At 46.1% G+C, this 72,089-nt stretch overlaps 1 protein-coding gene across 1 annotated transcript; it reads right to left on the bottom strand.

The window, feature by feature from the left end:
• Positions 1-12,917: 12,917 nt before the first annotated feature.
• Positions 12,918-63,283, bottom strand: LOC144768080 (C3a anaphylatoxin chemotactic receptor-like). Its single transcript, XM_078651466.1, has 3 exons — positions 63,215-63,283; positions 49,761-50,124; positions 12,918-16,046 (listed from the first exon to the last, which is right to left on the bottom strand). The coding sequence occupies exon 3, from the start codon at positions 16,035-16,037 to the stop codon at positions 14,514-14,516; it is 1,524 nt and encodes a 507-aa protein (XP_078507592.1). The 5' UTR covers positions 16,038-16,046; positions 49,761-50,124; positions 63,215-63,283; the 3' UTR covers positions 12,918-14,513.
• Positions 63,284-72,089: the final 8,806 nt, after the last annotated feature.

Below are 72,089 nucleotides of genomic sequence, written 5' to 3'. Positions count from 1 at the left end.
GCTGCTCCGTCCCGCAACGGCGGGCACCGGGAGCAACTACCTACGCAATACCAACATTGACGGACCGGAGAACTGACGTTTGCCTTGCCTCCTGGCCCAGCGGGCCTGCAGCATTGGTCGAGTCGCCTCGCACAAGTCCGGAGGAGTAATAACCCGCACTGGTACCGGAGGGGCCCCACTGAAGGGAAAATCCGACAAGTCGCAGCACAAGATGGCGGCTGACCAGGTAACCTCGCGGTTGGACAACGTGCTCGCTGCCATGGAACGCTTGGAACAATCGCTTCAACAGACCATAACGTCTTTGGAATCCAAAATAGACAGTGTAACCATAGACCTCACGCACCTACGGGAAGATCACAAGAAGCTGGCCGATCGGACCAAAACATTGGAGGGGACGGTAAACGGCCTTGGTCCCGCAGTCTCACAAACGGACAAGCAGGTTCAAGATCTCCTGAATAGGGTGGAGCTCCTTGAGGACCGCGCTGAGGATGCGGAAGGGAGAGCGAGACGCAACAACGTCAGGCTCGTCGGGGTCCCGGAAAAATGGGAAGGCGCCCGACCGACGCAGCGGGTAGAGGACTGGCTGCGAGGTCTGTTGCCGGAGGACACACTCTCGCCACAGTTCGTAGTGGAACGGGCGCATCGTGTGCCCACGAGACCTTATGCTACTGGCTCCAACCCGAGGCCGCTTCTATTCAAGGTCCTGAACTTCCGTGACAGAGACACTATCCTGAGGGAAACCAGGCGACTTGGGGTAATCCGTATCGACAACGCTACGGTGATGTTCTTCCCAGACTACACCATTCAGGTACAACGCCGACGCCATGATTTCCTGGAAGTGAAGCGCCGACTCCGGGAGGCGGGCCTCAAATACTCCCTACTATTCCCCGCAAAGTTAAGGGTGGTGGCACGAGACAAGACCTACTTCTTTAAGACCCCTGTGGAGGTGAGCGACTGGCTGGATAGCGGAACGGACACGGCGCCCAGAAACGCACAGAACCCTGAGGCGAGATCCAGGGGCCGCGGACCGCAGCGCCGCCGTAGGAACAGAGACCGCAGGACCGGCCGCCCGGACGACGTGGCTCACCACTCCCCGCCACAGGACCAAGTCCTCCGAGAACAGCGTGACGCACTCCGGAGAGTCTCCCAACTAAGTGCCTCACAGACCTCAGACAATGTTCAAGCCACGAGCCCGCGGATGGTTCAAAGTGACGATGAGGCTATCTACGGGATATCAGACTCCCAACTGTCGGTGGAATTACCAGAAGTCACGCCGCAAACGGCTGATATGCCCCACTGAAACACAACGCATGCTAACATCGGACATCACCAGGGCGGCGGGGATGAGACTGCGGGCCGGGCACTACCTGAGACACTACAGCCTGGACCATCGTTGGGCATGTCCCTTGCCGCCCTGGGAGCAGACGGAGAGGCCCTAATGCAGTGAGTACTCGCCCGGAGGTATGGACATGGTGGGGGCGGTACGAGAGTGGGATTGTCCACAGGGGTATCTCTCCCCCCTCTCCCCCCTTAACTCCTGTCACCCTCCCATGCTGCCTGGGAACGTCCCTACTCCGTGAAATCAGAAAGTGGGGTTTGCCTCTCTCACTTGTGTATGCATAATTGACCCGGCGGCCACGTTCCTGGTGATGACACTACCTGTTGAACGCCGCATTTGAACACATGGTGGGAACGACTAGTGGTCCGGGGAAGGGTTGCGGATCGACCACACTTGGTTAAACATCGAAGTACTGCCTAATTGATCCCTAGCCCAGACTACCCCCTAGACTTGAACGTTAGTATTTCGCCCTCTTGGCGCGTTTGGACGGCGACATGTTCCGTTGCCGACCTTTTGGCATTTACTGCTATTGAACACTGTTTGTTACCCTTGTTACATTTCCCACCTCAGAGAATTGCCTATGCCCTGGAGGGAAATGTCGGAGTCTGTGTCTGCGGAGGGTGGAGAGGGGAGGCGAGAAGCCTTGTGGGGGTGGTCACCTGGGGGGTTGCTAGCAGGCGACATGTGTATTTCCTACCACACCAGTTGTTATGGCTGAGATTAGGATTTGCACGTGGAATGTGAGGGGAATGCACACACCATCAAGACGTTACCAAATATACCCATATCTGCGTCGACATAAATTCCATGTGGTGTTGCTACAGGAAACACATCTTAACAAGGCCGAGGTACACGCACTGCGCAGGCGATAGCGCGGACAGATTTATGCCACAGAGTACTCCTCCTATGCCCGGGGAGCACTCATATGGATAAGGCCAGGCACTCCTTGGGCGGTCATGGATACGCAGATAGACGCGGGGGGTCGGTATGTTATAGCGAGAGGTAGACTTGATGGGCACCCGGTGGTACTTGCCTCCTTATACTCTCCAAACACTGATCAGGGCGGCTTTCTTGAGCGCCTCTCCGCAGCACTGGCGCCCTGGCATAAGCTCCCGTGGATCCTTGGTGGAGATTATAATTGTGTCCTAGATGTACACTTAGACAGGTCAACTGCACCCCCACCTAATGCTCAGGCACACGTCACCACGAAGGCTCTCCTCAACTGGGCCCAGCAATGGCACCTACAAGACGCATGGAGGACACGCAACCCCATGACGCGCACATATTCCTATTGGTCAGGCGCGCACGCACTACATGTCCGCTTAGACAGGTACATGATTTCCCCTGATCTCCTTCCATTAGTCCTGGACACCCAATATATGGGCCGTACCCACTCAGATCACAATCCTCACACATTGGTCATCGCCTGGGACATTCCACATCCTCCCATTCCCACCTGGCGCTTCCAACCTGACCTTTTGCTTGACGCGACCTTCCGCGACTCACTCCTTACACAATCAGCTCAATACTTCGATCTCAACGCTGGCACAGCGTCCTCTCCCCAAACTTAGTGGGATGCTTTCAAAGTGGTGACCCGGGTACTTTGCCTAGGAACACAGGGACACATGAGACGCCGTATTGAACATGACCTAATGCGACTGGAATCGGACCTAATAGACTTTGAGCGCTCTGTGGGGGGGGATGCGAACGCCCGACTGACGGAAGCTAAGGCGAAACACGACCGCCTACTGGACCGTTTGCGAAACATCAACTTCGCAGCCCACTCCGCCCGGGTCCACAGACAAGGTGACAGACCAGGCAAACTGTTGACATGGCTGATTGAACGGGAAGATCGGTCTGCCCCAATATCGTCCATACTGGCCGGTGACGGCAGGCTGCTATACTCCCAACGCCAAATACACGAAGCGTTCATGAGTCATTACACAGGCCTATATCGCTCCCGCCTGCAGGTCCCGCCGACTGCCATCTCAGAACATCTCTCTGATATCCACTTACCTACCCTAACGGCGGCACAGCGGGATGACCTCGGAGCACCTCTGACTCCAGAGGAACTCCGCGACACCATCTTTAACCTCTCAAATGGCAAGACTCCGGGACCGGATGGCTTGCCGGCCGAATTCTATAAAGCTGCCTCGGACGTCTTGATCCCACACTTGGTAAAAATGTACTCTGCGGCTGTGGACGACTTCGCCTTACCCCCGACTCTCAATGAGGCGACTCTTGTCTCCTTACTCAAGCCTGGCAAAGATGGCACGCTGATGGGTTCTTACCGCCCTCTCGCACTTCTAAATACGGACTACAAAATTCTTGCTTCCGCACTTGCTCGCAGACTGGCCCCTATGGTCCCTGCGCTGGTGCATCCAGACCAAAATGGGTTCGTACCGACAAGACACACGTCCCACAACATCCGCCGACTGTTCCGCTTACAGGAATACGCCACAAGACAGTGGCCAAGAGCGGGGTGCCTTGTACTGGACCTGGAGAAGGCGTTTGACTCGGTGGAGTGGCCCTACCTACGAGCGGTCATGGAGAAATTCGACCTGGGGGATGACTATTTGGCCATGGTCGGTCTCTTGTACCGTAGACCCACGGTCCGTGTCCGCACTGGAGCGCTGCTCTCTGACTCCATCCGTGTACAGAGAGGCACCAGACAGGGCTGCCCATTGTCACCCCTACTGTTCTCCTTAGCAGTGGAACCCCTAGCTGCGACCCTCCGGATGGCGGGAACGAACTGGGGCGTGCCGTTGGCGGACGGACTGCATGTAGTGTCATTGTACGCTGACGACCTCCTCTTGTATGTCAGGGACCTGACCACCATCCCAGAGTCCCTCGCTGCCATTTTTGGCACATTTGAGGAAATGTCGGGATTGCGTGTCAACTGGGCCAAATCGGGGGCCTACTCCTTCAACCCTAACGTTCCTGAGTGTGACATACGCATCGGAGGCGAGAGGTTACAGTGGTACCCCAACACGTTTAGATACCTTGGGATACACATCTATCGAGACCCAATAGATATTCTGGAAGGTAACCTGATGAGGGCGATCGCCTCTACACGAGCGCAGGTGGGGTTCTGGAACACACTACCGCTGAATGTCCCAAGTCGCATAGCCTTAACAAAAATGATAGTCTTACCAAGGCTCTTGTACTATTTTGCAAATATACCAACCTATGTACCTGCCCGGGTGTTTCGAGACCTGGAGGTCCTGCTGCGAGCCCTAATCTGGAACAAAGGTCGGCCTCGGGTTGCGCTGACGAAACTCTATAGGCCCACTGAAGAAGGTGGACTAGCTGTTCCCAACATGGAGTTATACTATCTGGCAGCACAAATGCAGTGGGTGTCGGGCTGGCTAGGTGGTAAGAACCTGGGAGACACGGCCACGGATGCCACAGTCTGGTCCCTATTCCAGATTCATGTACTGTTTCATCCGCTGACACGGACTCCCCGGCCGTCGCAACTGCTGCTCGCAGTGGCGCGCCGATGCTTTCTCCGCTGCCTGCGTCTCACCCGAGCGACGGTACCATATGCGCCTATACTGCCACTGTTAGGCACTCCGACAACAGCAGGGACCCTGACCAATACCAGGCTAGACAGCTGGATCACCGCGGAGGTGGAAACGTTAGGCGACCTTTACTCTGACAGCGCTCTTTTGCCCTTTGCGGCCCTCGTGAGAGATACCTCCCTCCCGGCTGGGCAGTTCCTAACCCACGCGTCCCTTGTACACGCGTTGACTACCGCTTGGGGGGACATGTCTAGTGAACCACCGACACACCACTTCATGCAGTACCTTCATGTCATGTGTAACGGCACACACATCATTCATTGGTTAACGCAAGCACTCCTCCTGCACACATGCCCGGCAACTGTACGCCTGAGGGAGACATGGGCGAAGGACAGAGGGAGAGACTGGACGGATGGGGAGTGGGCTATGGTCCTGGCTGGCCCAGCGAACATCCCCCGCAGCCCTTGCTTCAAGATCATACAGTTTTATATATTACACCGCGCCTACCTTACCCCAGACAAGATAAATAAGTATTTTTCGGTCATGGATACTGCCTGCGGCGGCTGCTCCCTCCTCGGTGCAGATCTCCTCCACATGCTCTGGCTCTGTCCCGCCCTCCAGCAATACTGGGAAGGGGTGACCGAGATGCTCCGGCACTGCACTGAAGAGCGAGTACCACACACGTGGGAAGCCTGTATATTGAGCTTGTACAAGCGTACGCGACTAAACAAAGTCCAGACCAGGTACTGGGATCTTGGACTCATTACAGCCAAAAGATTACTCACCAAGCGGTGGAAAGCTGCCACACCCCCTCACCTTAAACACTGGTGTCTGTCACTGACGAGCTGGGCGAGGGCTGAGAGCTCTGTCCTGCACCGGGAGGAGACGGCGGGGCTCAGAAAGTTCCCCATCGCACAGCAATGGGACGGCATACTGCATTCATTCCTACAGCAATGCGCGGACCAGGGAATTACGTGAAGACTTGTGTGTTGCCTCCCCCCTTCCTCAATGCACGCTCCTGTGAACCACGCGCGATACATCACACGTCACCTATTTGACTGCCCGACTATTTCACACTGGCGACTACTTGCCCCCCTCCCGGACACGTGCCACCACGCGCGACGCTGCGGTGAGAGCCCGGACATTGCAGTGCTGCACTGGAATACAGCACCCTACGAACACTTGAACCCCCCCCCCCCCCCCTCTATGGCTCTGCCGCGCGAGTGACCTACATTTTTTCGCCCCCCCCCCGAATTCCCCATCTACCTATCCAGTGAGACACGGCTGACATGCTGATTCCGACCCCCGCTCACAGATAAGGCAAACTCTACCTACACATACCCCTACCTACCTCCTCCATGGTTCATGTTACGGTTCTGTAGTTTATTACTGATTTGGTTTCATCTCCTCTTAGGCCATGTCCGTACACATACAATCTTACAATTCAAACAGTTTCATACCACATGGTGCCTTTGAATGTGACATCTAGGGCTTAGGCGCCCCACCTGCGTGCTGAGATACAGAGGAGTTATTTCCAACGCAATGGGCAGACAAGGCAGCTATGCGCCCCACACACGCTCAGATGCTATACACCCTCATCACTCATTAATGTGACACCGTACCCGTCTACGTGTAGACCCACGTGATTACCCTTACCTATGACACACGGAAGATTTGTAGTCTTGACTGACGCTACCGCTGATGATGAGGGTTTGCTTGACGTAACTACTCTGATCCACTGACCACATAAGGAAAACCCATAGACCACACACTTACATAACACCAAATGATTGCATAGTTATTGAATTATGTGATGTGTTGACATACGCTGCCGGACCCCAGGGTTGTCGGCCTTGAAGCTGTGTTCCACTATCCCGCTTAATGCAATGATCATTATCTGCAGCTGGCCCGGCTGGGTTGTAACCTACAAAGCTGTGTATACTGTATGTTGGACAATAAAGGTCGTTTTAAAAATAAAAAATAAATAAAAAAAATAAAAAAATCAGAGGCAAGGATGTACGGCATTACGACGCGTACTGTTACAACACATGCCGTTACAACGCGGTTTTTTCAACGCAAGTCGTTACCACGACTTGCGTTGGAGGGGGTGCGGACTTAGGAATTTTTTAATTTACTATTCCAACACCAGCCTACGTATAGTAGGGAAGGTGTTGGATAGTAAATTAAATAATTCCTTGTCCTGCAGCGCCCTCCAGCGCAAGTCGTGGTAACGACTTGCGTTGAAAAGACCGCGTTGTAACGGCACGGCGGTGTAACAGCCGCGTCGTAAAGGCTGTTCACCGGAGGCAACCATGGGGGGATATTATTACTGGCTATTTAAAAGTAAGATTAATGCTTTTCCACCATGAGGACATCCTAACACTTCTTAGTGTGTTTTTGTAAGAATCCTACGGGTACACCACATGGAAAATAGGAAACCTGCAACTGAGTAAACGATCGGGGTACTGGTGTTGTGCTTCAGTATCCTGAATGCCTCAGAGCAGCGTCTAGTTCCAAGGTTCCTACAAATCTGCACCATCCAACGTTTTCTTGCTTTATAGTAGCCAGGGCAGCTAAAGAACACATGGAGTACTGATTCTTCGGGACAATCACATGCCGGGCAATTCGAAACTTGCAAACCCCTCCATTTAAATGTAAAACTGTGGAGCAGGAGAACCCCATGCCTGAACTGGAGGTAAAGCTTTCTAGTGGCTACTGGTTTGATATCATCTACAGCCGGCTCAAAGCAAAACCTATCTTTTATTTCTAAAAATGCTGAGGTTAGTTTGCCTATTCGAGGACAGGTATAAAGCTGTGCCAATCTGTACTCCTCATAGTGGGCCTTCAATTGTTTCCTAGGTATTAATGAACAGGCAGACTCAGGCTCAGCCCAAAGTTCCCCCAGCCCCATACTGGTTAGCATGTGTTTAATGTGCGCTAACCACGGCAATTTAACAGCCCCCCGCAGGTTCATTACTTCTAACAGTTCCTCCCTATAAGATAAATTAAATCTCATCTACTGATGTGGGAGCATTCGGTGTAACTCTAAAATAGAACGTTCACAAATTAATAGGTAAGCGACTCTCTTTGAGAGATGGTCGGTTTTGGGAAAATATTAATAACGAGATACAAACGGGAACAGTTGGTAATTATGAATGACTCAATAGCTAATTTGTGGCAAATGTAAGAGAACTTTATAGGATGTGCGCCTTTTTAGAATTAGCATAACTAGGGATAAGAACTGATTATGCTGGGACAGCAATGTAGGTTTAATATTCTAGGACCACACAATAAGAATGTCTGAACTATGACCATGGCTGTATTATTTTGGATGTATACTGTTTTATTTTGCTGTTTTCAGTCCTGAACAAGCGGCATGTCCCGCCACGAAACACATTTTGGCTGAAATTGTCTTAAGATATGAGTGAACACTCTGGTTCAAATAGATGTTAATTGTGCTTATATGTGTTATAATACAAAATAGTGTTGTGTTGAAAATTTCTTTTGGTGAAAATCTGTGGCCGAATATCTTGTGGAAAAAATTGGACATATATTCTTGGAAAAATTCAAATTTGTGTAATTATATTGATGCTCCCCACAAAACTTAAAATGAGTAATACTTTTTAAAAATGTCTCTCAGGGAACTTTCAACGTTAGCAGAACTTCTCCCAAATTTGAAGTAATATTTTACAAGACCACGGAAAAACATAAGATTCAGATTTTTTTTACTGTGTCTACTAAACCAATTTTCGTTTTTTTCTACTTTGGATAAGGCATGTTTCACGACAGACCCTACTTTAATTTGACATTTTTTCTTTGTCACAGTTAAACCTACCTCCTTTAACATTTGTAGAACCTATATTAAGGTCTTATCTTGGTCAGATTCATTAAGCGATATTTCACCTGGGAAAAGAATTACCTTAGATAGACCTTAAAACACCCTCTGCATAATGCACTGGAACTCAGCCGCTGCTGATGCCAAGCCAAACAGCATCTTTCACTACCCCTATCTATACTACTATAATAAAGCAGAAACTTTCAGGCTTTGAGGCGGGTAAACTCGGGAACCACTGCGCCAATCTACACACCCGATACACTGTTGAAATCGGCAGGGTGTGTAGATGGTTATAGGCTACATAAATTAAAAAAATAAACGTTATTTAAAATTTTAGATAAAAAAAGTAGTCCCTCAAAAGTAGCGCCAGCCGTGACGTGCGTGGTCACGTTAGGAGCACGGGGAGGAGCGGCGTCCGAGGAGCGGCGGACATGGCGCGGGGGAGGAGCGGTGACGTCAGGAGCAGAGGACCGGTGGCGGAGGAGGAGCGGCGGACATGGCGCAGGGGAGGAGCGGTGGTGCGAGCGGACAGGCGGGAGCAGCGCCGGCGGAGGTAAGGGCACTCATGTAGGGGCAGGCGGGGGTCTGGGCAGGCGGGGGATGGGACGGGCCGGGCGGGGGACGGGACGGGCGGGTGGCGGTCGGGGAAGCTTGAGGACAAGAAAGAGGAGGCTAACGGTGCACTACAAATGTCAGACAAACGGTGCATTACAGGAGGAAAAGGAGGAAAAAGTGACGTGTAGCCAGAGGGGTTTTAGATGCTGTAAACGTTTGAGCCACCTCGGCTTCCGTAGGATAATCCCATGCTCTTCTCAATGGGACTCTGTGCTCCGCCGTTAACAAAGTGCGCAACGAAGGCCTACACACGGTCAGGAGAAAAACTGTACTCCCTCGAACGAGGCCACCTTCTGTCAAAAAGGGGAGAGTTTGCTCACATAACTGTCAGCGGTGAAAGTGTTATTGTTTAGATGCATTTGCTTCACTATAGGAGATTATATTTATATAGGAATATTTCCTTCACGAATACCTGCGTCCCTTGGGTGGAGTGGAGGGAAGGGGTGGATGACGAGTGCACGAGGAAAAAGTGACGTGTGCAGGTTACAAAAGTGGGGCGGGCGGGGGCCCTGAAGCAAAGTAAATTACAGGAGGAAAAAGTGACGTCTGCAGGTTACAAAAGCGGGGCGGGAGGGGCCCCTGAAGCCTAATTGCTCCCGGGCAACGTCGGGACGGGCTGCTAGTAGATGTGATAATGGAGGTAAGGTGTCTAGATCCAGAATGAAGTTCGAGCTAGTAGTAGGCTGTGGTCAAGTTAATAACTGTAAAAATTTGGCAGTACTCTCCATGTTAAGTAGTTCGTTAATCTTGGGGAGTGGTTGGCAATTTGCCCAAATCTTTGAGTTTTAAACTCTCAAGTTTTCACCAAGCCGAAACTGGGCACCCCTTCACCTGATTTATTTACGACTGCAATGGGTGCTAACCACTCTGAGGCCTCAACTCTGTGCTTATTTCCTGCATCAAATATTATATGGAACACAAATTATGTATTACTGATATGGTGTTGCCTTATTTTAATTCTATTTTTTAACAATTTCAAAAGTTCAAGGTAATTGATGCACGCCTCAGGAAATTCACTAAATAGGTCCATATCTCTAAGAGACAGTTCTACTACGAACATTGGGTCTGTTCTATTCGGGTCCCCGTTTGGTGTTTCTAGTCTAACAGACAAGAAGCATGATTAAACTCAGATCCTTGTGACTGGGGGTGAATGTTTGCATTGTCCAGAATTCTGTCCATCAATTGTTTTTTTTGCATATGCTGCCCTAAGGATTCAAGCTAGCCTGGCTGATGAAGGGTGATGCCCAGAAACCGGTTCCAGGATGCTTGTTTCCGGTCCAGGGAGGACCTGGCTTGGCAGTTCGGGCTGGACTGTTCCCACAAGGAACAGGATCAAGACTGATTTGCATATGGCTGGGTCCAAACTGGGGTGGTGTGGTGAGCAAAAGAATGATGGATTAAACCCAGATCCTTGTGACTGGGGGTGAATATTTGCATTGTCCAGCATTCCGTCCATCAATTGCTCTGTTTTCAAATGTTATATGGAACACAAATTATGTATTACTGATATGGTGTTGCCTTATTTTAATTCTATGCTTTAACAATTTCAATTGCAAGCCTCAGGAAATTCACTACATAGGTCCATATCTCTGAGAGACAGTTCTAATACGAACATTGGGTCTGTTCTATTCGGGTCCCCGTTTGGTGTTTCTGGTCTAACAGACTAGAAGCATGGTTGGCAACATAAACTGTCTAAAGAGTGGCCCTTCGTCTAAATGAAATAGAGGGTCTTTAATATGCTCCCCTGGATTTATAAACTTTTCCTTTGCAAACCCTTCAGAAAAAAAACTATGCTGTTAATCAAACCATAAGGCAATAATTCATTTGATAGACCCTTAATTACATGGTTGTCTCGTGCAATTTTACAGTTTGATTCTGTGTTACTCTTTACATCGTCCTCAGTCCTATTAACTTGGAACACACATTTACTCAGTTCATCTTCCAGATTCTGTACGTCAGTTGCATATTTAGTACTAAGCTCTTTGCATGCTCTCACAAAGTGTTCCCTCTTTAGTAAAACTTCTTTCACACAGAAATGCGAGTAAAGCTTGAAGTATTGTTTGAAGATCATATGAATTTCCACAATGAAAACATTTTAACCTTGAATTTGGATCTGCACTTCCTAGTTTATGTAAACTTGTCTCTATCTTTTTTTAAACAAACGTTATTGTTTTTTCTTCTTATATCCATATGATACACATACCATGCTTACGTGACATATTAAAATATACAATTCGTCCTGTGAGGTCTCCATACAAGGAGCAGTATGTTCATCAATATTCATAGTCCGAATGTAAACTTGTCTCTTTAACTTTAGAATGCTAATTCTTCTTACCTTAATAATGTCCCTCAACTTTCTTGTTCTTTGCCTTTTTTCAGAGTTCCTTATGAGGATTCTTTCATTTCCTCAATGTATACCAGGGTACATTGAATGCTTCTAGCAATGGTATTAATTTTCTAAGGTCAGAATTTCATACAAAAAGTTTTCCTGTATTCTGGCTTTGTTTGTACTCCCCATTAATCAATCCATGAAAAGTGAATCACACTAGTCACAAACTTTGTAGGTATTGAACAACCCCCTCTGGCCAGCAATGTAGGTCACAACTTTATTACTTCTCCCTTGTACACGGTCCAAACACATGTGGCTTTGCAAAATGACATAAATTTGTGTCTCCAAAATGCTCTTCTAGTTTGTTGAAAGTAGCTAAAACATATAATCTTTTTCTCCAACCCCATCTACAGACTCCCATATACCTTAATACCAAAATTATGTAGAAGAATGTGTTACTTGTTACGTGACTGTTGTGAGGTCGTGGATTCTAGGATGGTAGATAGTGGAGAGACTGGGTTCTTGGGGGCCAGATAAAGACCTATTATAGTGTCTGTTTTAAACTCCTGTCGGTTCTGAGGTCTGGAGGGACCAGGCCCACTCAAAGACGTGTGGAGTGTGCTGTTTTTTTATTGATGCCCTATAACAGTCTACAATGCACTCTTTAAGGAGATGTTTGTATTATACATTTGTATTATGATCATGTTTTGTAATTGAAGAGAAAAAGATTGAAGCTGACAGCTAGCCGTGGGGTTAACATGGTGCTCCATAACATTAGAGGAACTGTGTCCAGGGCCACGTTGATGTCCCCAGTGGATAGTTTGTAAAAGACTGAGTGCTGGTGCCCAATGCTCTGCTCAGGAGCCTGTGGCCAGTGCAATCATTGTCGTTGCACCAGATATCAAGGCTGGATAGTTTGGAATCCAATTCATGCCTCTTAAATCCATCACCAGACACCCCCTGTCACTTTATGCCACTCTTACATGTTCTTGTTTTCTCCTCATTCTTTCACTTTTGTGTGTTTTTTTTATCCTTACTTGCTCGGGGTCACAGTATGATTAGAAAGAATAAGTGCTGGTCCCCAAAAAAGACTGCTGGTGGACCGACCAGCAACCACCGCCTCAAATTTAGCACTGGGCATCACCTCGATGTCCAACAGTGTACTTTAAACTTAGTTTTTTATGAAGAAATTTTTAAATATTATAGGTAGTGTTTTGATGAAGTTCAGACAACTAATGGGAGGGGTCTGTTGTAAATAGAAGTTCTTTGAGCCAGGTGTTTAAAACAGGATAATTTTATTGAGCTTAGTTCCAGGTTAAGTTCATCAGGATAAGATAGATGGAAATGTAAACCCCACCAGAAGCGATCTCCCTGTCGCTCAGCCTGCATCCATCAGCTGACACTCCACACACAAACCAGGCACCAAACATTCCATGATGTCACCAGGCATTCTACCACTCACACTATCTGAGCAACAGGGAAGTCCCAGCCAGGGAAAAGAGAGACACAAGTCAATTATAACAGGATCATTTATAGTTTTATGGTTGTGGGTCATCCATCAAAAAGTGGCAGACTCAATGTGCACCAATTGTGCGCTTTGACCCCCACCACCCTGAATTAGAGATCAATGAACCACTCGCTTTCATCTGGCTGAGCCTCTGCTTGCTGCACTGGTGGTGGACGTGCCTTTGGTCAAAGACTTCTGACAGCCCATTTGCCACAGTCCTGAGGGTCAGTGACATGCGATTGAGCACTGAAATTAGGGAGGTCCTTCTGACATACATTTTTCCTGTTTGAGACCATAGGGAAAGTCATACAGGGAAACCCCCAACACATTATGATTACTTAAAACACATCAATGCCATTAATTTATTATTTTTCAATAACAAGCTGATGCTTTAGAAGTTTGATATTGATAACAGAAAGCACTGACAAACCAGCACACCAAACATGGTACCCGCTTAGAAAAGTATCTGTGGCTTCAGGGCAGTTAGAGCAATGCCACTGAGGGCAGAGACATACTCACCTAGTGGGCATGGATCTATAAATCTGACAGGCAGTCTTCACTAGGAGAATGGCCCGACGAGTCACCCACCAGACTCTAAATGAACTCCTTTACATTTTGCAAAAAAATTAAAGTCTTGTTCATTTTCTCTCTGTGCTGCAAAACACATTTTTCCAAAATCCCATTTGATTTGGGGATATTTGCATCCATCTTGGCTTAGTACTGAAATGCAATTCACTTAGGTGGATTTTTAAATCACTGAGATGAAAAAGGAATATGCATAGTGGACCAGCATCAGTCGTGATGTGAAATCCCATCTCCCATCAACCTTAGATCAATAGGAATTTGATACATTGCTTTATTACTTATTGCTTTAGTGTAAATTTAAATCAGAAAAAAGGACACAGACAGTAACAACCCTACTTCATGCTCAAATCAACCAGAAATGTCTTAGTCTGCTTCTCTTTTGAATGCAAGTTTTTTCAGAGGTGCAAATGATTGACATTTTCAAGCTAACAAAAGTTCTCCATTTCTCCACGTTTGACAGAAATGTATTGCCTATTATTGTACACTACTTTGCATTTGGTCTGGTAATAATAGCCTTTGAGTTTTAGTGCAGGTAGCCAGTAGAAGTAGATTTTTTCCTATATACATTTTTATTAAAATTGCCTGTATATTTAGGTAAGAACAAAAAAGAATAACATCATAACATTGCTGCTGGCTTAAGTCATTTGTAGTTGAATCTTAAATTGCATCTCCTATGATCTGTTGGAGACCATTGTGTGATATCTACCCACCTTTCCCCAAGAGAGCCAATTTTGTAATGCATAAAAGTGTTTGAAGAAGTCATCAATCTGCAAATTGTTCTCCTATACTGATGTTATTTTCAGATTTCCATCAGTAGAGTTTCTACTCCTTGTAGGCGCTGTGGAGCGGGTGATCTCCTCACTGAATGCACTCTCGAAAACAGCACGCACAGACTTGCGAAGCTTCTCCTTGAAATCTTGCCCACTGAAGACATACAGCACCGGATTAATACAGCTGTTAGTGTAGGCAAGACACTGGGACAGGGAATCCAAGAAAACCAGTGTTGGGCTATTGTAGTAGAGCAGGAAGACCCCGATGATATGGTAGGGAGCCCAGCAGACAAAAAAGGCACTCACAATAATGAAGACTACCCTCAACATTTTGGCACCTGACTTTGAAAAATGAGCACCCTTTACTCTCTGGAGTATGAATGCATAGCAGACTATAATTATGGTTAAGGGGATGGCAAAGCCAAAAATCAGGCGAGTGAAGGTGATGACAGTGAGGGGTACTGGTGTGGCCATGTCTTCGTACAGACCATAGTTTACGTCCTCCCATTCTGAGTCGTAATCAGGATGGACGGTTGGCTGCAGAGTGAAGTCTACAGCAGACATCCCACCCGGAGTTCTGCTGGAGTCAAAACTCACAAATGACTTGCGTGTTTTTGGTCGATGAGTCGTTGCTGAGCTAATTTTGTCACCGGATTGTTGTATTTGTGTAACTTTATCCAATGAACTTTGATTAAGAATGTCTTGGAAAGTGATTGCCAATGGTCTAGATATTGGGACTTTAGCATGAGCCACAGGACTTTCAACATTATTTGTAAGAGCAGTTTCAATTAAAGAATTGAAACCAGAAGTAGCCCCCGGTTTTTCTTTTGGGGCTGCAGTAGTATGGGTTATAATGTCCAGCGGAGTGAGATTTCTAATGTCCTCTGCGGTAGGCATCTGTTCTGTGGATATTGTTAAATGATCCAGCGGAGACACTTCAGTAGTAGTAGTGAATTCTTCTAAATAATCATAATCAAAATAAGGGTTAAAATCTGAACCATAATTGTAACCACAAACTATTTTTCCCTCGTAAGTGGTAAATTTTTCTCTGTAGATAAATACAGGTACGCACATGAGAAAAGCAAGGAACCAGATGCCGAGGCACAACCCAGAGGCCATTCCCACAGTCCGATGATTTTGAGACCACACTGGCTTGATCACCAGCAAGCACCGATCCAGGCTAATGGCTACGAGGATGAAGACGCTGGCAAACATGTTGAAGATGATGACGGAGGGGAGAAACTTACAGAGGATGTTCCCATAGTGCCAGTGTCCATGCAGGGCTACCTGGGCAATAGAGAATGGCAGGGAGAGGCAGCACAGAAAGTCTGCGACTGCCAAGTTCAGGAACCAGGTGGTGTTCACTGTGCGTTTCATCTTCAGACCAGTGACCCATATGACTATGGCATTCCCAGGAAGGCCAAGGAGAAATGTGAGGCTGAGCATTGCCATGGTGATCATGGATCCTGGAGTGAAGCTTGGTGCCACATCTTCAGTCTCATGGTAGTCACTGTCATTATTCCACAAGGAAGACATCTTTGCCGGCTGAAACAGAAGATCACAATTCATATTGAAATATGGGATAATGTAGGACACTGCCGGCAATGCAAGTATCATTAATTTATCCCTCCAATATATATCCACTTACTGCTACACATATATATTTAATAATGTTGAGAGTTATAACACGAACATGACCCTCGGGTTTTAAAGCTCTTTACATAATAAACAATTTATCCACTCTTAGATTAATGTACTGTGTAGTTATCGATGAGTTACAAGTTGCGTGGTTAATGGAATACACACATTATAATATATACACTGTAGTATACATTGTTAGATGTATAACTGACATAAACAATCTATCCCCCCTTAGTGTATTTGCACCATGGTCTGGTAGGTTACCACAGTGTTGGTTACAAGTAAAATATTTTTCTAATCTGTATATATATATTGGACAAAGACTTTATAATAACATACCTCTGCCATCCCTTCTCCACTCTTTACTACATATGCCACCTTTCTGCATAATCTTTCACTCAATCACTGAGCGATCCAACTTCCTCATTTAACACAATGACATCTCTATTCTACCATAAGTTGCACTGTTCCATCGTCACCCTGTTTCTGCCTCTCCTTGCCTTCCGTCCCAAAGCCCGTTCAATACCAAAGCATTTATGAGTTGCCTTACTTTGTATTGACCACACTCATTTAGAACAGACATATGTTTTGCCCTCTGATTTGTAGTCAGGATCTAGCAGGAGGAGCGTGTATAGGTCAACATAATTCATAGACAAGGCTTTCGAACTAAGGAGCCACATGAGGATTCACTAGGATTGTACTGATACAGCTGTGAAGGAAAAATACTTCCAAAAAGTGAGTAAGGAAAAACTAAGTGACTTCTTCGAAGAAAAAGTGGAATTATGTGGTACAACTAGCTGCCAGATATGTTAGATTAGGTTTTTATAAGAGGGTTCACTTTAGATCAGTTGTGTGTGAATTGGATAACCTGAAAAAAGCATGGGCCCTAGATTTCTGGATTACACCCTGGCTTCAGGTTTGAATCGAAATGCAATCTGCCTTCTCTTCATTCAAACTTCCCGAGACGCTAAGCTGATAAGTATTGTCACCATGATAAAAACATCTAACTTGCCCCTGCCAAAACTCCTGCCTTCGTGTTCTCCTTTCTGTTATACTACACATTCTATTCGGGAGATGTATCCAGCCCTCTGTAAGATACCATCATCTTCCCTCAAAAAACAAGTGAATCCTAGATATGGCAAGACAGCTCCAAGACTACTATGAACTGAATCACTCACTCTGGGACTTTCAGTTTGGAATTAGAACTTCAGAGGGTTCTGAATCAGCTCTAGCCATTGTGAGACAAGCACCTCGTTACCTAGAAGAAGCAGTGTAGTCTTAAAGATTTTGGGGGTCCCGGGAAAAACATATTTTAGGGGCCCCTGTTTGAGGAAACTTTGTATTTATTAGTCATTTTCTGCTAAATCAAGTTTCATGATGGCAAACAATAACGAAAAATGTATGTTAGGTTGAGATAGAAAAACAGACAGAGGTGAGATAGAGAGAGAGAAAGAGAAAGTGCACTTTCCACAGGGCCCCGTGGAAGGTGGGGGATCTGGGCATTGCCCACTTTGCCCATGTCTTAAAACATCTTTGGGAAGAAGTTAAGAAAACAGCCCTTACACTCCTCATCCGGTCTGTGAAACCACAAAATATCTGTAGAAAGATTGCAACAGTGGGTGGGTGTAGCTCGGTCCACTCTGTCATGGGTTCTTTCCAACCTCTGCCAAAAAAAGCGGTATCCAGTCAGGTGAGTCTTTTGTGTGTTAGAAGCCTGTGACTGTCCCCTAGGATCATCCCAGTCTCCCTATCTTGTCTGTTATTTAAGATCTATATTCATTCTGTGGCTCCTTACTCCCATATATATTAGGTGGACTTCCAAATGTATGCAGATGACATGCAAATTCACTCTTAGCTTGGTAACCAACCAAATAATACCAAAAACACAGCCTCATGCTTGGACCATACACACTAGTTGATGAACAGTGTGAAAAACGTAATCCCAGTATTGGGAGAAATGGAGCCCGTTCTGCTACCTTTGTCCTGGCCTTCAAGCTCTAGGAATCCTTCATAAAGCTTGGAACCTGGAAGATTTTTTTTTTTTTGATCAAATATATTTTTATTGAGTTCCACAAAGCGATATCTTACATACAACATATGAAGAAACCAAAGGCTACACAGTGGCACCCGTCCCCCCCACTGCTGAGTACCCCACTGTGTGTCCAGGAAGTGAGGCGAGTCCGGGCGCCCGAGTATGTTCGCTTAGTGGGGGACACGCCCCCCAGTGACCACCAGAACTCTTTTCCACCAACCTCCCAAAAGGCCCACCCCCCAACCTACCCCAACAGTGCCCGACCCCCTCCAACAACCCCCTACCCCCCCAACCTCCCCCCTCCCGCCCGGTGTGTTCCTTGTAGCGCGTAAAGGTAGATGTTCGGGGTACAGGTTAGACTTTGTGCTCCACTCAAGCCGTATCCTCCCTAAACCCTTCCGCCAGTTTCAGGACTCTGAGATATCTAGGACATGTAAGCTCCGTAAATTCTTGGGAAAGTAGAGAGGTGAGCGGCTGCCAGGTTTCTCTGAAAGTTTGGGATGACTGAGTGAGCGAGGCCTGTATCCTCTCCATCCCCATGATGTACCATAACCTGTGTAACCACCCCGTGTGTGTGGGCTGCCTAGTGGACCCCCATAGCGACAGAATATGCTGAGTTGCCGCCCCCATTGCCAATCCCATCTGTTTACCCCGCATGGACTTGAGTGGGAACGTCAGGCTGTTCGGCAGGCCAAGGACAGCATAAGCCGGGAATCGCGGAATGTCGGTGTCAAAGTGAGTGTCTATGTCCTTAAGTACTGCCTCCCAATATTCCTGTACCGCGGTGCATTCCCACAGAATGTGTAGCATGGTCCCCGTGTGCCCGCAACCTCTCCAACATTTAGGGTCTCTGCTCGGGTTTCCCTGGTGTAGGCGTTCAGGGGTCAGGTGCCAGTAATAGGCGATCTTGACCGCCGCCTCCCTGCTGGCGGTATTCCTGGCCGTGTGGTGAGCTCGGTAGTATACTTCCCGCCATTCTTTTGCAGAAAGAGTGCGTCCCAGTTCCCTCTCCCAGCGCCTCTGCCCAGCAGATTTCTCCGTAGAGGGGGGTGGGGACAACATCAGATATAAGTCAGTGATGGACCTTGTGTCCGACGTTTTGGTCACGATCCATCTCTCATAGGGGGTGAGGGGGCGGCCAGCCAAAGGTGCCACGTCAGTGTGCATCAGCCAGTGTCTGAGCTGGAAGTACTGGTAGCGGAGTGGCTTATCCAGTGTGTAGTTCGCTATCACTGCGTCCCAGGTCATAAAGCCCTCCGTGTCGAATAGGTGGCCTGCAGAGCGGCATTCGGATTGTCGCCATTGAGGGAACGAGCTTGGGGATCTGCCCGGGGGGAACGCCGGATTGTCCAGCAGAGGCGTCATGGGGGAGGGAAAGGTCGTCAGGCCTCTCGAAACCGCGGTTGCATCCCACACCTGCAAAAGAGTCCTGGTGATGGGGGATCTCTTGAGGTACGGTGGTCTGTCCGGCCGCGCCAGGAAGGGAACCCTCCAGAGGGGCATGCCCGCCATGGCCCTGTCCTGGAACAACCAATGCTTCTCCGAAGTCGGTCGGGACCACTCCAGAAGGAATCTAAGCTGGGCCGCTTGGAAGTAACGCCTCAGGTCTGGGACCCCCAAGCCCCCCTCCGCCGTCGTCCTTGTGGCCAGGTCTCGCCGCAGCCTGGATCTTTTATTCGCCCAAACATAATGGTGCAGGGTGTCCTGCAGCTTCTTCAGCATCCCCAATGGGGGAGTGACGGGGATGGTCTGAAATACGTAGAGGATCTTGGGCAGCAGGGACATTTTTATGGCCGCCACCCTACCCAGCCACGAAAGCGGCTGTTGCTTCCACCTCGCAATGTCTCCCTGAACGCGCGACAGCAGCTTGGTGTAGTTAAGGTCGACCGTTTGGACTGTCGCCGGAGTCAAGTCTATCCCCAGGTACTGCACGGTGGTGCTGACCTCAAGCCCCCCCACCTGCAGCGATGCCCTGTTAGCTGGTCGGGTATTGCTACCCAGTGGCAGGACGACGGACTTCTGGACGTTCATTTTGAAGCCCGACACTGCTCCGAACGCGGTCATTTCCGACAGGAAGGCTGGCAAAGAGACCCGCGGGTTATCTACCGCCACCAGAATGTCGTCCGCGTAGAGGCTTATGGTTTGCTCCACTCCCCCGAACTTGATCCCGGCTATGGCCTTATTGTCGCGGACACGCTGGGCAAACGGTTCGATATAAAGGGCGAATAGGAGCGGCGAGAGGGGGCACCCCTGTCGCGTGCCTCTCTGGATGTTGAACGGCTTAGAGCTGACCCCGTTGACTTTGATGGTCGCCTTCGGGGATGTGTAGCATCCCGCCACCCATGAGCGGAAGCGTGGACCCACGCCGAACTTAACAAGCGTCTGTTCCAGGAACCTCCAGTCTACCCTGTCGAACGCCTTCTCGGCGTCTACCGAGAGCAGTGCTGCGTCCGAGGCGTTGGCGTGGGCTTTATCTATGACATGCATAATGCGCTTTGTATTATCTGCGCACTGCCGGGAGGGGACGAAGCCCGCTTGGTCAGGGTCGACAACGCCAGGAAGACATGGACCCAGTCGGGAGGCCAGAATGCCCGTGAAGAGCTTAAGGTCCACGTTGAGGAGCGAAATCGGCCTGTACGCAGCGCAGCACGAGGGGTCCTTACCGGGCTTCGGAAGGACTATGACTTCCGCCTCCAACATCTCCCTCGGGATTGAGCCCTGGCCCTCAAACGAGTTGAACAGCTTCGTGAGGACCGGTGCCAGGAGGGGGCAAAAGGTTTTGTAAAAGCCCGCGGAAAAGCCGTCCGGGCCCGGAGCTTTCAAGGGTTTGAGACGGGCGATGGCCGCTATGACTTCCTCCAGGCGGAAAGGGGCGTCTAACGCAGCGGAGTTCTCGTCGTTAAGAGCAGTGACCTCCATAGTCTCCAGGTAGGTCCTCCCCGCCTCCTCCCTCACAGTCCGATCGGCGGCATACAGCTGCTCATAAAAGGTTCGAAACGCCTCCGCTATGCTGTCATCCTCCCGGACCTCACCCCCACCGTCTCCGCGTATCACAGGGATCTGGGAGCGGACGGTTTTGGCCTTAAGTTTGCTAGCCAGCAAGCGGCCTGTCTTGTCTCCCCCTACGTAGTACGTGTGGCGGAGGCGGAGCGCCGCGTATTCTGCCCTGTCCAGGTCCAAACTCGCCAGTTGTGCCCTGACCGCCTTCAGCTTGCGCCAAATCCGGGGGGCTCCCGTCCGGCTGTGAACCCGCTCTAGTTCTAGCACCTGCGTCTCCAGGTCACGTCTCCGATCTTTCCGCTCCCTATTTTCTGCCGCGGCGATTGCCATGATTTCGCCCCTTATGACCGCCTTAAGCGCCCCCCACAATGTCGCCTGGGTTACCTCTCCCGTGTCATTGTGAGCCAAGTAGGTGGTAATGCTTTGGGACAGTTGCTGCACCACTCCCTCGCGGGAAAGTATACTTTCCCTGAGTCGCCACCTGCCCCTACGAGGAGGAATATGAGGGACAGTCAGCTGAAGGATCACCGCGTCGTGGTCCGAGAGTGCCGCTGGTGTAATGTCGATGTCCTGAACCAAGGGGAGTACGTCCGCTGAACCCAGGAAGTGGTCTATTCTAGCATATGTGTGGTGCACATGAGAATAAAAGGTGTATCCCGGGGCAGTAAGATGTTTGTCCCGCCAAATGTCAATCAGCCCCCTGTCCCCTAACCACCGCTTCCCGGCCGCCGACAACGCTCCGGTATCTCCAAATCTCTTCCCAGACCTATCCTTCTCGTTATCCATGACGAGGTTCAAGTCCCCTCCCACCAGCACCAGCCTCTTATCACCCGAAAGCGCTTCAGACAGCGCACCTTTCAAGAAGACCTCCTGTTTGGTGTTGGGTGCATAAATGGAGCCTAACGTGAAGGAAGAAGTACCTATGTGTATCGTGTGTGCTAGGAGCCTGCCCCTGATTTCCGCCACCTTGCCCCTGACTCGCCCTTTGAAGTGTCTGGCCACTAGTATTGCTACGCCCGCCTTCTTCTCGTTGGTCGCGGAATAGAATTGGTGGGGGAAGGCCCTTGCTTTCATACGGTGCCAATCTTTCGCCAACAGATGCGTTTCCTGCAACAGACATATTTCGGCCCCAGAACGCTCAAGGAAGGAGATGACTGCCCTCCTTTTGATGGGGTTATTGAGTCCCTTAACATTAAGAGAGAGGATAGTTATGCTGTCAGCAGCCATGCGGGTGCGTGCGTCCCGTCTGCCGCGGCACCGACCCCCATCCAGCCCAACCCCAGGTACCAATTGCTAAACCATAGTGAACACACCGAGCTCCCCCCCCTCCACCCTCCCAAGCCCCAACTCCCCCCCGAACATTCCCCCCAACCCCTCCCCCCCCAACTGGTGAACATAGTTCCAGGCCAATCATGAGACAGTCTAGGCCTGTGGTAGATGAGTCAGTGAGTGGGTGTGTGGCAGTGGCGGCTCATGGCCCCCCGACCCCCCCCACCAGGAGCCAAAACTTAGCTGATGACGACCTTCACCAGAATCAACTCAAGGGGCTGCGCCGGTGTCTTTCGATACTTCGTGGATTGCGGCGACCTGTTCCAGGGCCACCGTGTCCGGGTCGGGCTTGAGAGGTTTCTTCCACTGCCTGTCTCGACGCACTGTCTGCCATCCGTCCCTCGACGTCCCAGGGGAGCCCGACGTGGCTCTGGAGGTCTGTCGGTCCGCCAAGTCATCCTGGGGCGGGTCCTCAAGGGGGATGCCCAACACTTCACACGTGTCTCGCAGGGAACGCAGCTGGTGGAGGACGCCATTCCACTTAAAGACCAGGCGAAAAGGGTGTCCCCAGGAATACGTGACCCCCTCCTTACGCAGGAAGGTTGTGGCAACCCTAAATGCCCTCCGCTTTTGTAAGGTGGTCGCAGCCAGGTCCTGAAAGAGTTCCACATTGTGGTCTTGGAAGCGGAGGGGTTGCTTGTGACGAGCCTCCCTCAGGATGCGCTCCTTCAAAGGGTAGTCCGGCAGAAAGGCCAGTATGTCCGGCGGGGGGCCCTGGGACCGGCGGGCCGGGCCCACTCGGTGGGCTCTGTCGATACGAACCACAAAGTCATCTTCTTCCCCCAGCACCATTCGGAAGAGCGCTTGCAGGTACCCCGCCACGTCTTCCCCCTCCGCCTTGAGCGGCACATTCCGGACTCGAATGTTATTCCGCCTGGAGCGGTTCTCCAGGTCCTCCGTATGGGTCTGGAGGTCCAGTTGCTGGTCGTGAAGGCGGACGATCTCCTGCCGAAGGAGTTCAATTTCCTCGCTTCTGGCCTGGCCCGAGAGCTCATTGGCCGCTACTCTCTCCCCCAGGTCGTCGACGTCCCGTCGGAGTTCCTTATACTCCCCTGTCATTTCCTGTCGGAAGGTTTGAATATCGTCTTTCAGGGAGGCGAAGAGGGTTTCCATAAATGCCTTGGTCGCCGGCGTCTCGCCTTCTGGGAGATCTTTCCCCTTGCGCTGGCTTGTCCGGGCTTTTGTCGGTCTTGGGGGGTCCCTTTACCAGCATCTCCGAGATGTTGCGGTTCCCCTTGCGGTTCGACATGGCAAACCCAGCTGTTGGCCCCAGCCCAGTCGGGGCTCCAGGTGCTTCCACAAGGTGTCGCAAAGTGCTCCGGCCGTAATTAGGGAAGGCCGATAACGTGACCCCAGGGCCTCACTCCAAGGCCTCAATGCTGCCGCTCCTCCTCGCACTTGGGTCAGATCCTGGCGCCCGTGTGGCACCACTCTCCTACTCCCCGGGCCTGCCGCCTCCACGGGCTGTCCCAGATGTGTAGCTGTGCCTCAGCCTTGTGCCATGTAAGTCTCTGGGGGTCACCTGTAATCGCTCCCCGGCCGCCCCCTGAGCGCCGCTCACCTCCTTCTCGCGGACTCCGGGTCCCACCTCTGCCGGATGCCTATAGGCTCCACCGGGCCACAACACAGCAGGGCCGCGTTCCCTCCACTGGGCCCACTCCGGGGCCTCGCGTAGCTCCAAAGGCCGGCGGGCCCGGCACCGCCCTGTCCGCTGTCCGATGCTGCCGGACTGTGTCCGCTGTGCTACGCGGGATCCCGTCCCGCCTCCTGGCAGCAGCGCGTGTCTCCTCTACACTCGGCGGCAGCCAAGCGTCCCCGGTCCTCGGCTCACACTTCCGCCAGGCCCACGCCGGGGCCTCGCGTTGCTCCGGGGGCCGGCGGGCCCGGCGCCGCGTAGTCCCCCTCCGGTCCGCCTGAGCCTCCGTCTGTAGGCGTCGGCGTTGCTCTCGGGTCTCCGGAGCCGCTGCAGGGGTCCCCGACTCCCCCTCACTCGAGCCACAGAAGGTGCCGGGGGTCTCCCGGGGCCGCCCGGCACTAGCGCCCTGGTCACCGCCGCTCGCGCCGGCCTGCCGCAGGCCGGCCTCTCCGTTCCCGGCGCTCTATGGCAGCCTCGAGCCTCGCCACCGGCTCCTCGTTGGCAGGGCCTCTCCCGGACTCTGTCCGCTGGTAATGGCCGGCTCGGTGAGGGCGAAGGTCCGCAAGGTTCCCTGGCGGGGGATCAGGCCTGGGGAGCCTCCGCGAGACACGTCTTACCGAGCCGCCATCGTAGCCACGCCCCGGAAGATTTTTTTTAACCAAAAATGTTGTTTGCCCATTTTGGTGTACTTCTAAAAAAACCTTACATCACGCAGACGATCATCTAGTGGAGCTGAAAAGAACCTTTTTCATGGCACACACAGAGCTTCTGAATGATCATCATTTAGATGATGATTCAGTAGCTCCGTTTCATTCAGTCACTTACCTGAGGATGCTGTCAATCACTCATTCACCAAAATGAAAAAACGCAATTTTAAAACTACTAAACTGGCTAGATCCTTCAGAAAATCTACTGAACCTTTTAGTAGTATACATCAACAAGATAGTGTACCAGCATCATCATACTCAAAAGTTAAGACCCAAGACAGTCCCTTATGAAAATGGGTGACCTCAAAGGGAGAAGTTGAATAATTTCGAGACTATCTGGCTCAGGACAGGCTCCTGCGCTCATCAATGGTCAAAGCTTTTCTCCCTCTCAAATTGCTACTAGTGTTACGGTGCACCCATCAAAAGATGTTTCGCTTATTGAGGACTCTCCCATTGTTTGTCCAGCTGATTTTAGTCAACCTGTAAAGGAGGTCTCTATGTCTGTGAGCGGCGCTTTAGCAGTAAATACAGCCATAGCTGCATTGGGAGTGGCGTCAACATCACAACCCTCGATAAGCTCAATCTTGCAGGCACTATCAGCACAAAGAACCGAGGCGCATGGGCTCTACATACAGCTTAGGGCAGCCAATGCCATGATTTGTCCGTCACTAACCACAGTAACCAGCAAGGTGGCTGCTCTTACTAGAGACGTGATGGAACTACAGCAACGACTGTCTGATAATGAGGATGCGATATCACATTCTACTAATCTTGTCCGTGACCATGACAGTCAACTTATAGCCTTACAGGGGGAAAATCGAAGACTTGGAAAACCGGCAATGCCAGAATAATTTGAGAGTATTCGGTGTCCCGGAAGGTAAAGAGGACTCTGATCCACGGGCTTATATTGTTTAGCTATTTCTTTCAGAAGGCCTTCCTTGATCTTGCTGATTGGGACTGGGACTCAAATTGAACGAGCCCATAGGCTGCCGATTTTTCTTAATCAAACAGATCAGTCCAACTTACGTCGGCCGCGACCGATCCTCATCTATGTAGGCAATTTCCTACTACGTCAGGCTATTGCTATCAAAGCCCAACCTAGTACACCGGTGGTTGTTGAATCATTTTCTATTATGGTAAGATCAGATCTCTGTAAGATTACGATGGAAAAAAGATGGAGGATGTGACAGCTGATTGACTCTTGGAATGCACTTGGTGCCCTCGTCTAGCTACAAGAACCAGCTCGACTGAAGGTTATAAAGAATGGCCGCTCACAGATCTATTATTCATACCAGGAGGCAAAGTTGGCACTTTCTAGATGGCAACAGAATTCTAAAGAATTATATGAATTGACAACATCCAGTGGTTTTTCTTCTTTGCCATTTTATTCTTTCTGGCTCTTTCTATGACCTCTGACACCTGAGTGGAGTTTTCTTTCTTTTATTTTTTTGTCTTTAGAACTATTTGTATTAAGGAGGCTCTCAGGGGGCACTGCTCCTCTAGGCTGTCTTAGGTCGACAGCAGGTTAGTGGGGGTGATTCCTTTTCTAGAACACTGGGTGGGTGGGTGGGGAATAGTTCCTGACCTTAGGGCTGGGGTTGACTTTCAGGGGATTTGCTGGCGGAATACAGGAGGTTACTGGGGGTTTAAAATACAGGGGGTACAGATTGAATCAAATGTAAACAATTTTTGAAACTTTTTAAATCTCTTACGGGATAATGTCTGTGGAAAGGGAAAAGCTATGCATAGTCTGAATTGCTATGTGCCTCACAATGGTGATAATTAGATGTATCAGCTGGAATGTAGCAGGGTTGAATACATCATCTAAACGCCAACTGGTTAGGGAAGAGCTTAAGCTTTATAAGCCTCATTTGGTAATTTTTGAAGAGACATATTTGGCTTATGAAGATAGAGGCTTGCTCAAACAGTTCGGCTTTGAAATAATTGAATGTACTCCATAGGGTGCAGCAATTAGAGGGATAGCGATCCTTAAGGATGAGCGCCTAGTCTGCAAAAAACTCAAAACCGCTTCCGACCCAGGCGGTAGGTTGACCATTGCACAACTTGAAATTTATAATAAACAATGTGTTTGTTTTAATGCTAGAATTGCTTGACTGGCAAGGAGAAATATTTATTATGGGGGACTTTAATTGCACTTTAAATTATGATATTGATTCAACTAATAGGTCCGCCTTTCTGCGAATGGGGAGGGTTTGAGAGTCAATCAATGAATTGGCTCGGCTTCATGGTTTGCCAGACTTATGGCGGATGTTACATCCCAGCTCACCAGGATTTACATATTATTCTGTGCCCCACGACATTACTCAAGAATAGATCTGGCTTTTGTTAATAATGGTATTTTAGCAACAGCTCAAATAGATGTCTGCCCATGAATAACTTCTGATCTAACCCTGTTTTGACCAGTTATACATTAGTAGCTGAAGGTGAGAGCAAGCAATATTTTTAATTTACTAGATATCTGCTGACTGATCCGGAGTTCATAACATATACTCAAGGGGGTCTTACTGAGTTTTTACGATCAAATATCGACACTGCTTCTCCTTACATTGTATGGGACACAATGAAAGCTTATATAAGGGGTACTACTCACCAGTACATTTATCACTTAAATAAAACTCATCAGAATAGTGTGAAGTCAACTTGCAATACACTAAAAAGATTAGAAATTATGCACGCAGAGGAACTTATGTCTAGCAGCCCAAATAGCGAGCAAATATATGCTTCTCTAATAAATACGCGCTTACTTCTGAGCAGGAAGTACAAAGAAAAGATAGTAGCAGCCTGTAACAAAAATCATTCTCACCAATATGAGTAGAGGGATCTATTTGGGAGGATTTTGGCATACCAGGTTGCGGATAAAAAATCTAAAACGCGGATAGACGAGATAAAGGATAAAGATGGTCGATTACACACTTCCCCTGATTCAATTCTAGAGCAATTTACCCAATTCTATACGGAACTTTACACTCTGCCCGGTACACATAGACAAAATTGCACTAGAAGAATACTTACAACTTGGTGATCCCCTATCACTGAGTCTGGAGGTAGCTGATTTTCTTCAACAAGATATTACTGATGAAGAAATTGCATCTGCCATAGTCGCACTGCCTTCTGGCAAGGCTGCTGGGGATGATACTTTGCCAATAGAATTTTATAAAATCTTTTTAAAATTCTATCCTCCCATTACTTCATGACATTATACACCAGATAGGGGAACGTATGGAAGCTTCCAAATCTTGGGATATGACTAACATTATCCTTTTTCTTAAAAAGGTGAAATCTGTGGATGATTGCCGGTCTTATTTCCCAATATCCCTCATTAATTCCAACGCTAAAATCTTTGCCAAAGTACTGGCTAACAGGCTAGCACCCTCTATGCTGGATCTTGTATCCGATCAACAGCATGGGTTCATAATTGATAGAGATACTACTGCTCATGTTAATACAGCCATAACAGCGTTCGATATCGCTAACAGGACATCTCGTGATTTGGGGGTTGGTCCTTTTAGATGCTGAAAAAGCATTATGGGCAACATTAACTAAGCACGGACTACCAGGTCATTTTCTGAAATGGATCAGTGCGCTATATATTAACCCCACCGGCTAAACTTTCATATATCAACTTACACTCTGCTCCTTTTCCGATACATCGTGGTACCCGGCAGGGGTGCCCACTTTCCCCCTTGCTATTTGCTTTATATATTGAGCCACCCATTAAAGCACTAAACTGAATACTTATTACTTCATTTAGTAATGGGATGTGTCAACTTAAGGCTTTTGCTTATGCCGATGATATTGTGGTTTTCACACCTGTCCATTGAGTGCAATTCATGAAGACGCGAAAACCTTTGGCCATTTTTCAGGGTATAAACTTAATTCTCATAAAACGGAAATTCTCCATAACTTAGATTTGCCTACACCTTTAACTGGTGGATGCACTGTCGTAACTTACTTGGGGGTTCGGATTTCTGCTACTATCGAACAAATATGGAGACTTAATTACGAACCATTACTTCATTCGGTCATACAAAAACTGAAGAGTTGGAATAAACATCCAATAACTATTATTGTTAGGTCCAACATAATTAAGATGACAATCCTGCCTAAGTTTTTATATTTGTTCCGAGCTATTTCTATACATGTCCCCAACTATTTTTCCCAAAAATTGGAGGGTGCTATCAACAGTTTTATTTGGGGCTACAAGCAAGCACGTCGAGCGATACGCTTTCTTAAACTCCCCTACTAGCTGGGTGGATTACAACTCCCTGATTTCAAACATTATTTTTGGGCAGCATTTACCAGGCGTTTGCAAAGTTTATTAACTGACAAACAACCGTATTGTGGCCTTTCTCTTGCATTGGGCACAGACAGCAAAATGTTTTTGTATAGGATTAATGATCCTAATTATTATAAATGGGTCCGCTTCAAGACCATTCGGGACATGGTCCGGAGATGAGACGAAATCCTCGCTTATTGCTCACTTACTCTCGAAGATCTCATACAACATGCCTATTTTAAACTATGGAATAATCCAATCCTCCCAAGCATATTTCATGATCCCACTGCTTGTAGGTGGGCAAGGTATGGAATTGAACGGCTTGGCCAGCTTAATGATCTCAACGGTTTTTGTACCTTTGCATCTTTACAATCTGCCTTTAGTCTTCCACAAAAATCTTTTTTTTTTAATATTTACAAATTAGAGACTATTTTTTAAAACGACAATGGTTGCAGCTTCCACATTCTCATGAACTACTGACACACTTCTTAAATCTTTCGCTTAAAGCTAGAATTAGTTCAATATATTTACAACTCTGCAGTTTCAAGAGTGATGATACCTGTCGTCTGGCTTCCAAAGGGAGTCAGACATTAGGTATCTTTACGGATACTTTGGAGATTGTTTCTGCTTTGGACACTTAGATACTTGCAACAATGTGAAACATTAGCCTGGGAGGTTGCTAAAGATAGCCAGTGTCTAACCCAGGGTGGTGTGGAGTGCAAAAAAACGATGGATTTAGGCCCAGATCCTTGTACTGGGGTGAATGTATGACATTGTTCTACATTCTGTCCATCAACTGTGTTTTTTGCAATTTCACCCTGAGTGTGCTGGGGATGCTCAGACGTGAGTCCCAGGCTCTCCACACCACTGGAGTCAAGCTATCCAGGCTGAATGAAGGCTGATAGCCAGAAACCGAGCCTTGGATGCTTGATTCCGGTCTGGGAAAGACATGGCTTGGTAGTTCGGACTGGACTGTTCCCATGAGGCACAGGGTCAGAGCTGATTTGCATATAACCAGTGTCTAACCCAGGGTGGTGTGGAGTGCAAAAAAACGATGGATTTAGACTCAGATCCTTGTACTGGGGTGAATGTATGACATTGTTCTACATTATGTCCATCAACTGTGTTTTTTGCAATTTCACCCTGAGTGTGCTGGGGATGCTCAGACGTGAGTCCCAGGCTCTCCACACCACTGGAGTCAAGCTATCCAGGCTGATGAAGGCTGATAGCCAGAAACCGGTCCTTGGATGCTTGATTCCGGTCTGGGAAAGACATGGCTTGGTAGTTCGGACTGGACTGTTCCCATGAGGCACAGGGTCAGAGCTGATTTGCATATAGCCAGTGTCTAACCCATGGTGGTGTGGAGTGCAAAAAAACGATGGATTTAGGTCCAGATCCTTGTACTGGGGTGAATGTATGACATTGTTTTACATTCTGTCCATCAACTGTGTTTTTTGCAATTTCACCCTGAGTGTGCTGGGGATGCTCAGACGTGAGTCCCAGGCTCTCCACACCACTGGAGTCAAGCTATACAGGCTGATGAAGGCTGATAGCCAGAAACCGGTCCTTGGATGCTTGATTCCGGTCTGGGAAAGACATGGCTTGGTAGTTCGGACTGGACTGTTCCCATGAGGCACAGGGTCAGAGCTGATTTGCATATAACCAGTGTCTAACCCAGGGTGGTGTGGAGTGCAAAAAAACGATGGATTTATCCTTGTACTGGGGTGAATGTATGACATTGTTCTACATTCTGTCCATCAACTGTGTTTTTTGCAATTTCACCCTGAGTGTGCTGGGGATGCTCAGACGTGAGTCCCAGGCTCTCCACACCACTGGAGTCAAGCTATCCAGGCTGATGAAGGCTGATAGCCAGAAACCGGTCCTTGGATGCTTGATTCCGGTCTGGGAAAGACATGGCTTGGTAGTTCGGACTGGACTGTTCCCATGAGGCACAGGGTCAGAGCTGATTTGCATATAACCAGTGTCTAACCCAGGGTGGTGTGGAGTGCAAAAAAACGATGGATTTAGACTCAGATCCTTGTACTGGGGTGAATGTATGACATTGTTCTACATTATGTTCATCAACTGTGTTTTTTGCAATTTCACCCTGAGTGTGCTGGGGATGCTCAGACGTGAGTCCCAGGCTCTCCACACCACTGGAGTCAAGCTATCCAGGCTGATGAAGGCTGATAGCCAGAAACCGGTCCTTGGATGCTTGATTCCGGTCTGGGAAAGACATGGCTTGGTAGTTCGGACTGGACTGTTCCCATGAGGCACAGGGTCAGAGCTGATTTGCATATAGCCAGTGTCTAACCCATGGTGGTGTGGAGTGCAAAAAAACGATGGATTTAGGTCCAGATCCTTGTACTGGGGTGAATGTATGACATTGTTTTACATTCTGTCCATCAACTGTGTTTTTTGCAATTTCACCCTGAGTGTGCTGGGGATGCTCAGACGTGAGTCCCAGGCTCTCCACACCACTGGAGTCAAGCTATCCAGGCTGATGAAGGCTGATAGCCAGAAACCGGTCCTTGGATGCTTGATTCCGGTCTGGGAAAGACATGGCTTGGTAGTTCGGACTGGACTGTTCCCATGAGGCACAGGGTCAGAGCTGATTTGCATATAACCAGTGTCTAACCCAGGGTGGTGTGGAGTGCAAAAAAACGATGGATTTAGACCCAGATCCTTGTACTGGGGTGAATGTATGACATTGTTCTACATTCTGTCCATCAACTGTGTTTTTTGCAATTTCACCCTGAGTGTGCTGGGGATGCTCAGACGTGAGTCCCAGGCTCTCCACACCACTGGAGTCAAGCTATCCAGGCTGATGAAGGCTGATAGCCAGAAACCGGTCCTTGGATGCTTGATTCCGGTCTGGGAAAGACATGGCTTGGTAGTTCGGACTGGACTGTTCCCATGAGGCACAGGGTCAGAGCTGATTTGCATATAGCCAGTGTCTAACCCAGGGTGGTGTGGAGTGCAAAAAAACGATGGATTTAGGTCCAGATCCTTGTACTGGGGTGAATGTATGACATTGTTTTACATTCTGTCCATCAACTGTGTTTTTTGCAATTTCACCCTGAGTGTGCTGGGGATGCTCAGACGTGAGTCCCGGGCTCTCCGCACCACTGGAGTCAAGCTATCCAGGCTGATGAAGGCTGATAGCCAGAAACCGGTCCTTGGATGCTTGATTCCGGTCTGGGAAAGACATGGCTTGGTAGTTCGGACTGGACTGTTCCCATGAGGCACAGGGTCAGAGCTGATTTGCATATAGCCAGTGTCTAACCCAGGGTGGTGTGGAGTGCAAAAAAACGATGGATTTAGGCCCAGATCCTTGTACTGGGGTGAATGTATGACATTGTTCTACATTCTGTCCATCAACTGTGTTTTTTTCAATTTTCACCCCGAGTGTGCTGGGTATGCTCAGACGTGAGTCCCAGGCTCTCCACACCACTGGAGTCAAGCTATCCAGGCTGATGAAGGCTGATAGCCAGAAACCGGTCCTTGGATGCTTGATTCCGGTCTGGGAAAGACATGGCTTGGTAGTTCGGACTGGACTGTTCCCATGAGGCACCGGGTCAGAGCTGATTTGCATATAGCCAGTGTCTAACCCAGGGTGGTGTGGAGTGCAAAAAAAGATGGATTTAGGCCCAGATCCTTGTACTGGGGTGAATGTATGACATTGTTCTACATTCTGTCCATCAACTGTGTTTTTTGCAATTATCAGAACTGAGGCTTAGAGACTGACTTTACAATTTAAGAGGATATTTAATTACGATTTATTTGATTGGAAGAAGTGGTTTTCTATCTGTTCCTGAACTGAGGTTATCACTTATTAAGTGCGGTAAGGTAACCCAGTGTTATTCTATGGGAGAGATGTTATTTTATGTTATGTTATAACAAATTTATAAAGTGCACGTAGACCAAGGTTTCATGGTGCTATTCTAAGCTGGTCGCATACCGAGGAAGGACTTTTTCATGAGCCTGTGTGAATAACCATGTCTTAAGGTGCTTCCTAAACCGAAGTAAGTCAGAGCAAGACCGGAACTCCGGTGGGAGTGAGTTCCACATCTGTGGGGCCAAGAGTGCAAAACGGCAACCACCATATTGTTTCCGCTTGAACTTCGGGCTGACTAACAGGTTTTGATATTTCGAGCATAGGTCCTGAGTAGGAGTGTATCTGGATATCAGGTTATTAATGAATATAGGACTGTGACAGTTTAGAAACTTAAATGTTAGACACGCTGTCTTGAAAGTGGATCGTTGAAGCAGTGGGAGCCAGTGTAGCTTTTTTATAAGAGGTCTGGCAAAAACGATGGATTTAGGCCCAGATCCTTGTACTGGGGTGAATGTATGACATTGTTCTACATTCTGTCCATCAACTGTGTTTTTTGCAATTTCACCCTGAGTGTGCTGGGGATGCTCAGACGTGAGTCCCAGGCTCTCCACACCACTGGAGTCAAGCTATCCAGGCTGATGAAGGCTGATAGCCAGAAACCGGTCCTTGGATGCTTGATTCCGGTCTGGGAAAGACATGGCTTGGTAGTTCGGACTGGACTGTTCCCATGAGGCACAGGGTCAGAGCTGTTTTGCATATAGCCAGTGTCTAACCCAGGGTGGTGTGGAGTGCAAAAAAACAATGGATTTAGGCCCAGATCCTTGTACTGGGGTGAATGTATGACATTGTTCTACATTCTGTCCATCAACTGTGTTTTTTGCAGGGTCAAATCCAGGCACATTTGTAGTGTCTCTGGCATTACCATCTGTGATCTAAAGGTCAGGGATTGAGTTACAATGATAGAGACAGACATTATTCATATCTCTCAATGGGAAAAGTTACATTACTTCAATTAATCTCCTAATGTCACTGCAGGCTTCTCTGCAGATTCTCTTTTACTACTGAGAGGCCTGGTGGGAAGGAAAGAGACACAGGAACTCCTTTCCAGACTGCACTGTTTCACAGTGTGGCCTGGGTTGTTAGAAGTATAAGAGGGACAGGGGAACTAGTCTGATCTCTTTCTATCCACTCACATCTTTGACAAGTGTCTGAGATTGCACAACTGTTTTTCTAAGAAAAATAAAAACTTGATTAGGCTGAATCGAAGTATAACACAGGATACTGGCTTGTCTCGCTTTTTGAAATAATTTCTATACTGATTTAATCCAAACAAAATAATTTCAGTCTTAAAAAACTTACATTGAAATGCTTACGTAGATTACGGGTGGGCGGAATTTGCAGAATCGCGTTACGCAAATCTCCTCGAAACGGTAACAAATCTCCGCGAACACGCAGAAATTCCGCGAACATGCGGAATTGCTTGTTCGCGATGCTTTTTTACTGTTCGCAATCGCTGTTTGCGTGCTTGGGGAGAAATATCTCGCGAACACGCATTTGAGAACGTGAACAAGCACAATTTTGGGCAATTTTGTGTTCTCCGCGGAATGCGAAATTACCCAAATTCCACGAACGGAACGGAATTTACCACCCAGGCCTAACGTAGATTAAGTCCACACAGAGAAGTCTGTGACACTACAAATCTTTTTTTCAAATGAGTTCCGTGTGAATACTTGTTCCAAGGTCTCTTGATACCCATGTTCACATGGACATTAGGGTTGCTCTTGTTCTCGTTTGACTAACTCTAGGCAAAAGTTAAGGCAAGGGCAGAGGAGCTGTGTTCCTGAGTCTTACCACAGAGTGCTGCAGGATGGATCCGCCTCTACAAGGATGACCAGGGTGGAGCAGTAGCGTAGCTAGACCTTTGGGTGCCTTGGTTTGCTGCCCTGCAGCAGCCGCATTGAAGAGCGGAGGGGGGATGCTGGCGATGTCCGCCCGCGACGGCCGCATTGAAGAGTGGGGGGGGGGGTGAGTGCCACCTTGAGACGGCAGGTAAGAGCGAGGGGGTTGCCGCCCCCAAAACTCGTGCCACCCGGGGTGGACCGCTCCCTCCATTGCTATGCCACATGGGGTGGAGCATGCCTGCGTGGCTCTTTGCTGTCTCCTCTCGCCACCGGCACAACTTGCTAAGAAGCATTGACTTGTGGTACATAGGAGATGAGTGAATACTCTTCTTCTACAGGGTACTGTGAGAGGTAACATGCTGCTGCACCGACTGGGTGTCTCTGAAACCATGGCAAATTTATAGATGCCAGCCCACTCCTTTCTTATTAATAATCACTGACCATAGGTGTAACTAGGAATCGGATCGGCACTGTTCCTTGTCAGCGGCAGTGTCCCCCCCCTGCACCACTATTGTTCCCAGGAGGGTCTCCTCCTGTAACAATCTTGTCAGCAAAAGTATCCATCTTGCAAACAAAACAGTGGAATTGTAATATTCATTGCACTTCTTCTACAGCAATCACTGGGATAGATGAAACGGTTTACTATAAATACGTTTTTCATATGATAGTTTTATTGCTCTTTAGCTTTTTGACTCATCGGATGCAGCAACATCAAATTACACCTTTTCCCTTTAAGTTGCAATGCGTTTCGGACACCAGTGGGCCCTTCATCAGGGGAATTATTTCCTTGAGAAAACGAGTCCGTCTTCCTGAGGTTGGGCAATGTCCCCAGGATAAGAGAAGGTCTGGTGGAAAGGTGTGGTGAGGTCATACTGGGAATATGAGGCTGCGATGGACATATGAGGATGTATTTGGTCCTAGAAGTCTGTTGGTGGTCATAGGAGACTGAACTGTGGAATCAAAAAATTTAGCGAAAGAGAGATGTGGTCAGAAAATGTAATTTTGCTGATAGGTACATACACAAAGACTGATTTCCCGCATCTGATCCTACTTCCCTCTTTCCCACCACTGAGGGCTTTTTCTACACTCTCAGGGCTGGCTGCTCTCCAGGAAAAGGAGGATGTGTCGACATAGACAAGGTTATTTCTGATGACAGCATTGTTTGACAGGCCTCCCATGCTTGAAATAACCTTGGTGGCTTTCAGTTCCTCTGTAGACTTTGTGTGCACTAGACCTGGCACCACCCTTCACCGCCTTCCTCAAAAAACTCAAAATGTGACTCTTGTTTTACCACAAGCTAATGAAAACTCACTCAGGGGCAACCTTAAATTCCCCCAGAGTGCCTCATGTCTTCTAATGGAACTGTTGTAGTTATTATTACCCAGAAATTATTGACACTTAATCACCTATATGCTGCATAAAAAAACTCTCTGACCATCAAAACTGGCATTATCTTAAGTTAGCTATGCAGAAATGTGCCTTTTGTTTCTAACTATGGGGCCCATTAGGATGGCAGGCGGATTGCCCCCGCCAGGCTGGCGGTAGCCACCGCCAGCCTGGCGGGGGCAATCCGCCCGCCATCCGCACCTGAATTCCCCCCGCCATATTAGGATGACGGGGGGACCGTGGCGGACGGAAAGACCGTCCTCCGCTTTTCCGCCCTGGTCGCGGAAAAGGTTTAATATGGTGGCGGTGTCTAATAGACACCGCCAGCCTTATTATGATGGGCTGTTTCAGATGCCTTTCCGCGGCGGCGATGCCTCCACGGAACGGCATGCGGTCTTCACTCTGGGGGACCCCTGCAGGCCCCCAGAGTGAAGGAGAGGTGGGGGTGTATAAACAAAGCGGCAGGCACAGCCCGCCACAATGCTAAAAATGCAGGATGTGACAGCCACTGTGGCGGGCACATCCTAATACCCCCCACGGGACCCCGCCCAAACCCCGGTAGGATGACAATAGGCCCCTATATTCGATCAAATTCTAGCTAATATCTCTGAGGACGTCTTGAGATTAAGAGTCAATAACAAGATGTGAGCTGAGTTCCTGTAACTTGGGAAATTGGTCCCAATTGCCTCTTATCTACTCCATGCTTCCCTATGGGAATGGAGCCTTGTAAAATGTCCCATCCACAAGCATCTGCGCACCCAATGGAGAATTAATATGCAAATTAATGGACTCTCTGTAGCCATAGAGGGGAATAGTTACACACTCTGAGTCTGAGTGGAGCTCAGAGTACATTTTTATTGCGCACGTGCACCGATGGTGGTGGTTTTGTGCATAGAGTAAGGGCATTGTTTACAGTACATACATGTATGGAACGTGGCCCATAGCCAAAGCTGCAATCTCTCTATGGCGTTATCTATGTGGGACGCAAAGTACACAGCCACAGGCCAGGCTCCTGTGTACCATGTACATGTATTAAATGAAATCAACGATGCAAGCCATGTTTGATACGTTTGCATGTTACACATAGTGCACAGCTGTAGGTGAAGCACTGCGTGGAACCCACACTGGCAGTAAAGATGGTGTGCAGCCACAGGCCATCCTTTGGGTAACCTGAGTGTGTCACACAGTGTGCAGCCACCGACCAGGCTCTGGTGTCCCAGGTGCATGGAATAAACACAACGAAAAGCACAGGCCATGGTTGATATGTTTGAGTGTTACACACAGAGGTGCCATAGTCTCAGGCACTCAGTGTACTGAACCACACACACTGATGCTGAATGCTGGCGCTATCTTTGTGGTCCCTTGAGAGGTTTGCCCATACTCTGTGAATGCTACACATTTTTAAAAGACCCAGTGCTTGCCAGCCATACACAAAGAAAAGACGGCTCAACAAATGATTAGCAGATGATATGATTATCAAAGCACTGATGACATCACAAACAATATGAACAATGACATTTCTGACCAATAACATCACATTTCACATCACCAATGATTCCTTTGGTGCCCAATTACATCATTTCCAGAATGTCCACGGCGGCTATCAGGTTGTCAGTCCTCCAATCACTGGGGGGCGCTCTCTCCTGAGATTGTTTGCTCTCTCTCACTCCGTCACTCCCTGGTTCAGTGACACACACACACATACATTCATTCACTGAAACACCCTCACATCGACTCACACCCAGTAAGTGACGGACAAAATGATGGGGAGACAGTTGGATGAATGGAGCGACAGGTGGATGGATGGATGGATGGATGGATGGATAGATAGATAGATAGATAGATAGATAGATAGATAGATAGATAGATAGATAGATAGATAGGCAAGTAGATAGATAGATAGATAGATAGATAGATAGATAGATAGATAGATAGATAGATAGATAGATAGATAGATAGATAGATAAATTGGCAAGTAGATAGATAGATAGATAGATAGATAGATAGATAGATAGATAGATAGATAGATAGATAGATAGATAGATAGATAGATAGATAGATAGATAGATAGATAGATAGATAGATAGATAGATGGATGGATGGATGGATAGATGTAGATGGATGACTCAGAGACATGCACTTTTGCTGCTAAAATATCGATAATCTACAGGTCACCATCTCACTTCACTGTTTAGCCAATTCTGACTTCAGTCATTGGGTGGAGGGTACAGTGAGCAAAATGAAACCTGGCAATAGTTTTACCTATGGAGTAAAGTGGAGAGGTGTGGTGCGGCGGCCAGGGCAGCTGACTTCAGAGCATAGGGTTCACGGTTCGATCCCCGCCTCAGGCGGCAGCTCAGCTCACCACCATGTGACTCGGGGCAATAGCTCACTAGGGGCCAGATGTAGGTCGCCCAATACTGGTCGGTAACGGCTGAAATTACCGAATTTCGGCTGTTACTGACCGGTATTTGGCTTTTGAGATGTAGGTGGCATGATTCCTGGATTCGGTCGGTAATTTAAGGAATACATAAATTACCGAATTCTTAACATACCGATTCGGTAAATTACCGAATCCGTAATGTAGGGAGCACTCAAGTTAGTGCATTCCTGATTTAAGGATTTGCTATTTACCACCAACTACAAGTTGGTGGTAAGTAATGAAAACCTTTGAAAAAGCAATCATTTTGCTTTTACAACAGTGCCATGTGGCAGACATACATGCCCTTAGGGCATGTATGTGTGCCACATGTGCACCCATGCACTATTCAGGGGTGCAACAGGGTCTCAATGTGACACCCTGCCACCCTTGAAAATGTTCCCCCTATTACCGATTCGGTATTTACCGAATCGGTAATACTGAATGGCTTCCCATTCATTCCTATGGGCCTCCAGGCCCATAGGAATGAATGGGAATTACCGAATCGGTAAATACCGATTCTTAATTACCGAATCCTACCGATTTGGTAAAATTTACCGAATAATTATCTACATCCCATTTACCTGTTCTTAAATACCAAATCGGTAAAATTCGGTATTTAAGAATAGGTAAATTGAGATTATCTACATATGGCTCTTAATTTCCAAGATGGCCCCAGCACCTTGAGACCTGTTAGGGTGAGTAGTTCGCGCTTCACAAATACGGATTTACATTTACATTGTAACCTATCATTTATAGCACATAGAACCGGCAGACGTCTGAAGGCTCTACAGCCAGCGGTGTCTCCAGGGTGGCAGTAGGTAGGGTCCGTGTCCCAGCTGCGTTTTTCCTGCCTACCTCTTCTACCCCATCACCTTCACAGAGAACCGGGTTATTGCCATAGCAGTAGGGTGACCAGAATTTGAAAGCCAAAAACCGGAACATTTCATAAAAATAGAAGAAGGACAACAATTCTACTTCAAGCGAGCCGCGCAGAATGACAGCGCTCCTAAGCAGGCAGTAAGAACATAAATAAAATGCAATTTTTAAACCAGGTAGCTTGCCTGTTAATTAAATTGCTTTCTTGAAACAATTACTAACTATCCCTGCTTTGTAAAACATAAAAAGAACCTCCTGCCGTTTTCAGTCGACCCGCTCTAAAAACCGGGACATGAGCTAAATTTCCAGAAATCTGCTGGGACAACTGGTGAAAAATTGGGCCCGCCCGGCAAATCCGGGACGCCTGGTCATCCTACATAGCAGCCAACATTTTATAGTAATAACATCGAGGGCTTGGGTAGGTCAACCGAGGTGGAGGGGGCGGAGCTGAGTGCCCCCCACCCTGTATGGTCTTTCACCGGAAGGTATAGACTACTTAAGAGATGGGGGCGGACAATAGCCCCCCGCCTGCGAAGAGAATGAATTTTGGAACATGCCAAGAGACAGAGTTAAGTGCCTTTTCTCTAGCACTTTTGGGGCCATATTATCAAGAACGGCGATAACATTATCGGCGCTTTAGCATCAGGAAACTGCCGCTAAAGCGGCGATAAAGGGCTCGATAATATGCCCTTGTGAATTCCCATAGAAGCCCAGGTTCTGGTGTGAACATGAAATTCCATGGGAATTCACAAGGGCATATTATCAAGCCCCTTATTGCTGCTTTAGCGGCAGTTTCTTGCCGCTAAAGTGGCGATAATGTTATCGCTGTTCTTGATAATATGGCCCTTGGTGACTGCTCCAGTGAGCTCTGACCTGAAGACTGGAGAACAGGAGCACCCTGAGGGGGCGGAAGTCTGTCCGTATGTGCAGTGTGCCTCAAGCTTGGTGCCCTTGAGACCCCCGACTGACCTTGCACCCTCAAGATCAGGAGCCCTCGCGGTGGATGCAAGGAAGCCCTTGTTTCGCTTGCACATATTTCTATCAAGGCGATTACTGTTAAGTTCCCCACACACATACATGCAGGGCTTTAAGTGGGATGGAAAAACTAGGGGGTCTCTTACAGGGGCGTGGCCTATGTAATTAGGGGCGTGTCTTAAATATACGCAAGCTAAAAGTCTGTGCTTGGCATGGTGTGCCGCCCAACTGGTATTTTGCTGCTTCTGTCATTGCATACAGATCAGTGGTCGAAGTGGGCGGGAACGGCAGGGCACGGCGTGCCCCTACTTCTTTAATTCTGTAGATTCCGTTCCCCTACTTTTTTATTATGAACATGCGTCCCTGGACGTCAGAAATATTCTGTTCGTGGACGGGTGGGGAGCAGAGAAGGAAAAGGTCTCTGTCTCTTACTTCCTGCCCAGACAAGACAAGGAAGGTGTCCACTTCTGCTCTGCCGCTGGCAGCTGCCCCCTCTTTCTTACTCCTATTCCCTCTCGTTCTGTCTAACTCCTTCTCACTTACCGAAAATCATGAATCAAGAAATGGTTCCCAGCGTCTCTTCCTGTCGTCCATTTGTACCCCTGTGAAATGGATGCAAAAAAGAAAAACACTTTCGCTGGAAATGCCGTTTTGACATTTTTCTATTCCAAAGTGCAGCCTCGGAAATAAAATGTTCAAACTCTGAAAAATAATTAAATAAAGCAAGATGGAGTGTTCTTAAAGTGGCCAGATTATTTTTTTCAAACCACAACACATTAGCGCCACTTTACAGAGTTTGCCAGTAAAGAGCTACTTTTGTTTTCTTGTCTTTCTTTGAACAGCATTGTTATCCTCCAGTACCTCCTACCTGGAGGTACTGCAATACCTGGTTGATGGGTGGATTGGAAAACGAAATGTGGACGGCGGCTTTGTGTTCACAAATGTGGTCTTTTGAAACCATACTGCTTACGTTTTGTAAGCATATAAGCAGTGGACATTGAAATGGGTCCTTTCTGGGCCCTGTAGTTATGTCCTTAACTTTTCGGGCAAAAATACTTGTTGATTTCTGAATAATGACTGTAAAAGCGTTAAGTTCACCATGTTCCTGCTTACATTTTGCATGCTTTATTAAATCTTTCATTCCTTATGAGTGTTTGCTTTTTCCAGGATGTTGTTACCTTTTCTTTTAGGCAGCATATTGCTCTTGCCTAGTCCGTAATTTGAATTGAGTCACAACCAGTTATTTATAGCAGGTCAATTTGGATTGTAGCTGAAGGCAGTATGAGTTTCTCTCAGTGGGGCAGTATGGTGTTCAGTGAGGGAGCAGATGTAGCACTGGGGGCAGAGCTGCTAAATTTAGAACTGGGGAACCAGGTTCAGCCTTCATGAACAGTCCCCCAGACCACTCTCCTGAGGGAGCACATTCCCATGCTAGACCTTAGAAGGCACCAGAAAAGCCCTGGTGTGTTAACACCATCAGGTGGACCCTAGCAGTGGCAAGTGCGGGTTCACCTTGAAGGGTTGCCCACCACAATCCATACTGAAGTTCACCTCCAGTCTTGCGGGCAGGCCTACGAAGTAGCAGACCCAAGAGCAACAGTGACTCTGTCACTGAGGTCACAGGACCCCGGAGAAGAGCTGGCTCTAGGGCAATGCGACTGGTGTGACCGCAACGGGCGCCTACTTTGAGTGGGGGCATCGTATATTATGGTTTTAAAAGCACTTGCTGCCTCCTTCCTGGCCGCCAGCTATTTTCGGCAATAATAAAAATGTCATGATAACTCTGATGAATAAACTTCTTCCTAGAGCGAGATCGGAGATTTGTCTAATGGAAGTTTTCGACTCATGGAACGATAGCGCAGAGGGTTAATGTGCCTGCTGCAAAGAAAATGTACCAGACCCATCACAAAGTGCACATATTGTAAATAGGTCAGTGGGTTACTGCTTTTGTCAGTGAGATCCTTTTGCTATTTGCAGTTTATACATTAAAATCCTAACAAAGAACAGTGAGCTATTAACTTTCATCTAAGAGCTGCATACAAACTGCAAAGTATGAACTAGAGCGTTATGGTTTTTTCCCTAAACCTTTGATTATCCTAATGTTGCAAAAAGTGTTATTTTTGATAGAAATCAATATTGATTATTAAAGGGAAACCCCAATCATGGTATTAAGTTTTACATTCTGAGTTTGTGTTTCTCCAGGCCAATCACTATTAAACTATACTGTCTACTAGTATGGTTATCATGTGACTCCTACACCTTGTAGTCCTTTGTCTTATGTAACATTTCCAATACAGTGATTTACACACGTAAAATTGATTGTCTCTGTGTATATTGCTGACGACAGAAACTCCATGGCTCGGAAGCAAATGGCTTGTGCTTCCACTTTTAAGCATATTTGGGACATTCTGTGATTAGAAACATATTCCACTTTGTGAATTTATTTTAATGTCAATAGCTCATATTAATCGTTAAATAATCATGTGTATCCATTGGTTGAATTACATAACATAATAAGCTGTAACTGGTCAGTGAAATGCCACACAAATACTAAAGATTGGGATGTTTTGCGCATCCTGGCCACACCTCTAACTCCGCCCACTAATCCAATCCTCAGTTTATTCCCGCCCTCTGATTCTCCGCCCACAGTTCCCCTACTTTTTTTCCCCTACTTCGACCACTGATACAGATATATAATACAGAAACAACAAGTAACATTACACCTGACCTATAACAAGCAAGGGCTATTGACTTTGCCAATGGTTGTTGTTTGTGTAAGATAAATCAGAAACAACCTTCCCTGTATATTATACTGAAAATGGTTCCATTCTGAAATGATGAGACTGAAAGAACTGTAACAACTCTCTTTGAAGTTACCTCAAAGGCAGTGGAGGGGGGGGACTGCTGCAGAGGGAAGATTTTTTTTTCTCACTCCGAGGGCAACAATCGAGAGCCCGATAGAGACCCGGTTCGGCACCGGCAGGACCCGGCCCACTTAAAGCCCTGCATGTACGCTCGCACGCACACACGCACGCACGCACACTACTCACAATGCCCGTTATCTGAGGCCCCGCAAGTTGTATTTATTGTTACATTTTGTGTGCGCGTATTAAAAACAAGTTTCTAAAGACACCACTGTGATGCAGCTGTGAAGCATGGATGGACAGAATGGATGGCTACTCACTCGTCTGTTCCTTTGCCGACCGGACCGCCACTGGACCTGGAACCTCTTGTGTGCTGTTGCTGGGGCTGTGAGGGCGCCGCGGGCGCCGTGCTGGATTCGTAGGCGTGCCGCTGACCGCCTCCTTACCGCTGCGGGACTGCAAGGCGATTGTAGCACCTGTAGCCTCTTCCCGCAGCGGCCACGCCCCCTTGATTGCTGAGGACTATAAGAGTAGTACGGGCTTTCCGCAAAGCGGGACACGTGCGGGACAAAGCTCGGGGCTAAGCCCGGGCAAAGGGCGGGCCATTAGGTGGCTGTAGGAGGCTGTATTTTATGTTGTGAACATACTGCCATTCGCTGTAGCTTTTGATTACCCGCCCCACCACGGGCACCCTGCTGCCCTGCCGTTGGAGCACTACCCACAGTCTATCTTTAAGTCTTTACCTTGGGAATAGGAGGCATTGCAAATAGTCACTATTATGGACTCACCGACGTTGAGCAGTGTGGGGGGCAACACTAATAAAGTCACCTTAGACAAATATTTCAAAAAATCCACCTCTGAGATGGATAGGGAAACTGTACTGGCTGAACGTAGGGTAGAACGTCGTCGCTCTATAGAAGGGATTAAAGCCAGCCTTTCCTCATCAACAGTATCCCAGATTCTAATTTCTGGTCAAAGTGTAGCCCCAGTTAGCGAGGATCCCCTTGCCACTCAGGGCATTCCTGTACTTTCACGGGACACTTCCCCCTTACCTCTCCCAATAGTTGTCTCAAATAGCATACCAATTAGTATTACACCATCACCAGGAACTATCGGTGCAGGACAAGAAGCTTCATCTGTTACTCCGCGTATAGCTAAAATGATTGCTAGGAATATACCAAGAAAACTGGAAGCCTCAAAAGTATATGGTCCGCCCCCAAATAAAAGACGTAGGAGGTGGGGTTCTCTTCTTCTAAAAGGTAGGATCAGTCACTCTGACTTTGGTAAGGGTAAAGGGGCGAACCCAGCCTCTGCTCCCAAACCAAAGGAAGTCCCTACACCAGTAGAGATTCAAATGGACCCCCAAGAAACAATACCACCTCCCGTATCGTCTGCCCCAACAACGGGCTTAGAACCTTCGAGTGGTGGACTGTTAGACTCCCAGATACATGTCCCCTCTCTTGACATCCTTGAGCATCTATTTAGGACATATACTCTTCCAATCCTAGAAAGATTATCGGGGATAGAGCACCGATTGGGGCAACTGGAAATGGCAATCTCTAATAAAAGTGACCTTGGTATTCCTAATGTAAACCCTCCTGCCGCAGATATATCTCACAATACCTCATCTGACAAGGCTAAAGAGCCCAATACATTCAGTAAAATAGTGAGCAGAAACCCTGTAGGGACTAAACCAACCAAAACTGCTCCTCGACCACCCACGCACAGCTCAGGCGTCATCCCAAAGGGGAGAAATAGTTCGCCTGTAAGAAAAGCTCAGGAGGCTAGAGGGAGGGCGTCCCCGCATAGGGTTGAACATTGCAGGGGCCGCCAGGTTGAACTTCCCCCCGAAGCAGTTCCTTACGTGGTGGTGCTTACGGGTGTCCCTACATTGGAGGGTGATAAGAGAGAAGGACCCCTACAGCTCAAAAATAAAACTATGCACTGGTTGACTCAAAATAGGCCGCTCCCTGGTAATATTAATGGGGAGATCGTGCATGTACGCCGGCTCCCATGGCTGGGGAGCCGAGAAAAAGACATAAAGGGCGATCTTATTGTGGTCAATTTCAGAGACCCAGAAGCGGTTAGGCACATCCTTAGTTGGATGCCTGGGAACCTAGGTAAAACAATTATGCCCTGTGATCTCACTTATTTCTATCCTAGAGCCCTAGTGGCTCCCTTGTCACGTCCTTGGCTACCCCCTGCTATACCGAGCAATTCTGGTACCAATTATAACAACCAATACATGTTTTCATTGCCCTATTCCATGGCCCCAAAGAATGCTTTTGGGTGGGAAACGGTTCCCCATAGGGGCTATGGTAGTAATCCTGGGAGATTGGCTCATACGTTTGAAACAAGGGGGATGGAGCATCTGATCCCCTTTACACCTCTGGAATTCAACAATAGATTCGAGGCCTTCTCAGGCCTCGACGATTGCGAATGACGGTTGGATTTTCATACCAACCCATCGCTATCCCCGAGGAGTAGCAGGAAAAACAAGAAGCCAAATAGTTGTAAACAGACCAGCTCAACCACTATTGTGCACTTTGGCCAGGGGAAGGCGGGAGGAACTGCTGCCAGTAACAGCTGTGGAAATGATAGGCTGCAATTGGATAACCCAATATTTGGTAGTGTGCGGGTTTTAGACAATTTCTTACCCGATAATGTACAAGTGCATGCACAGATCTATAGTGACCAGCCTGGCACAACCTCACTACCCCCTGTTTCTCTTAATCAGGATATGACATCTGCACCTGGGCCCCCTGTTTTGTAAAAGGCAAATGATCACATCTATACCAGGGCCTCGGGCCCTACATCTAAACATCAACCAGGAATTTTGAAGGTCTTGTCATGGAATGTTGCAGGTATTGCCAATAAAATTCACACTGACGACTGGGAATCCATAGTAACTAATAGTGATGTCTGTCTCTTTCAAGAGACTTGGGCCAGGGAATCTTTGTCTAGAACGGGGTATGCAATTTTTGAAATTAAGGCCAGTTGGAGTGGTAAGGGGAGGCCCTCAGGTGGCTTGGCGGTGTGGCTAGCCTGTCACATTGGCTGTACTGCAGAGAACATAGTAACATCCTCGCAGGACATACAGTGTGTTATATTGAAGTGGCCTAACGCCCCTAAGCTAGCAATTATAAATGTTTACTCCCGTCCTGTTGGTCCAACCATGGAGTCTCCCACACTTGAGGACCTTTCGTCCTTTCTGGGCCAGTTACCTGCAGATTGCAATATTGTGATGGGTGGTGACTTTAATTGTCACTTTGAACCCCTAGAAGGGCTGAGGGAGGGAGCTCTCACTGCAGAAGACGATTTCTGGGGCGTCCCGGTGTGCCAATCTCCCCATCCCAAATCATGGTCTCCACTGGCGGTACAAATTATGTCTTTAACGCTAAATTCAGCGATAAGGGCGTGTAATGGACGAACAATTTCAGATACCCCCTCACATTGTACCTTTAATAGGAAAGACCATGAGTCGCGCCTGGACTATATTTTTGTAGACATTAGCTTGTGGCCCAAGGTCGAGGATTTTAAAATAATTGCACGTACAGACAGTGACCACAATGTACTCTTACTACACTTGGTGCATTCTGTATTAGCACCCGGCCCCCAGCCTTCTGAGATCAGGGAGGATCCATGTAATTTGGTACTCACCTCGAATAGGCGTAGGGTTAAATGGGAGAAACTGGCAAACTCAAAAGATAGCACTAGGAAATTGTATGAGCTAGCACTCCCCAAGTTAGAAGAGCTGGACAAATTAATTAATCAATCTAGCCCCCAGGACTTTAACAAGAGACTAACCCAAATCCATGAGAAGCTGGTGGGTGCTATGGGTGAGGTCCTCTTCCCAGAGGTAGCGCGGCGTAAGCAAAAGACTCAGGCCTCTTCCTGGTACAACTCAGCCTGTAAAAAGGCCAAGACTGAACTAATAACAGCAGTAAAAGCAGGTACATGTTTGCCGACGACACCCTCCTGCTTTCCAAATCTCCAATGGAGATACAGCGGACCCTGGATGGATTTGGTCTTTTTTGTAGACAGTATGGTCTAGAGATGAATACAGGGAAGACCAAATTCATGATTTTCAACCCCTCCCCCAAGACAAGATCAAATCCTTCATTAAGTTCTGTAAGCCTGGAGAGGGTAAAAACGTTTCAGTACTTAGGGGTAACCTTGCATGAGAACCTAGCATGGGAACCACAGATAGCAAGTTCTCGGATTAGGCTGTCTCAATTATCTGGGGCGATTTTGAAGGTTACGAACACCTCCACCTTCAAACCAATCACCCCGGCAATTGAAATGTACAAAACGCAAGCTAAGGCGGCTGCAGTATATGGCAGCGAGCTGTGGGGGCATAAGGCTGGGAAAGCGCTGACAAGCGCAGAAAATAACTTCATGAGACGACTTCTGGGCCTCCTCCGTGGCACACCCTTGACTCCTCTAAGATTAGATATGGGACTCTCCCCTATAGGGGAAGATCTTGAATCAAAGCCACTAAGATTTTGGCACAGGCTCTGGACCACCAATGAGCTTAAACATTACAGGCAAGATCTAATCCATGTACTGAATTTAAATCAATGTGGCAAAATTCCATGGTTAGCCTTTGTAAAAAAGGAACTGTATCGTCTGAGTCTCCATGAGCTCTGGGAGGCCCCTGAGATAGGTTGCCAAAAAGTTTCTCGGAAAAGACTCATAGAAATTTATAAAGAAAATACTCTTGCTTCCATTGTGCTTGCACCCCACAATGGGATTTTAACCCAACGTTTTCTGGAGTCCAAAAATTCTTATTGTTTTGAAAATTTTATGGACATCATTTTTCCATTATTGGCTAGAAAGTTATTTATTCAATGGAGGCTTGGCACCTTGCCACTCAAATCCTTTACGTGTAAATGGGCCAAGGGGGAAGATAAAACATGTCCCGGTTGTGATCTCTGTGACGAGGAGGAAATTCATGTCCTGTTCTTCTGCCCAGCCTACAACAGACCCAGGAAACATTGGCTAGCGCCTCTGTGTAGGAACTTGGGCATAAGGAGTTATGTAATTTCATACAGAATATTGAAAACCAACACTTCCCCTCACATAGTATTTGCGATTGCAAAATTTCTAATGGCCATGTGGCATACCAGGAGGAAATTATTAAAAGACTGATCATTTAAGGATGGTTCTGTTATACATACAGTGTCGCCAATGTATCTCTTGCCTAACAACTGGGAATTGGTTGCTGTTCTTAGTTATTTATTCTTCATAAGTATGTTTTTATCTAAATGTTCTACTAATATGTATTTCTTGTAATGAATGATTATATGTATCTTTTATGGCCTAAGCGGCCGAAATAAAGAATTTTTGGATTGGATTGGATTGGAATGGATGGATGGATGATTGACGTTGGGAGGTGAGGGTTGAGTTAGGGGTCACCACAGTATGGTTGGAAACCTTTGACAGATGAATTTATCCACAGATAACTGGGTGGAGCACTGAGGCCAAATGATGCCTTTACGAATGAATGGATGAATGGATGAATAGATGGATACACGGAGCTAGATGTGGCAAGGAAAGAGAGAGGGAGAGTTGGAGCGAAACATAAATGAAGGGCTCATTGAATGGATGACCAGTAGGGTGAGTGGATGAATGAATTAACAGAGGAGTGAGTGGATGAATGAATTAACAGAGGAGTGAGTGGATGAATGGATGAACAGAGGAGTGAGTGGATGGACTGACGGGTGAGTGGATGGATGGACGAACAGAGGAGTGAGTGGATGGACTGACGGGTGAGTGGATGAATGGATGAACAGAGGAGTGAGTGGATGAATGAATTAACAGACGGGTGAGTGGATGAGTGGATGAACAGAGGGGTGACTAGATGAATGGATGAACAGAGGGGTTAGTGAGAAAACGAATAAACAGAGGGGTGAGTGAATGAATGAATTAACAGAGGGGTGAGTGGATGGACTGACGGGCGAGTGGATGAATGGATGAATAGAGGGGTGAATGGATGGACAAAGGGGGGAGTGGATGACTGGATGAATAAAGAAGTGATTGGATGGACAGAGGGGTGAGTGGATGAATAGATGAACAGAGGGGTGAGTAGATGAATGGATGTAAAGATGGGTGAGTGGATGAATGGATGGACAGAGGGGTGATTGGGTGAATAAATGAACAGGGGAATGAGTGGATACATGGATGAACAGAGGGGTGAGTGGATGAATGGATTAACAGAGGGGTGAATGGATGAATGGGTGGCGGAATGGATTAGGGTTTTGTGACGAACGGACGGATGGAGACAGATGCAAAGGCGGATGATGAATAAAAGAATACGTACATTACAGATGCAAAAACGACAGTAAACTCTCACCTGAGATACCGCTATTGGAGAGCAGATGTGCTGACTTAAAAAAAAAACACCAGATTGGTCCTTTGAGGTCAGAGCTCCAAGTCCTTGTTCGTCAGGTGAAGTGACCTGGACTCACTGCGGATGTTTCCTCCATGGTCTAAAGCCAGGACCTCGGCAGCAGGGGCGGGTGATTGATGGCTGAAGGGCTGAGAGCTTGCTTCTGCCAGAGCCTCCGACTGACAGTCTGTGGCAGTCAGTGTCAAACTTCTGCTCGTGCCACTGAGCACAGGAAGCAGGGGGAGCAAAATAAGCATAGATGGACGTTTTGAAACATCCCTGTCTCGCCTCCCCAGTTCCTTAAAGTGCTTGCCACCGCGTGTGACTTCTGTGTGCTTTCTTTTCTTTGTCAATGTGTGTCACTGCGTTAAACCACAGGTCTGTCTTGCTCATTCGATCACTTGAAATGAAAGTGATGTGGGGGGGATGGGGGGGGGGGGGAGGGTCCAGTCTCTCTGTGCTTATCGCTGCTGCCATGTATTCTATTTTAAGACAGTGCTTGAAATGGAAAAATAGAAGTGCAGGTACTCTGTAACAGAGTACCTGCTTGTTTCTGAGAAGTGCCGGTACTCTCCAATTAACAGTATTACATTTCTCTCTAAAAGTTCCGGCACTCTCCCTCTCAAAATGAAAAAGTGCCGTAGTCAGTACCGGACAGTACCGGCCCATTTAAAGCACTGCTTTAAGAGCCAGTAGTTTACCTGGTGCAGGCAAGGGAACTGGACCCTTTGGCTAATGTTGGGGTAGTAAAATACAGCAATTATCTGGATTCATTTGGGCCCCTCAGGGCTCTGTGATCTGGTGCTACTGCACCTGCTGCACCAATGGTAGCTATTCCTCTGTTAAAAGACAAGAATGGGGTTTAGATTCCATGTCACAAAGTCAGTTCATTAATTGCTGAGTCTCATTAACAATATGAGAGGCCCTTTTGCTCTTCATCCTTGCTGAGCCTGTCCTGTGCATCACCAGGGCGTGCTGACATCTTTCACTGAGCTCCAAAGGGGCGGATTCCTCAGCCCACTTCTGTGACAAAGCTCGCCGGGCTCCGGTACCTGTGGACAGACTGGCCTGTAAGGCAGTCTTTACTCTGTCCATCAGGGTGGTGGAGAGCATCCCGTCTGCCACCCTGGTGCACAGAAGACCGCCATATTTAGAGGTTGGCGCTGGCCAAGCTTTGATCTGTGGACTTTCACACGACCCGCCGTCACAGCGGTTTCTCTGAAGGTGCTGAAAGTTTGGTGTCCGGGCCATGTAGTTTTTAGCAGGCATCCCCCAAAGTTTAACAAAATTAATTAACTTCTAAAGTCAGAGTATGTTTTTGAAACACAAATAACTAATGAACCCACAACTTAGAAAAAAAAGGCGTTCACCAAAGTTTAAGAAAATAAATAAACTTCTAAAGTCAAAGTATGTTTTTGAAACACAAATAACTAATGAACCCACAACTTAGAAAAAAATGTCCGAGGTGCGAGGTCATTATTTGAGTGTTTGTATTCATCACTGTCAAGTTTCTCCTGGTGGTGACAGACAGGAGAACAAGCCTTTGCAATGCAATAGGTCTCGCATTCAAGCAATTCTCGACCGCTTGTTAGATTGTAAATATCAGAGGAAGAGACCGGCCTGTGACGTCTTCACAGTAGTGATAAATAGTGCAGTGAAGATGATGTGTAAGTGTTGTAAATTACACAGACACCTAGGGGTCGATTCCGATCCTGGAAAAAAATCGTCCGTACGATTCGTATCCGGAGCCCTCTCCGTACGAATCGTAAACATGCCGTACGACCCGACGAGTACGATCCGGACTGGGGTATGAGGACGTGATTCGTACGGTCCACGTCAGGTAAGGGCTATTCGTACGGAAAAGCACACAATCACATACACACCGTACGGTCCGTACACCCCATGATCGTGGGGTACGGTGCGTACACCTGCGATCATGGGGTGTACGCACCTTACCCCCAGCGAACATGAGGTACGGTGCGTACATCCCATGATCGCAGGGGTACAGTGCGTACAACCCATGATCGCAGGGATACGCACCCTACCCCTGCGATCATGGGGTGTACCCACCGTCCCCAGGGGGGCCGTTCCGTACCTGTTTCGGGGGAAACTCTGCTTTTACGGCTGTTTACAGCCCCCATAGAAAAAGGGTCATACGGTGCATACCCGACACAAATCGTACTTGCTGGGTCGGAAAAACCAGCCGCGAACCGTACAGATTTCGCGTACAGCGGGTTCCGACGGAGATTCGTACGGGGATTTGATTCGTACGGTCTCTGTACGATTCGTACGAAGTCTAGCACCTGGTACGAATCGTACTTTGTCGTACGTACGGGGACGTTGCAGGGTACGATTCGTACAGGAAAAACGCTCCGAACGGCTATTCGGAGCGGTTTTTCCCGAATCGGAATCGACCCCAAAGTGTGAAGTGAGAGTTACATATGATTTGAGCTATGAACACTAACAAAGTGCTCCAACACCTTTTGCTCACTGATTACACTGTCGCGGCTCAGGAAGAAGAGTGGGATGGGGGGACTATTTCCTGCCCTCTCCGTGATTTGAGTGTGCAGGGTGGCATTGCGTAATATCATTGCTATCTGTGTTAAAAAACACTCCAGCTGTAGTAGGGTCCTGGCTTCACCTCCTTGTGCAGGGCGGGCTGTGCTTTATAGCAGGCTTGGAGGGAGGGGTGGTCTTGGCTGCAGCTTTGGCCTCGTACAGTGCCCTGCTATTACTAGTGAGCAGGAGGCGCTGAGGTGGTGGTTGTATTTGTATTAGTGGTATTAGTGGTGGTGGTATTGATGGTGCTGGTATTGATGGTAGTGGTATTGATGGTGGTATTGGTGGTTGTGGTACTGGTATTGGTGGCATTGATTTGGGGGTGGTATTGGAATTAGTGGTACTGGCATTGGTGGTGGTGGTATTAGTGGTGGTGGTATTGGTGGTGGTGGTGTTAGTGGTGGTATTGGTGGTGGCAGTATTGGTATTGGTTGTGGTGGTATTGGTTTTGGTGGTGGTACTGGTGGTGATGGTACTGGTATTGGTGGTGGTGGTGGTCTTGGTGGTGGTGGTACTGGTATTTGTGGTGGTGGTATTGGTGATATTGGTGGTGGTGTTGGTGGTATTAGTGGTGCTGGTGGTATTGGTGGTGGTGGCATTGGTGGTGGTACTAGTGGCGGTGGTATTGGTACTGGTGGTACTAGTGGTGGTATTGCTGGTGGTTGTGGTGGTGGTATTGGTGGTAGCAGTATTGGTGGTGGTATTGGTGGCAGTATTGGTGGTGGTGGGATTGGGGTTTGGTATTGGTGGTGGTTGTATTGGTGGTAGTAGTAGCAGTGGTAGTGGTGGTGGTATTGGTGGTGGTATTGGTGGTGGTATTGGTGGTGATGGTGGTATTGGTGGTAGTATTGGTGGTGGTTGTGGTGGGATTGGTGGTGGTGGTATTAGTGGTGGCATTGATGGTGGTGGTATTAGTATTGGTGGTGGTATTGGTGGTAGTGATATCAGTGGTGTTATTGGTGGTGGTATTGGTGGTTGTGGTATTGATGGTGGTGCTATTGGTAGTTGTGGTATTGGTGGTGGTGATATTGGTGTTGGTGGTGGTGGTATTGGTGGTGGTATTGGTGCTGTTAGTGGTGGTATTGGTGGCGATGGTGGTATTGGTGGTGGTGGTGATATTGGAGGTGGTGGTATTGATGGTACTAGTGGTGGTATTGGTGGTGATGGCATTTGTGGTATTGGGGTGGTATTGGTGGTGTTGATGGTGATGGCATTGGAAGTGGTGGTGGTGTTAGTGGTGGTACTGGTGGTATTGGTGGCGGTTAATCCTGGGCGTAATACTACGCTACGCTTGCGGAGCATGCGTAGTTTGCGCTACTACACGAATTGCACATAGCACAGTGTAAAAACACGTAGCGTAGCGAGCATTATTTGCTTGCTCGCAGTCCTCAACGTCAAGTTGGCGACCGCGAGCGAGCAAAATCAACATCCCGCCGAGACTTTTCCTCGTTTGCGATCAGCAACATCAAGTTGCCGACCGTGAGCGTGGAAAATAAACCTCCCGGCGAGATTCTCAACACGGGGATGTCAGGTTTCTCAATGCAAGTAGTCGCGTATGCTCGCGAAGAGAAACTACCAGTCCGCGTTGAGAAAGCTGCAGCTCGAGTACAAATCTACTCAAGCAGCAGAAAACAACCGCTGCAGTGTGGAAGATGCCGTTTGTAATGATTGCACAGTGCGGACAAGCATCCGGCACGGTGCAATCAGTGCGAACAGCATTTCTCTACCGCACTACGCAGTTCGCGTAGCTATGTGTAGCGTGCGTAGTGCGAAGTGCACTTCACGTAGCTACTTGTAGCGCTACTGCGCAAACTACACCCAGGGTTAGTGGTGGTATTAGTGGTGGTATTGGTGGTGGTATTGGTGGTGATGGTGGTATTGGTGGTGGTATTGATGGTATTGGTGGTGGTGGTATTGGTGGTATTAGTTGTGGTATTGGTGGTGGGGGTATTAGTATTGGTGGTGATATTTGTGGCGTTGGTGGAATTGGTGATGGTGGTATTGGTGGTGTTGGTGGTGGTATTGGTGGTGGTGGGAGTGGCGTTGGTAGTTGTGGTATTGGTGGTGGTATTGGTGGTGGCGGTATTGGTGGTGGTGTTATTAGTGGTGGCAATGGTGGTGGTATTAATATTGGTGTTGGTACTGGTGCTGGTAATGGTGGTGGTAGCGCCGTATTTAGAGATCACCGCCAGCCCGCCAGTCATCTCTGTTCCTTGTTGCCGGTTCCTCTGCAGGGGCCAATGGTTTGTTGGATGGCTGCCATTGGTTTGGATGCCCATCCACCAAATATTTAGTTTTTCAAAAGCAAATAACTAATGACACCAAAGCTCAGGGAGTTTGTTCCTTGGGTAGATAGATCATTATTTTAATTCGCTGTTCGTCACGACTAGATTTTCTCTGGTGGTGATGGACAGGATAAAAAACATCAGACAGTCTCCCCTAGATAGGTCAGGCAGTCTGATGTGTTTACTACTATGGCCAGTACTCCATCAAGCCATCCGAGTAAGCTTTCCATTGAAGGAACCAATAGGGGCACCACTGATGGAAGGATGATGGTCTATCAGACTTATAATAGGGAGAAGGGCCGATAGTTTGATGGACAAGTTACTCCGTCATGTTGTGACGGAAAATCATGCTCACCAAACTCCAAATTGGGCCCTATTCCTAATTCAGCCAAGTCCTACTGCTCTCCCTTAATTTTGTTTTCTGCAAAATGTATTGCCACAGTCATTTAAAGCACCTTAACCTTTGGGAATAAATTAAGTGAGTTATTAAGGAAGATAATGATCAAAACCTTTAGACATATCTTTTCCCTTCACACTCTCACTTATCTTTCACAATTTCAATTAGATCACAATGGCCCATGTTGTCCTCTATGCAAAAGTCTCAGAGGTTCAAAGTCTTATCTATATTTTTACCACAATTTGAAATGACTGAAGATTGGTGTGATATACTTGGATATACCGATTTTAAAAACAGAGTAAAATAAAAAATAAACTAATGTCATTTGGGAGAACGTAGAAAGACTAATTAATCGAAAACAGGATCAATTCTTTTAATAACACTCAAAGCACACTAAAAAACAGCTGCTGTACATTTTTTAAGGACTGAATGTATGGTCGATAAAATAGGTAATGTCACAATGTATCAAATAGGGAGATGAATAACTCATTTGTTACCTGTTTAAAGTTTTCTACCAAGCCCTGTGACGGTTGACAACATTAATTGTTGTGGCACATGTTCATCACAGAAAAGCCAACAGGACATTATCTTGAATGAAGCGAATGGAGGGATTTAGGGTCCCTCCGTCTGAGTTTCAAACACCAGTTTATTCCCACTATTGTATTAAAGTTTTGTTATTTTGTTTTAACCAAGAGATTTTCTGAAGATTTAATAACAGATGCCTGCAGAAGTCAAATTTTACTTTCCAAATTTTTAATGATATTTTAATGTAAATTTATTTGTAATTCTTTGTATTGTGATGATATTTGGTTTACAACAAACATATAGTTTGACTTGCTTTATGGTCTTAGAGAACCTGGTGGTAGATGTACAAAATAGTGGTCGCAAAATACCCGTCGCAATTTGCAACAAGTATTTTTGTGAACTGTAAAGGATTTCAAGAACCAACATATTTACTCATACGTGAGTTCATAAAATTCCAAACTGTAGTGGTTGTAATCAGAACTAACTTATGAATAGTAATGAGGTAGGTTGCAAATTGTGATTCTACAATTGGAGTCCATCACATGAATATTGGCCTGCAATGGTCAGAAGACCACCATGTCTGTAATTGTTTTTTAATAAAGTATTTTTTTCATTGCAGTTCATTTTCCTTAAAGAAAACACTGCAGCATTAAAACAATTTTTTTACTTTTTACCTAAAGTTTGAGAGTTGGTAGTGGTCCACTGGACCACTGCTTACACCCCAATTAGTCACTTTTTATTAGTTCACAAAATTAAAAAGGTCCCTTTAGGACCACTTGCCTTCTCCAAATGCATTACCACCCCAACTCTGGAGTCGGTCCGTTTTTTTAATGTCTTGCGACCCGAAACATGATGACTCTGTTTAGCCCAACCTTGTCATGGGACCAGCCTCACTTACAGCCTTCTTGCCTTCTCAGTGATGTTGATAACAGTGATGGTTGGATTGTGTTCCATTACTATTGAGATTTGAATCCCTACACAGCTCTTCACACCATTTTAACCTCATCACTGCGGCGCGAATTCCGCCGCAGTGCTGAACATTTCTATGACGGATCCCAGCCGTCATCACCACATGCCCACCGTGACTCATGACGGCCGGGAACCGTCATCAGCGTCAAAGAGGTTAAGGTGTAGGGAGTACATAGAACTGGCAAGGGCATTGTATTGTGGTTGCATTTATAAGGTACTTATTACCCCTGGCGGGACACTGAAGCACATCTGTGTACAGGGAGCATTCTATTTTGTGCGCATTCTATAGGTCGAATTGTGACTGTCTGTCATATGTCCTGTTTGGGCTGTGCTTTGATTTTATTTGCAAGAACCAGAATTGTAATCTTACTGCATTTTTGTCGTGGCAGATAGGTGTGTATTGACTAAAAAGGAATTTATGTCATGACTCATAAACATTGGATGGTAGTGCATGGATAGATAGATAGGGAGTGAGTGGAGTGTGACGGGTGTGGTAAGTGTTTTGGTGTTGTGCATGTAAGTCAGTGATAGCTCATTCCGCCAAAGACGATGTAGCCGCACTTAAGTACGGGTGTAGGCAAAGAGTATGAGACCAGACATAGCCACGCATGTGGATACCCATCATCCTTGGTGTGGTCTGTATCATACATATTAAATCACACTAATTATAGAAGAGATGAAAAACATCCAGAGGTAATGATAATAATAATTCCAGATTTGTAAGGCGCAACTTCTCTCCCCTTAGGGTATCCAGGTTCTTGGGGCCATCGAGGAGAGTACAATCCGCAGGCGGTGCAATCTTACATCAACTATAGAGATGTGATTCATACAACCAGCCAGGGTACATGATTTGAGGAGTTCAACAGGAGCTGCAGGGAGCAGCCCATAGGAATGGGCATTATAAGACTAACTAAAGGTGATACTTTAAGAAGGTGAATAGCATCAAAGATGAAGAGTGCATCCACTACGAGGTGCAGTCTTCCATCAAGTGGGAGAAAGTAAGCCTAAAACAAGTAGCAAATATATAACCAGCTATGGTATGGGCCCTGAGGGGTTCACCCAGGAGTGGCAACCCATAGAGGAATAGGTAATTATGCCATGAGCCATGGTGCACTCTTTGAGAATTCACTAAGAAGCAGCAGATTCCCAACCTACAGGAATGTGCGCTTTATAAGGAGTCGTGGTTTATGCTCAGGTGGATGTGTGTGCGTTCCCCTTGGCTTTATCCAGTGGAACAAAGAATGCAGAGGTTTGTCAAGCAAGAATGATTCAAGCATCATAGGATGTGTCCATGTCTCCCAAGGGTCACACTTCCCAGTGCTCTTTATTTTATTTTTTTGTTTAGTCCTCATATCACCATGGCTTCTGCAAACTCAGCATGCCTTATGATATATGCATTTGCTTTGACCCCACCTCACTAAACTAAAGCACCCACTTTTGTGATCCTACATGGGTGTCAAGTCAAGTCAAGTCATTTTTTATTGTATAAAATTATTAAAAATTATTACAAAATGCATTTAGATCATCATAGAACATAAAACACGTGTTAAAATATTAGCTAATAGAAACTGTTCGCCAAATGAAAAATAAATATCATATATTTCAATTTGGTGGTATGATTCCATGTTCAGCTTGCTGTAAGAGAGATTGGGCTTTCATCATATATTTGACCCCCCTACAGGCCAACATAGGACATGATCCATCTACCCATCGAATTACAGCTTGCCTACATGTCCGAATGTTCAATTTGTTAAAAATGCTCTTTAAAAGCCGTCTCCTCAAATCCTTAAGCACCGGGCAAACACATAGTAAGTGAGTTAATGTTTCATTTTGATATCCACATAAACGACAATGGGGGGTCAGTGTGACAATTTTTCCAGGATGGTAACAAATCCTTTGAAAACTGTAGGCCTAGTCGATGTTTTATATATCTTTGTTTTAGGGAACTATTAAAGTGGCTTTCCAGATAGGTCTGTGGTTTTATCCCGGAATATGAATTTATCACAGTCCACCCGTGTCGTCGTTTTGCGGTATTTATTTTATCTTCCAGATAGGATTCCCATTTGACCGCGTTGTTTGAAATTTTGTCAAAAGTATGTCTATCTGCCCTCGTGACCCAAATTTCTTCAATTCCTATACAGTTCAGGCATTGGGACAGGTAGCCTCCCCAACTGTTTGGGACGTGCAGTTTCTGCTGGGTGTCGATTTCTTTCCTGCACAGGTTGTCCATTGAGCCGTCTTCTGACATGCGTATTTTATGACAGAGTTTCACAAAGGTTCCCATACTGCGAAACTTCTGATTCAAAAGGCCAAATTCTAGACGAACCTGCGCCGGTGCCGACGATTTTGGGAGGTTTAGAACTGCCATGTATACTTTTGTTTGTAAGCTGTTTAACAGCCCTGCTTCTTTGCAACACCAGGTGGCCAGTGCGTATGACAAGGAGGGTAGGGTTTGTGCTTTCATCACTTTCAGCAGGTGTGTATAATTTGGACAACTTAGTTTTTTTTGTAATTGCCGGTATGCGTAGATCAGGGACTGTGTTTTAGCTTTTAGATCGATTTTATGTTCTTTATTCGTCTGTCCTCGCCCCAATTTCAAACCTAAGTACTTATATGATGTTTCCTCCTTTATTGGGGAACTATTTGCATACCATTTGAATGTTGGCTTTTTTGGATCCACAATGCGGACAACTTTGGTTTTCTCTTTATTCAGTTCCAAACATTTGTGTTCCAAATAAGTTGTCAAATTGTTGATCGATCTTTGCAGGCCTATTGGCGTTTGACTCAGAACGACAATGTCATCTGCATACTGCAGGAAAGGGATAGGAATTTTTGACAGATAGGGTGGATGGCATTCGCCGACCTCCATGTGGCTGACAATGTCTGCCATGTAAAGGTTGAATGAACTTGGGGCCAGTACACAGCCTTGTTTTAAGCCCTGTTGTGTTCTAATTTCGGCCGTTACGCTGCTACCGTCTGCCAATTTTACTCGAGCCCAGGTGTTACTATACAAGCCTATAATAGCCTCCAATAGCTTCTTCGGGATACCCCATGATCTTAGTTTTTCCCATAGACGGGTTCTGTTCACTCTGTCAAAGGCTGCTCGCAGGTCAATAAAGCAAGCGTACAGTCTCGTCTTCCTTTTTTCAGCTTTTTCCTTCAGGAGAGCCAGAGTTATCAAGTTTGTTAGTGTGCCGTCCTTGGCCGGAAACCAGTTTGGAACATTGGTATTATGTTTGTGTCTTCCATCCAGTCCTGAAGAAGTGATAGTAGGCATGACCCGTATAATTTTGCCTCAACATCCATCAGCGAAATCCGCCTATAGTTCCCCGGCTCATTGTGATCACCTTGTTTGAAAATGGGGTGAATTATACTCCCATACCAGGATCTTGGCAGTTTATTCTGATTGTAAATTGAATTGAAGAATGGTGTTAAATATTCAGCCCAGAATTCAGGTGAATATTTAAAGATAGAGGGCCCGATTCACAGAAATAACTTAAGACAAAATCCTAAACTTACTACTTTCGGTATTCACAGAAGTTAGGATTTTGTCTTAAGTTTGTCTTAAGACAAACTTAAGTCAGACTTAAGACAAAATCCTAACTTAAGCCTGTCAAAATCTTAACTTCTGTGAATACCAAAAGTAGTAAGTTTAGGATTTTGTCTTAAGTTAGTTCTGTGAATCGGGCCCATTGTTTGGAAGCCCGTTAGGACCCGCTACACCCCCTTTTTTCAGGCGATTTATTATAGCTTTAAGCTGGTCTGTTGTTACTAGGGTGTTAGGCACGGCGTTCACTAGTTTTTCTGATTTACTAACCAGTATGTTTTCAAGTTTGTTCTCATTTCCACTACCCAAAGTTTGCTTCAGATTTTCTTTTGGTGGATTATCTCCTTTTCCTGAGATAGTTTGTACATGTTCGGAGTTTCTAGTGCATAATTTGCACTCTGGTTTACAGGGCCAGTTTTGACCATCCATCCTGTCGATAAACATGTTTTTAACATGCTGAATCCACTTACTTTCTCCAGTGCCTGCCTCCTGTCTTTGGGTATTCCCCCTTGTCAGTTTGTTGATAATATCCCAAAATGTTCTGGCGTTATTGTGTTTCCCGGCAATTAGTAAGTTTGTCCACATTTCCTCTTGGTACGATGTTTTTGCGCTACTTAGCATGATCTTATATCTTTTCCGCATGACTTTCAATTTTGATTTGTTTGATTTTATTCCACTTTTTATCAATAATACCTGCTTGTAGACTTCTCGTGCGATTTTTCTTTTTTCTTCCCTCAGGGGGATTGTATACCAAGGCTTTTTCCCAGTATTGAATCTTCTCGAATTTTGATTTGTGATTGGGGGATTTCTTGTTACTGCTTCACATAGATGTTCCCATGTTTTTACCGGATTTTCTTTTTCTTCCGATGTTAGACTAAGCAGTTCATTTTTGAATTTGTCCATTGTTGGTTTTATATCCTTACCTCCCCATTTCAGTTTACGTAGATTGAATTTTTCGGTATACTGGATGACGGTGTTTTGTTTTTCCGTCTTGCTGACCAACATTTTTATTTTAGTAATTAGAAGAAAATTATCACTTTCCACACGTTGCACCACTGAAAATGCGCTCATCATCGATATCAGGCTGTTGCTCAATATTGTGAAGTCTATTGTTGACTTTCGATTACCGCTTACAAAAGTTATAGGTATGCCACTGTCCCCATTGTCTTTCTTGTTTAGGATAAAAAGGCCCAGTTCTTCGAGAGCTTGAGTTATTTTGTCATCTTTTGTTAGATTGCTATTAAAATCCCCTGAGATAATCATGGAGTGCGACTCATGAGTGCTTTGCAAGGCCCTGATCAAGGTTAGTAGTGTAATCAGTTTTTAATTTTTCTCTTTCTTTTCCGGGTGTACATAAACGTTAAGGACTAATAGATTGCAAGTACCTGAACCAGAGACCAACTTCTCCGTAAGTTTTATTACTTGTATCCAGTTTACCACAGTGTCTACTTCTTCCGAATGCCATCTGTATTGTTGGGCAATATACGTTGATAAGCCTCCTCTAGGGTGACCAAATTTAGAGAGTTTTTCGGCGAGGACGTGAAACTCGATAAAACCCGGGATGGAGATTTGGCGCAGGTTCCAGGTTTCTTGTAGCAGTATTAAGTCATGTTGATCCAAGAAGTTTGCGGTTTCGTGGCCATGCCACATACTATTAAAACCATGAACGTTCCAGGAGCAGAGGCTGATCGTGTGTGGGTTTGCAGCAACGGATTCCTTTTGATTACCACTTATTATCCGTGGATGTAATGTTATATCTTCTTTTAAATGACTGGACATGTTAGGAACATTTATTGCTCAAAGCCGATGCCACCCAGGACCAATCAGTAATCTGTTCCTTAGCGCCTCCTTGCACCACTGCATTTTCGTGTCTCCTTATATTTTGTGTTATTTTTTTTGCGGAGTTGCTGAACAAGCTCCTTTTAGACATGATTTTTGGGTGTTCCCCTCTTCCATTTTCTTTTTACCTATGGTTAAGGTTTGGATATTTTGTCCGTTCGTCCCGCCTCAATGCTATGCCCCAGGCTTCAAAGGACAAGCTCATTGCAAGTATTCTATCAACTATGTCTTTCGATGACCAGGTGGTTAAGGACTCTTCTACCTCTGAAATATTTTTTGTACGCTTAAATTCTACAGACAAAAGATCTTGGGATTCTATGTCGTCCAGTTCTGGGATTTCTCTTAATAGCCGCCAGAGATATATTACCTCTATTCAGGAAGTCTTGACGCCCTGTTGTCTGGTATTCCGGTATAAATGCCAGTTTATTGTATGTTTATGCTTGTGTTTGTGAGCTCATTTTTGCTTTTTTTTCTTCTTTTGATTTTGTATTTTGTGTTGTTTCACCATTTACGTTTAATCTTCGCCCTTGACTCAGAGTTTTTATTATTAGTTCTTCATATGAACCGTCTGTTCTTTTAGAGTAGGTGATAGGTTCATTAATCCTGTCCGTGTTTTTATCAATGTTTGTATTTTGTAGAATATGAGTACACGTTGTTTGTTTGTTTGCTTGATAAACACTGCAGGTTCGTCCATCTTCGTTTGAATTAATTTTTATTGGTGTTCTTGTGTTTTCCTTTTCATTTGCTCTTTTTATGGATTGCCTTTGGTTAGATTTATCTATTGTATTTTGTTTGGTATCCGCGTTGATTGGGTCACTTTGGTACCTTTTGTCTTGGTGTGCTGATTTGACCTGGAGTGTTTGCGTTTCGTCTATCTGGTGGATCGTTACTATCCGATTTATACAGGCCTCATGGATTAAGACCCTTTCGTCAGTCTCATCTGAGATACCGCTATTGGAGAGCAGATGTGGTGACTTTAAAAAATACCAGATTGGCTCTTTGAGGCCGGAGCTCCAAGTCCTTATTCGTCAGGTGAAGTGACCTGGACTCACAGCTGATGTTTCCTCCATGGTCTAAAGCCAGGACCTCTGCACCAGGGGCGGGTGATTGATGGCTAGAGCTGAGAGCTTGCTTCTGCCAGAGCCTCCGACTGACAGTCTGTGGCAGTCAGTGTCAAACTTCTGCTCGTGCCACCGAGCACAGGAAGCAGGGGGAGCAAAATAAGCATAGATGGACGTTTTGAAACATCCCTGTCTCGCCTCCTCAGTTCCTTAAAGTGCTTGCCAACACGTGTGACTTGCGCGCACTTTCTGTGTGCTTTCTTTTCAATGCCAATGTGTGTGTCACTGCGTGAAACCACAGGTCTGTCTTTCTCATTCGATCACTTGAAATGAGGATCAGAAGTCCCTACCTAAATCCTATTTAGGAGTCTTACTGAATTATACATACAGGGTTACCACCTGCATTATTACAGCATATGGTGCTTGCAGGCTTACCCTACCAGCTCAAACCTGCTGAAATCAGTATGGTAACAACATTTTCACTATTTTATTTCCTTTTCCAGATGTTCAACCAGTAATGGCTCCTACAAAGGTGGAGTAATACCACTCAGTATCTGTTATACTGAGTGTGATATTACCCCAGGATACTTATAATGCGGGCCACAGTGTTTAGTGTCCGGTCTTTGTAATATTGACTCTTGTAATAACAAAATTAATGGTATCTCTGAAAAAACCCTTGATTTACACACCGCTGACATGGGGGTCATTTTACACCCAAACTAGGCCTCCAGCACATATCTATGCTTCAATGTGCAGATGATACGGCCTTCCTAGATGCAACTGCGATACGGCTAAACAATCTCTTGTTGCATTAAATACATACAGCCTAAGGGATGTACCATGTTACTCCGCATACTTTTACTCCGCATACCGTTACAACGCGACTTTTACAACGCATACCATTACAACGCATAGCGCTTTGGGGTGCTGGATAGTGGTAAGTATAATTTACTATTCTAACTCCAGTCCCCGTGGACCCTAGGGAAGGTGTTGGATAGTAAATTATACTTATTCCCTATCCTAGAGCGCCCCCCAGCGCAATGCGTTGTAATGGTATGCGGAGTAAAAGTCGCGTTGTAATGGTAGTGCGGAGTAAAAGATGCGTTGTAACGGGTGTATACCCAGCCTAAGCAATTACATAGTAGTAAATATCTGTTAAAAAAGTAAAATAATAATCACCTGTGAGAAGAACAGGCACGTTTGCACCTGGGAATGGGAGAAAGTACTTTGGGCTTTGGCAAAATAGGAAGGAGGTGACTCCTTTCTATACCCAGAAGCTCAAAGCCCTATTATTACATCACCAACTAAAGAGGCTATAGGGGCTGATTTATTGTATTGCAGTCTTTGTCCATTGGGGTACCAGAGAAAATAACATCCACCTCCCTGATGGGCAGTGGATCGCCATATTTAGAGATCACCGCCAGCCCACCAGTCATCTCTCTTCCTTCTTGCCAGTATCTCTCAGGTGGCCAAAGTTTTGTTGGATGGCTGCCATTGGTTTCCATAGCCATCCACCAAATGTTTTGTTTTTCAAAAACAAATAACTAATGACGCCATGCTCAAGGAGTTTTTTCCTTGGGTGGATGGATCATTATTTTAATTCTCTGTTCGTCACAACTAGATTTTCTCTAGTGGTGATGGACAGGATAAAAAACATCTGACATTCTCCCTTAGATAGGTCAGGCAGTCTGATGCATTTACTACTATGGCCAGTACTCCATCAAACCATCTGAGTAAGCTTTCCATTGAATGAACCAACAGGGGCACCGCTGATGGAAGGATGATGATCTGTCCGACTTACACTAGAGCAGGTGGGCAGATAATTTGGTGCACAGGTTACTCTGTCCTGTTGTGACAGAGTGTTCTGCTCACAAAACGCTAAATTGGGCCCTACTCCTAATTCTGCTAAGTCCCACTGCTCTACCAATTTTAACTTTGTTTTCTCCAATGTATTCCCACAGTGATTTATAGCATCATTGTCTTTGGGAATGAATTAAGTGAGTTATTAGGGAAGATTATGATCAAAGCCTTTAGACATGTCTTTTCTCTTCACACTTCCACTTATCTTTCACAATTTCAATTAGATCACAATGGCCCATTTTGGTCCTCTAAGCCAAAGTCTCAGAGGGTAAAAGCGTATCTATATTTTTACCACAAATTGAAATGGCTGAAGATTGGTGTGATATACTTGGATATACCGACTTTAAAAACAGAGTAAAATAAAAAATAAACTAATGTCATTTCGGAGAACATAGAAAGACTAATGAATCGAAAACAGGATCAATTCTTTTAATAACACTCAAACCACACTAAAAACCAGCTGCGGTACATTTTTTAAGGACATGTGTGGTCAATAGAACAGGTAACGTCACAATGTATTGAATAGGGAGATGAATAGCTCATTTGTTACCTGTTTAAAGTTATCTACCAAGCCCTGTGACGGTTGACAACATTACTTGCCAACAGGACATTATGTTGAATGAAGTGAATGGAAGGATTCAGGGTCTCTCATTCTGGGTTTTGAACACCAGTTTATTCCCACTTTTGTATTAAAATTCTATTATTTTGTTTTAACCAAGAGATTTCCTGAAGATTTAGTAACAGATGCCTGCAGAAGTCAAATTTTACTTTCCAAATTTTTAATAATATTTTAATGTAAATTTATTTGTAATTCTTTGTATTGTGATGATATTTGGTTTACAACAAACATATAGTTTGACTTGCTTTATGGTCTTAGAGAACCTGGTGGTAGATGTACAAAATAGTGGTCGCAAAATACCCGTCGCAATTTGCAACAAGTATTTTTGTGACCTGTAAAGGATTTCAAGAACCAACATATTTACTCATACGTGAGTTCATAAAATTCCAAACTGTAGTGGTTGTAATCAGAACTAACTTATGAATAGTAATGAGGTAGGTTGCAAATTGTGATTCTACAATTGGAGTCCATCACAATAATATTGGCCTGCAATGGTCAGAAGACCACCATGTCTGTAATTGTTTTTTAATAAAGTATTTTTTTCATTGCAGCTCATTTTCCTTAAAGAAAACACTGCAGCATTAAAACAATTTTTTTACTTTTTACCTAAAGTTTGAGAGTTGGTAGTGGTCCACTGGACCACTGCTTACACCCCAATTAGTCACTTTTTATTAGTTCACAAAATTAAAAAGGTCCCTTTAGGACCACTTGCCTTCTCCAAATGCATTACCACCCCAACTCTGGAGTCGGTCCGTTTTTTTAATGTCTTGCGACCCGAAACATGATGACTGTGTGTAGCCCAACCTTGTCATGGGACCAGCCTCACTTACAGCCTTCTTGCCTTCTCAGTGATGTTGATAACAGTGATGGTTGGATTGTGTTCCATTACTATTGAGATTTGAATCCCTACACAGCTCATCACACCATTTTAACCTCATCACTGCGGCGCGAATTCCGCCGCAGTGCTGAACATTTCTATGACGGATCCCAGCCGTCATCACCACATGCCCACCGTGACTCATGACGGCCGGGAGCCGTCATCAGCGTCGAAGAGGTTAAGGTGTAGGGAGTACATAGAACTGGCAAGGGCATTGTATTGTGGTTGCATTTATAAGGTACTTATTACCCCTGGCGGGACACTGAAGCACATCTGTGTACAGGGAGCATTCTATTTTGTGCGCATTCTATAGGTCGAATTGTGACTGTCTGTCATATGTCCTGTTTGGGCTGTGCTTTGATTTTATTTGCAAGAACCAGAATTGTAATCTTACTGCATTTTTGTCGTGGCAGATAGGTGTGTATTGACTAAAAAGGAATTTATGTCATGACTCATAAACATTGGATGGTAGTGCATGGATAGATAGACAGGGAGTGAGTGGAGTGTGACGGGTGTGGTAAGTGTTTTGGTGTTGTGCATGTAAGTCAGTGATAGCTCATTCCGCCAAAGACGATGTAGCCGCACTTAAGTACGGGTGTAGGCAAAGAGTATGAGACCAGACATAGCCACGCACGTGGATACCCATCATCCTTGGTGTGGTCTGTATCATAGATATTAAATCACACTAATTATAGAAGAGATGAAAAACATCCAGAGGTAATAATAATAATAATTCCAGATTTGTAAGGCGCAACTTCTCTCCCCTTAGGGTATCCAGGTTCTTGGGGCCATCGAGGAGAGCACAATCCGCAGGCGGTGCAAACTTACATCAACTTTAGAAATGTGATTCATACAACCAGCCAGGGTATATGATCTGAGGAGTTCAACAGGAGCTGCAGGAAGCAGCCCATAGGAATGGGCATTATAAGACTAACTAAAGGTGATACTTTAAGAAGGTGAATAGCATCAAAGATGAAGAGTGCATCCACTACGAGGTGCAGTCTTCCATCAAGTGGGAGAAAGTAAGCCTAAAACAAGTAGCAATTATATAACCAGCTATGGTATGGGCCCTGAGGGGTTCACCCAGGAGTGGCAACCCATAGAGGAATAGGTAATTATGCCATGAGCCATGGTGCACTCTTTGAGAATTCACTAAGGAGCAGCAGATTACCAACCTACAGGAATGTGTGCTTTATAAGGAGTCATGGTTTATGCTCAGGTGGATGTGTGTGCGTTCCCCTTGGCTTGATCCAGTGGAACAAAGAATGCAGAGGTTTGTCAAGCAAGAATGATTCAAGCATCATAGGATGTGCCCATGTCTCCCAAGGGTCACACTTCCCAGTGCTCTTTATTTTATTTTTTTGTTTAGTCCTCATATCACCATGGCTTCTGCAAACTCAGCATGCCTTATGATATATGCATTTGCTTTGACCCCACCTCACTAAACTAAAGCACCCACTTTTGTGATCCTACATGGGTGTCAAGTCAAGTCAAGTCATTTTTTATTGTATAAAATTATTAAAAATTATTACAAAATGCATTTAGATCATCATAGAACATAAAACGCGTGTTAAAATATTAGCTAATAGAAACTGTTCGCCAAATGAAAAATAAATATCATATATTTCAATTTGGTGGTATGATTCCATGTTCAGCTTGCTGTAAGAGAGATTGGGCTTTCATCATATATTTGACCCCCCTACAGGCCAACATAGGACATGATCCATCTACCCATCGAATTACAGCTTGCCTACATGTCCGAATGTTCAATTTGTTAAAAATGTTCTTTAAAAGCGTCTCCTCAAATCCTTAAGCGCCGGGCAAACACATAGTAAGTGAGTTAATGTTTCATTTTGATATCCACATAAACGACAATGGGGGTCAGTGTGACAATTTTTCCAGGATGGTATCAAATCCTTTGAAAACTGTAGGCCTAGTCGATGTTTTATATATCTTTGTTTTAGGGAACTATTACAGTGGCTTTCCAGATAGGTCTGTGGTTTTATCCCGGAATATGAATTTATCACAGTCCACCCGTGTCGTCGTTTTGCGGTATTTATTTTATCTTCCAGATAGGATTCCCATTTGACCGCGTTGTTGGCAATTTTGTCAAAAGTATGCCTATCTACCCTCGTGACCCAAATTTCTTCAATTCCTATAGAGTTCAGGGATTGGACAGGTAGCCTCCCCAACTGTTTGGGACGTGCAGTTTCTGCTGGGTGTCGATTTCTTTCCAGCACAGGTTGTCCATTGAGCCGTCTTTTGACATGCGTATTTTATGACAGAGTTTCACAAAGGTTCCCATACTGCGAAACTTCTGATTCCGAAGGCCAAATTCTAGACGAACCTGCGCCGGTGCCGACGATTTTGGGAGGTTTAGAACTGCCTGTATACTTTTGTTTGTAAGCTGTTTAACAGCCCTGCTTCTTTGCCACACCAGGTGGCCAGTGCGTATGACAAGGAGGGTAGGGTTTGTGCTTTTATCACTTTCAGCAGGTGTGTATAATTTGGACAACTTAGTTTTTTTTGTAATTGCCGGTATGCGTAGATCAGGGACTGTGTTTTAGCTTTTAGATCGATTTTATGTTCTTTATTCGTCTGTCCTCGCCCTAATTTCAAACCTAAGTACTTATATGATGTTTCCTCCTTTATTGGGGAACTATTTGCATACCATTTGAATGTTGGGTTTTTTGGATCCACAATGCGGACAACTTTGGTTTTGTCTTTATTCAGTTCCAAACATTTGTGTTCCAAATAAGATGTCAAATTGTTGATCGATCTTTGCAGGCCTATTGGTGTTTGACTCAGAACGACAATGTCATCTGCATACTGCAGGAAAGGGATAGGAATTTTTGACAGATAGGGTGGATGGCATTCCCCGACCTCCATGTGGCTGACAATGTCTGCCATGTAAAGGTTGAATAAACTTGGGGGCCAGTACACAGCCTTGTTTTAAGCCCTGTTGTGTTCTAATTTCGGCCGTTACGCTGATACCGTCTCCCAATTTTACTCGAGCCCAGGTGTTACTATACAAGCCTATAATAGCCTCCAATAGCTTCTTCGGGATACCCCATGATCTTAGTTTTTCCCATAGACGGGTTCTGTTCACTCTGTCAAAGGCTGCTCGCAGGTCAATAAAGCAAGCGTACAGTCTCGTCTTCCTTTTTTCAGCTTTTTCCTTCAGGAGAGCCAGGGTTATCAAGGTTGTTAGTGTGCCGGTCCTTGGCCGGAAACCAGTTTGGAACATTGGTATTATGTTTGTGTCTTCCATCCAGTCCTGAAGAAGTGATAGTAGGCATGACCCGTATAATTTTGCCTCAACATCCATCAGCGAAATCAGCCTATAGTTCCCCGGCTCATTGTGATCATCTTGTTTGAAAATGGGGTGAATTATACTCTCATTCCAGGATCTTGGCAGTTTATTCTGATTGTAAATTGAATTGAAGAATGGTGTTAAATATTCTGCCCAGAATTCAGGTGAATATTTAAAGATAGAGTTTGGAAGCCCGTTAGGACCCGCTGCACCCTCCTTTTTCAGGCGATTTATTATAGCTTTAAGCTGGTCTGTTGTTACTAGGGTGTTAGGCACGGCGTTCACTAGTTTTTCTGATTTACTAACCAGTATGTTTTCAAGTTTGTTCTCATTTCCACTACCCAAAGTTTGCTTCAGATTTTCTTTTGGTGGATTATCTCCTTTTCCTGAGATAGTTTCCACATGTTCGGAGTTTCTAGTGCATAATTTGCACTCTGGTTTACAGGGCCAGTTTTGACCATCCATCCTGTCGATAAACATGTTTTTAACATGCTGAATCTACTTACTTTCTCCAATGCCTGCCTCCTGTCTTAGGGTATTCCCCCTTGTCAGTTTGTTGATAATATCCCAAAATGTTCTGGCGTTATTGTGTTTCCCGGCAATTAGTACGTTTGTCCACATTTCCTCTTGGTACGATGTTTTTGCGCTACTTAGCATGATCTTATATCTTTTCCGCATGACTTTCTATTTTGATTTATTTGATTTTATTCCACTTTTTATCAATAATACCTGCTTGCGGACTTCTCGTGCGATTTTTCTTTTTTCTTCCCTCAGGGTGATTGTATACCAAGGCTTTTTCCCAGTATTGAATCTTCTCGAATTTTGATTTGTGATTGGGGGATTTCTTGTTACTGCTTCACATAGATGTTCCCATGTTTTTACCGGATTTGCTTTTTCTTCCGATGTTAGACTAAGCAGTTCATTTTTGAATTTGTCCATTGTTGGTTTTATATCCTTACCTACCCATTTCAGTTTACGTAGATTTAATTTTTCGGTATACTGGATGACGGTGTTTTGTTTTTCCGTCTTGCTGACCAACATTTTTATTTTAGTAATTAGAGGAAAATGATCACTTTCCACACGTTGCACCACTGAAAATGCGCTCACCATCGATATCAGGCTGTTGCTCAATATTGTGAAGTCTATTGTTGACTTTCGATTACCGCTTACAAAAGTTATAGGTATGCCACTGTCCCCACTGTCTTTCTTGTTTAGGATAAAAAGGCCCAGTTCTTCAAGAGCTTGAGTTATTTTGTCATCTTTTGTTAGACTGCTATTAAAATCCCCTGAGATAATCATGGAGTGCGATTCATGAGTGCTTTGCAAGGCCCTGATCAAGGTTAGTAGTGTAATCAGTTTTTCATTTTTCTCTTTCTTTTCCGGGTGTACATAAACGTTAAGGACTAATAGATTGCAAGTACCTGAACCAGAGACCAACTTCTCCGTAAGTTTTATTACTTGTATCCAGTTTACCACAGTGTCTACTTCTTCCGAATGCCATCTGTATTGTTGGGCAATATACGTTGATAAGCCTCCTCTAGGGTGACCAAATTTAGAGAGTTTTTCGGCGAGGACGTGAAACTCGATAAAACCCGAGATGGAGATTTGGCGCAGGTTCCAGGTTTCTTGTAGCAGTATTAAGTCATGTTGATCCAAGAAGTTTGCGGTTTCGTGGTCATGCCACATACTATTAAAACCATGAACGTTCCAGGAGCAGAGGCTGATCGTGTGTGGGTTTGCAGCAATGGATTCCTTTTGATTACCAGTTATTATCCGTGGATGTAATGTTATATCTTCTTTTAAATGACTGGATATGTTAGGAACATTTATTGCTCAAAGCCGATGCCACCCAGGACCAATCAGTAATCTGTTCCTTAGCGCCTCCTTGCACCACTGCATTTTCGTGTCTCCTTATATTTTGTGTTATGTTTTTTTTCGGAGTTACTGAACAAGCTCCTTTTAGACATGATTTTTGGGTGTTCCCCTCTTCCATTTTCTTTTTACCTATGGTTAAGGTTTGGATATTTTTTCCGTTCGTCCCGCCTCAGTGCTATGCCCCAGGCTTCAAAGGACAAGCTCATTGCAAGTATTCTATCAACTATGTCTTTGGATGACCAGGTGGTTAAGGACTCTTCTACCTCTGAAATATTTTTTGTACGCTTAAATTCTACAGACAAAAGATCTTGGGATTCTATGTCGTCCAGTTCTGGGATTTCTCTTAATAGCCGCATTATATTTCCTCTATTCAGGAAGTCTTGACGCCCTGTTGTCTGGTATTCCGGTATAAATGCCAGTTTATTGTTTGTTTCTGCTTGTGTTTGTGAGCTAATTTTTGCTTTTTTTTCTTCTTTTGATTTTGTATTTTGTGTTGTTTCACCATTTACGTTTATTCTTCTCCCTTGACTCAGAGTTTTTATTATTAGTTCTTCATATGAACCGTCT

Source organism: Lissotriton helveticus, chromosome 7 (genome assembly GCF_964261635.1).
Source record: "Lissotriton helveticus chromosome 7, aLisHel1.1, whole genome shotgun sequence".
NCBI classification, from domain to species: Eukaryota; Metazoa; Chordata; class Amphibia; order Caudata; family Salamandridae; genus Lissotriton; species Lissotriton helveticus.
This window is presented reverse-complemented; position numbering and strand designations above follow the sequence as displayed.

Excerpts from the sequence above, each read along its gene's own strand:
- LOC144768080 (XM_078651466.1), bottom strand. The coding sequence starts at position 16,037 with ATGTCTTCCTTGTGGAATAATGACAGTGACTACCATGAGACTGAAGAT.